Source organism: Gracilinanus agilis, chromosome 2 (assembly GCF_016433145.1).
Source record: "Gracilinanus agilis isolate LMUSP501 chromosome 2, AgileGrace, whole genome shotgun sequence".
Taxonomy (NCBI): domain Eukaryota; kingdom Metazoa; phylum Chordata; class Mammalia; order Didelphimorphia; family Didelphidae; genus Gracilinanus; species Gracilinanus agilis.
Genome location: NC_058131.1, coordinates 601,270,578 through 601,342,666, shown reverse-complemented (window position 1 = coordinate 601,342,666; position 72,089 = coordinate 601,270,578). Strand labels below are relative to the sequence as shown.

The 72,089-nt window shown below is 41.4% G+C and overlaps 1 protein-coding gene across 1 annotated transcript; it reads left to right on the top strand.

Annotated features, from left to right (window-relative positions):
* Positions 1 to 40,908: 40,908 nt before the first annotated feature.
* On the top strand, positions 40,909 to 68,217 carry IDH2 (isocitrate dehydrogenase (NADP(+)) 2). Its single transcript, XM_044665451.1, has 11 exons — positions 40,909 to 41,127; positions 53,730 to 53,821; positions 57,257 to 57,422; positions 60,569 to 60,729; positions 60,826 to 60,969; positions 61,530 to 61,666; positions 61,915 to 62,066; positions 65,553 to 65,665; positions 66,093 to 66,190; positions 66,980 to 67,072; positions 67,806 to 68,217. Exons 1-11 carry the CDS (start codon positions 41,004 to 41,006, stop codon positions 67,891 to 67,893), a joined length of 1,368 nt encoding a protein of 455 aa, XP_044521386.1. The 5' UTR covers positions 40,909 to 41,003; the 3' UTR covers positions 67,894 to 68,217.
* The last annotated feature ends 3,872 nt before the right edge of the window (positions 68,218 to 72,089 follow it).

Here is a 72,089-nt window from a genome sequence, read left to right as displayed (position 1 = left end):
TTAAAACTTCTCCCCTGGGATTTTTGAGGTTCCCCTCAGAGGAGTCCTAAGGCAAAGTGCCAAGTCTATTTCTACTGCTGGTCTCTTGCCTTCTCATAACTTATACAATTATTTGGATGAGGGCATACGCCACAGCAAAGCTCATCATAGGTAGTGATCAGAGTGAGATCATGCCTTCAAATTCCTATTTGGAAAACTAGACTTTGATATATCAAGTTATACATCATTGGTATATACATTTGTCTGATACTTTACAGGCATGATCTCATTTGTGTCCCGAAAAATCTCGTGAGATAGGCACGACAGGTATTACGTCCATTTTAAAGATCAATCAATAAACATTTATTGTATGTCTATGTAAAAATATAATAATATTATATAATAATTATATGTACAAATGCTTATATGCCACAGGAACTGTGTGAAACAATGGGGATACAAGAAGAGTCGAAAGTGTCTCTTACACTCAAGGAGCTTACAATCTAATGATGGATACAACCTGCAAACAAAATATATAAAGCAAGTCAGGCAGGATAAATAGGAAATAATTAATGATTGGGAAGGCACTAGGATGAAGGGAGGCTGGGAAAGACTTCTTGTAAAAGATGGGACTTAAAGGAAGCTAGGGAAGTCAGTAGTTGGAGATGGAGGAGAGCATTCCAGGGAAGGGGGCCAGTCAGAGAAAAATGCCTGAAACTGAGAAATGGAATGTTACTGAATTGAAGAGTATGCATGGGGAATAAGATATCAGAAGACTAGAAAGGAAGGAGGTGGCTAGGTTAAGAAGGGCTTTGAATGACAAATGGAGTATTTTATATTTCATCTTGGAAATGATAGGGAGTCACTGGAATTTACTGATTGGAGAAGTGAGATGGCTAGACTTGCCCTTTTGGAAAATCACTTTGATGGTCAAATGGGAGGATTCGATTGAGTAGGGAGACTTAAGACTGAGTATAATTAAGGTTCAGGGAGATTATATGACTTACCCATAGTCATCCAAGTAGTAATAGAGGCTGGATTTGAACTCATATCTTCCTTATTCCAGGTTTAGCATTCTGTGCACTATATTATGGATTATCCAAGAAGCCCATGGATAGACCAATCACATGTTTGTAAGTACCAACTTGATCTTTTGATTTTATCAAAAACTGAACATTTGTTATTTTTAAATAACTTTTATTTACATTTATAATTTTATGTATAATAAACATATACATTTAAATGTATAAATAACTTTTAATAATTTAAAATAACTTCATTATCTCTTCTAATATAGCAGAATGAAAGATGGACAGAGAACCCTATTTTCAGAAATAATAAAACCTCCTATAAATGTATATATATATATATATATACACACACACATAAATATTTCTGTATACTTTACATATACTATATATACTTTATGTACTATAGATGTACACACACAAATATATACTTTAAACAAATTATCTCTAGAATATTAAAAGCTAGAAGAGCTCATAGTATCTGATTGCTTCTTCTCAACCCTAATCTTCCCTGCTTTTCTGTAGGATATGGCTCTATGGATCACCTTCTCCTAGATATTATCTCCTTTCTAGGTTTTTGCGATACTTTTCTCTCCTGGTTCTCCTCTTCTCTATCAGACCACCTTTTCTCAGCATCCTTTCAATGTTCCCAATGTATGTCATGCCTTCTAGCCATGGGCATCCCTCAGGGCTCTCTTGAGGCAGAGCATCCAGGGAATATTGTCACCTGAGGCAGCTAGGGTAGCTCAGTGGATAAAGTGGATAACCTGGAGTTAGGAAGACCTAAATTCAAATCTGACCTCACATACTAACTGGTTGTATGACTCTGGGCAAACTACTTCACCTCTGTTTGCCTAAGTTTCCTCAGCTATAAAATGAGGATAATAATAGCACCTACCTCCCAGGGTTGTTATGAGATCAAATGAGATAATGTTTGTAAGTGCTTAGCACAATTTCTGACATATAGTAGGCACTTAATAAATGTTTATTTCTTTCTTTCATGGGTTCTCTTTGTTTTTCATTCATATCTTGTTTGCTGATCTCATCCCCTCCCAGGAATTAAATTACTGGCTCTCGATAGTGAATTCCCAGATCTATATCCATCCTGGATCTCTCTGCTGAGCCATAGTCACACATCTTCAACCGCCTCTTGAACATCTCAAACTGGATGTCCAGTGTGAAGTTCAAACATGAGGAAAACAGAATTCAGTATTTTTTTCCTCCAAACTCTCCCACCTTCTGAATTCTCCTATTACTGTTGAGGAAACCAACACCCTCTCAATGTCATGCAGACATTGGTGTCATCCATGACTTCACATTCTCATTCCACATATCCAATCTGTCACCGGATCTTGTCTTTTCTACCTTCATTACATCTTTTGTATATGCCCCCTTCTCTCCCCTCATACAGTCTGGTGCCTTTCTTCAGGCCTTAATCACCTCTTGACTAAACCACTGTGGTATTCTTCAAACTAATCTCCTAGTCTTGGGTCTCTCCCTACAGAGATCCATTCTCCACTCAAGAGCTGCCACATAATTTCTCTAACGTGGGAGCCTGATCATTTTACATTTCTGCCCAAGACATTCCCTGTTGCCTCAAGGATCAATTAAAAAAAACACCTTACCATTTGTCTTAGAATTAATACCAAGTGTCAGTTCCAGGGCAGAAGAGTGGTAAGCAATGGAGATTAAGTGCCTTGTCCAGGGTCTCACAGCTAGGAAATGATTTGGACCCAGGACCTTCCATCTCCAGGCCTGACTCTCTATTCCCTGAGCCACCTAGGTGCCCCTCAGGATCAGATTTAAAGACCCCTATTTGGTTTACTTTCATAATTTTTCCAATCTTCTTTCACCTTATTCTTTTCCCATACACTATGGTCTAGCAACACTAGCCTACTTGTATTTCCTCAAAGAGGACATTCCATCTCTCATCTTCAACCCTTATAGTGTCTGTCCCCCATGTCTAGTATCTCCTCCCTTTTCTCCATCTCTTGCTTTCCCTGGATTCCTTTGGGACTCAGTTCAAATCCCACCTTCTGATGGAGGCCTTTACTGGCCTCCCAACTGATAATGTTTTCCCATTTCAGATTACTTCCTTATCCTCTCTATGTATCTTATATGTGTCTAGAGACATATAGACCTCTTCCCCATTAGAATGTACACTTCTGAAGAGGAGGAATTGTGATCTTGTTGGTAGTGGATGTTTTTTGTTCCTTTTTTAAAAATTCCCTAACACTCAGCACAGTCCTTGGCCTGTAGTAAATATGCAATAAAAACCTGTTGATTGACTGCCTGAGATAAGGAAATGAAGGCCAATAGCTTGTCCAAGGTAACAGAATTAGTGATATGGTCAATGATGCTGATAGTTTTCCTAATATTAAGCCAGCTTTGCATTCCTGGTATAAATCCTACCTGATCATAGTGAATAATAAGGTAACTGAATTAGGAAAGGCAAAGCTAAGACTAGATCTGAGATAGAGTTTTCTGGTCTTTTCTCTACATCAAGTTCATTCCTTTTTGATCATCACAAAAGCCCTGTGATGTAAATAGTACAAGTATCTTCCCCTTTAACAAATGAAGAAATTGAAACTCAAAGAAATTAAATGACTTGTTGAAGGTCTCATAGCTGATGAGAGAGCCAGGATTTCTGGTTAGTGAGTAGAGTTGTGGAGGTGGAAAGATAGAACAAGGTTTAGGGTTAGGGCCTTCTGTGGCTAAGGTACATTACAATAAGCCATAGGGGACTCAGCAGAAAGAGAGATGCTAGGGGCATCTAGGTGGCACAGTAAATAGAGCACCAGAATTGGAGTTTGGAGGCCCTGGGTCCAAATCTGGCCTTAGACATTTCCTAGCTGTGTGACCCTGGGCAAATCACTTACTTCTGTTTGCTTAGCCTTTGTCTTTTTGTCTTAGAGTTATTACTAAGACAGAAAGCACTAGTTTTTTTTAAAAAGAAAGAAAAAGAAAAGGAAGGAGGGAAGGAGAGAAAAAGAAGACAGAAAGAGAGAAGGAGAAAGGGAGGGAGAAAAGAAAGAAAGAGAGGGAAGGAGAGTGGAAGAAAGAAGGGGAGGGAGGGAGAAAGGAAGGGTGGGAAGGAGGAAAGAAAGAGAAAGAAAGAATAAAAGGAAGGAAGGAAGGAAGGAAGGAAGGAAGGAAGGAAGGAAGGAAGGAAGGAAGGAAGGAAAGAAGGAAGGAAGGAAGGAAAAAAGGAAGGAAAAAAAAAGATCTTAGAGAAGAGTCAACTTCCCTAGCTTCTGGATGTTCACACTCATGAAGAGGCTGAAGTGACACAGATTATCCAAAGCAGCAGTTCATCTCTCATCTGACTCTGGAAATTACTCCAAGATTTCTTTCCTTTTCTCCCTCACCCATCTGCACCCCAGCCCCCAAATGCTATATTTAACTTCTTGTTATGGCTTGCTCAGACCCATATTTACAGTTCAGGTTGAATAGTTTGGTTTGATCAGAATCATTGTTCTATCAGAACCACCTGATCTTGTGGAAAACACTCTGGACTCAGAGCCAGGAGATTTGTTCTGGTCACAGCTCTGTTACTCACGCTAACTGGGAAACCTCCACCAAGTGACTTCCCCTCTCTGGGACCCAGGTTCCTCATCTATAAAATGAGGAGTCTGAACTATAGATGACCTTTAAGTCCTTACTAGAGATTCATTTGACCTCTCTAAACCTTGGTGCTTTCCAATTGACCTTTGGGCACTCTTAAAAATACCCTCCATATCCCATCTGCTGCTAAGTCCTGTCAGTTTTGCAACATCTCCCATACGTGGTGACCCTTCTCCCCTCTGTCCCTGCCGCCATCTTGATGTAGCCTTCCATCACTTTACACCTGGGAAATTGAAACAGCCTCTGGTTGATCTCTTTGCCTCAAATGTCTCTCTGCTCCAGTCCATCTTCCATTCAACTATCAAGGTGATTTTTCTATATCTTATTTTCCTGTTAAGGAATTCTAGTGGCTCCCTATTACCTCTAGGATCAAATTTAAAGTCTACTGCTTAGGGGCAAGTAGGTGACTCAGCAGATAGGGAGCCAGACCTCCAGACAGGGGGTCCAGGATTAAAATGTGGCCTCGGACACTTCCTAACCGTGTGACTCTGATTAAGTCACTTAACCCCCATTGCCTAGCCCTTACTGCTCTTCTGCCTTGGATCAACACATAGTATTAATTCTAAGACAGAAGTAAGAGTTTTTTTGTTATTGTTGTTGAAGTCTATTGCTTAACCTTCAAAACTCTTCCCAACCTATTTAAGTTGAGATAGTTCTAGCCATAGCCATCAAGTTCCCAGGGTGTGAGTTAGGGTGCCAGGCAGTGTTTAAAGTCCCATCCTGGTCTCTGAGGGAAGCAGCATACTATATCCAAAAAGATGCAACATTTGGGCATCCAAATATATTCCAGGTGTGCCTCCTAGTAAGACCGTGGCAAATTACTTCTCTAGGTCTCGTTTTTGTCATCTGTAAAATGAGAGAATTGGATTAAACAACATCTAAAGTCCCTTCCATCCAAGTCTCTGCTCCTCTGACTCATAGCTAGGCAGCTCAGTGGGTAGAATGTTGGGGCTGGAGTCAGAAAGACCTGAGTTCAAAATTGGTCTCAGATACTTACCAATTGTGTGGCCCTGATCAAGTCACTTAACCTCTGTTTGTCTCAGTTTCCCCATCTGAAAATGAGGATAATAATAGCACCAATACCCAGGACTGTTGGGAGAATCAAATGAGAGAATAATTATAAAGCCCTTAGCTCAGCACCTGACACATAGGAAACAGCATTTACATTTAGCTATTATTATTTAAGCTCATTGCTTTTTCCATGACACTACACAAACTTTTGAGAGATGCTTTGAGATGGTTGAACGTATATATGCATATGTTCACACACACATACACACGTGTGTGCCTGCACACTTTGTAGGCCTGGAGCTTGTGGTTTGTGGCAAATATTTGAGATCAGGTGTTTTTGTAGAATGAGTCTGGCAGTGTGCCTTCTTTGGGCTATTTCATGAATTTGTTCAGCCTGAAAAAACCTTCAGTTGCAATGGTCTGTTTTGTGAAATGTACCTGAATACTATGAATTCCTGGGAAAGGTAAATACATTTCTGTCTTGCAAATTAGAGGATTTCATGCCAAACAGGGCAACCTCTTTGTGGCTACATTTGGTGGCAGAGCCATGTGTGCAGTTCCCTCAAAAGCAAGGTAGCCCATACTTGAGGGCTCTAGTGTGTAGGGATGTGTGTCTGAGAGCAGCCAGAGCCCACCACTGGCCTGGAATAGTGTTTCTTCTCCCTGTCTACAATTGTAGCAGTGGAGTTCTCAGGGGAGGAAGGATACCTGCCCTCCTTTCTGGCTACCTAAGGGTCCCTATGTCTGGCTGGAGGCATCCCACATTGCCCGGTGGGAGAAGGCAGCTTGAGGTGAAATCTAGGAGTAGAGCCCAAGGATGAGGAGGGGGCTGCTCCAGGAGGACTAAAGAAAAAGAGAGAGAGGCAGAGGTGGGAATGGATGGATGGAAGGTGGTAAAGCTACAATGATAGGGAGAGAGAAAACATCTGGGACCTTTCCTTCCAAAATACCTGAATCCAGACAGGCTGGTAGCTTTGTTATCTCAGGAAAGAAAGGAAAGTCTTTCCAAAAAAGGAGGGCTCCAGGCACAACTCCTTAAACATTAAAAAACATTTTTGGGGGGACTGGTCCTGTGACTTCCCTGATTTAGGGAACTCCAGATGAGAAAAATCCCTTAACCAATGCAGAGTTGAACTATTCTACAACTTGTAGTCTTAGAGAATGGCCTGAAGCCCTTAAAAGTTCAATGATTTGTCTTATTCCTCTCATTTGTATTATTAGAGGGACTTATTTTCATTCCTTGTTGACTTCAGAAGTCAGCTTCCCATTAACAACTCCGCTCTGCCCTCCAGTTTGCAAATAATATTTAATTAATAATTGCTTGTTGAATTTGTTGAAGTTTGATCCTGGGCTTTGAGCTGGTCCCTTTTTGTGCTGTGGAGCATCTTGGTCCCCATGGGAACCAGAGGGTCCTATTCTAAATTTCACACAGCCTCATTGGGAGAGAAGGTGTGTGTTCTGATTGGTGGAAGTCCCTAGGTCAAGCTCCCACTGGTCAGTGGATTTCCTAAGTGACATTGTCTTGTGTGAAATGGGGAGAAATCACCCCTGGGCCCCAATGCTTGCAGGGGATGGGTCAACTAAGTTGTTGGGGCCAAGAGCAACCTGAGCCACCCGGAAATGGGGCCCTGAAGTCCTAGGAAGACAATGCCCGTGAGCCATGGCACCTGGAGCCTTTGTTCATGCTTAGATTTTCCCAGGAGGCTGCAGCTGCACCCACATTGAACACCTGTGAAGAGTAGGGGCTCCCACGGGATCCTGTTCTCTGGAAAGAGGGTGTGATTCAAACTCCTGTCCCTATGCCAGGCAAGGAAACAGGATTGTGTTTCCCCAACAAGATTGTTTATAAGGCAGGATCTCCCTGTGCCAAGCATTGGGTACTAGGGGCTCAATAAATAGGAAGATATAACTATATGACTATAGAGAGTACTGCTTTGGGAGTCAGGAAGACCTGAGTTCAACTGGCCATAGACACTTAATAAGCTATATGATCCTAGGCAAGTCTTTTAATTCTCGTTTGCCTCAGTTTCTTCATATGTAAAATGGGGATAATAATAGCATCTATCTCCCAGGGTTGCTGAAAGGATCAAATGAGATAATAATTGGAAAGTACCTGGAATCTAGGAAATGATATATAAAGTTAATAATTATTAACAAATGTTTGTTTCCTTCCTCTAAGTAGTCACCTTGCTGAAAACATGATTTATCACTTGTTTATTTGCGGTTTTAGTTCTATAAGATTATTTGCCTACAAAAATGAATAATATGGAAACATGTTTTGTGTGATAATACAGGTATAACCCAGATTGAATTGCATGCCAGCTCCAGGAGGGGGGAGGGAAGAAGGGAGAGAGACAATATGGATCATATGACTTTGGAAAACTTATGTGGAAATTTGTTATTAAAATAAAAATTTAAAAAAAGTAGTCACATTGCATTTGCTCCAATGCTATTGCCATTACCCAAAACATGTTGGGAAATCCTATTTGGGGAATTGCCTTCGGAGATAGTTTATTAGCCACATAAGAAAATCATTATTGTAGTCACACTTTATTTTGATCCAAAATGTGCTCAGTTTTATCCCTTCTCTTAAAAACCAGTTGGGCTTTGAGTGCCTTCTGGCTTTCCCAAAAATCAAATCCATATTAAAAGGAATATTTAACATTAACAAGGGTATCTAAAATTCATCCTGCGGGCTCTAATGGCAATTCCAAAAAAAGAACTACAAAATTATTTGGGGAAGTTGCCCTGGTATGAGATGGGCCACTAAGACTCTTTGGCCTCTCTCTAGTTCCATATCCCGAAAAAAAGCCATCACAACATTATTGTCAATGAGAAGAAGACTTATTGGAGACTACTTTTGTAAAAAAATAAAAATTATACATATATAATATCTGCCTTATAGGTAAGGAGTTGTGTCTAAGCCAAGCCCAAGGACAAGATCAGACACTCAAGTAAGAGGGTCTGTCCTATTCAGATCAGATGGATTAGGAATTGCTGATTTAAGGAACTTTTTGGTAAGGAAAGTCCTTCTACCAATATAGTCCAGCAGCATCTCAGAAATGTATAGCCTTAAAGAGTAGCCTACATCATTGAGAAATCATGTGACTTGCCCAGGGTCACTTGGGATGCTCTGTGTCAGAGGCAGGATTTGAACCGAGGTCTTCTCGGTACCAAGATTAGGTTTATGCCCACTGCCTCATATTCAGGTCATATCTGGATTTCTGTGTTCAGTACTGAGTATCACATTTTAGGAAGCAAGGTGACAATGCATCATTGGACTTAGAACCAAGAAAACCCAAGATCATACCCTGCCTCAGACACTTACTAGCTATGGAATCCTGGAGAAGTCATTTAACCCACCTGCCTCAGTTTCCTCAACTGTAAAATGTAGAAAATAACAGCACCTATTCCATAGTATTTCTGTGAGGATCAAATGAAATAGCATATGTAAAGTGTCTTGCAAAGCTGAAAGCCCTAAATAAATGATGACTATTATTATTATTTCTACTATTATATTAGGGAGAACATTGACAATTTGTACCTCCTTAAGGGATGATAGCCAAGATAGCTAAGATCAGTTATAAGAATTAGAGCTGTTGAGCCTGGTACTTAGATCAGGTTTAATTTGGGGAGAAGATCAGGGAGTGGTTTGCTATTTCCTTCTCCAGCTCATTTTTATAGTTGAGGAAACTGAGGCAAACAGGGTAAAGTGACTTGCCCATAGTCCCACAGCTAGTAAGTGTCTGAGGCCAGATTTGAACTCCTGAAGATGAGTCTTCCTGATTCCAATGCCAGTGCTCTGTCCACTGCCCCACATAGCTGCCCAGATGGAGGATACTGTAAAGATGAAATCCACCTCTGATGTTTTTTGGGACATGGCTGAAGGAAGCCTTACCTATCAGGATCAGCTGAAACTTATCTCAAGGAATTGGCTATATATTTGGGAGATTATGAAAAATTAGATAATCTACAATACAGTCAGAGAATGCTCACTGGTAGAATTCAAACTCCTACTAGGCAGAGGGAGTTTTATATTTGTCTTTACAGCCCACCGTGGTGCCTACCTAGCACAGTGCCTCCACGAAGTAAAATACTTAATAAATGTCTGTTGTATTATTGAACAAGATAGTCCATAATTCCTGGCAAGGGGACTGATCCAGACATCAGTTTGCTCTATAAAACGTGGATTATAATATGGGGAGGAGAAGTGCTCCCAGTTCAGAGAAGGGGAGTCTTTAGGAAGCCCCAGACTGGGTTGATTCTAGAAGGTTTGGTAAGATTTGGGTAGAGAGAGAAGAAGCAGAGAAGACATTCCGAATGCGAAAAACCCTAGAGAATCTGTGACTCGGGAATCCAGAGCAGACCGTTAGCTTAGAGGAGCAATGGGAGCTAAACCGGGATCAGAATGCGGATGACCTTGAATGACGACTGAAAGGCTTGAATCTGAAGTCTTGAGACTTGAAGGCAGCTGGTCCAGAGTCCACGCGGCACTGCCTCCATCCTGGCAATGACCGGAGATGCTCCGAGGGGGCACGGTGACCCTGGGTCCGATCCCAAGAGGCGCTGCCTGGGCTCCTTCCCAGCTCCAGCGCTGTGTTGTGGTTGACACGTTCTGTGGTTTTCTTTCTTTGGTTCCACCCAGGGCTCCAGCCCAAACCACAGCATCCCCCAAGGTCATGTCCTAGACATAACCCAACACGAGCCACTCCCAGACGTTTTCCATAAGTGAGCCAACGCCGCGGCTCTGGGCTGTCGGACAAGCGAGGGCTTTGATGGACCTCTAAGAGAACCCAGAAATTGCAGATCACAGGCAGAGGTTATCTCCACTGGGGAAGGAGGACGAGGAAGTCTGCTGGAGGAAAGGGGGCCGAGAGCTATTTTTCTGACATTGTTTCAGCCTAGAAGTAAGGAGGGATCTCCCTCTAGTGACTAGTTGTCAGACAGCACCGCGGGCTTCCTCTCGGCTTAACCTCCTCCCAGAGGTTTGGGGGATGCACACGTACAGAGTGAGAGCAGTGAATCTCTTGGTCAAAATGGATAGACATCGTCCTCCCTTTCTTGGCAGAATTCCAAATTTCTTTCCAGAACGTTTGGACCAATTGACAACTATGGTACCAGATTAATGAGCCTGTCTTTCCACAATCCCTCCAACACTGATTTTCCAGATGGGGAAAATTTCACCTCATTTTTATAAAATAGAGAATATATACAAAATAGAGAATATGTACAGAAAAGTTCTGTGTAAGTTAAATTGCTTTAAAACACCTAAATTTGTCTTTTTTGGGGCGGAAGATACTATAATTTATTATAGAATTCCATATTATGGGATAACAAATATGAAAAATTCAGAAAAAAACTTGGGAGATTTGTAAGACTTGATGAAGCAGAGCCAAAAGAACAATAAAGACTAGGACCATAGGTTACAACAATAATAAATTTTAAAAAACAGTGAAGGCAGCAAAACTCAGGTCAAATACAATGGACAAAGTTCCAAACTATTAAAAGAGAGACAAAATATAATTAAATAGACTTCTTACCCATGTTTTATTCTTATTCTTTCTGACAAGTTCTCTCCTCCTCTTTCACTACCCCTTGTGCTGGTTTCCAAAACAGAGGAACAAATATGTTAGAGTATTGTGGTTAAACTTTTTTAGAATTATTATTTATTTTATTTTATTTATTTGCTATCTTTTGTCTTTCTAACAGTCATTTAAAATAGCCCCTCTTGGTGTGACCCTGGGCAAGTCACTTAACCTCCACTGCCTAGTCTTTACCACTCTTCTGCCTTGGAACCAATACATAGTATTGATTCTAAGACAGAAGGTAAGGGTATAAAAAACCCTTTTTGTATATGATGTGGGGTTTTGGTTTTAAAAGATAATTCTCTTACAAAAATGAATAATATGGAAATAGGATTTGAGTGATAATATATGTACAAGCCAGTGGAATTGCTTTTCAACTCTGGGAGAGGGGAGGGAGACAAGAAGAATCATGTAACCATGGAAAATTTTTAAAAATAAAATTAAATTTAAAAGAGAAAAATAAAATAAAATAGTCCCTTTTGAACTTTCCATGACAAAGGGACATGAGTAATGGTGAATGTGGGGTGGGGAAGATACAAGCAAATGAGCTTTTATATGCCAGGCACTATACTATGTCCTTTTCAAATTACAACAACAATAACAATTATAATAATGGCTAACATTTATGTAGTGCTTCTATGTGTCAGGCACTGTACTATTTTATTTGGTTCTCAAAGTCACCCAGTCAGATAAATGTTACAGTTGGGAAAACAGAAGCAAACAGGTTAATGTGACTTGTCCAGAGTCACACAACTATTAAGTGTCTGAGGCTCAATTTAAATTCAGGTCTTCTTGACTCGTGCTCAGTGCTTTATTTATCGCAACATCTAGTTGCCAAATTAGGAAAACTGGTCAGTAAAGTGACTACTTTGACACTGTATACAATATTCTGTCTATGTAAGTCTTCTCTGCCATGATAAAGGGGAATAATGTTTCACCATCTGTTCTCAGAACTCTTCCCTGATTTTTCATTTACTCAGATTTCCTGACCTTTTAGTGATCTTTTCTTTGACACTTATCACTGGATACATTGTTCTCTTGGTTCCATTCCTCCCACTTCTGCATCAGTTAATACAAATCTTCTCACATTTATCTGAATTCTTCATATTTGTTATTTCTCACTGTACAATATTTTATTCTATTAATATGATGCAAAAGAATGATTGATTTAGAGACAGGTAACTGGGTTCAAATTCTGAGTCTACCATTTACTATTTGTGTGACCTTGGGCAGGTTATTATGTTTCTCATGAGGAAGTTGAATGAGATGATCTCAAAGAATCCTTTCTATTTTCTTCCTTCCTTCCTTCCTTCCTTCCTTCCTTCCTCCCAACCTCCCTTCCTTCCTTTCTTTCCTTCTTTCTTCAAGAATAAATTAATATTGTGGTGGGTGAAAGATGATATGACAGAAAAGTTTGGTCTTCTATGCATATTAATTCATTAAACAATGCATGACAATTATTTGACAATCCAGAACACTTCCTTAGTCTGACCAGTTCCCAAATACGGGGGAGCCAGTCCTTTACACATTAAAATAAGGCCAATTAATTAAAAGGAAATCAAATGGCTGAACAAATTGTGGTATCTGTTGGTGATGGAACACTATTGTGCTCAAAGGAATAATGAACTGGAGGAATTCCATGTGAACTGGAACGACCTCCAGGAACTGATGCAGAGTGAAAAATGCAGAACCAGGAGAACATTATACACAGAGACTGATACACTGTGGTAAAATCAAATGTAATGGACTTCGCTACTAGCAGCCATGCAATGATCATGATCCAGAACAATTCTGAGGGACTTATGAGAAAGAATGCTATCCACATCCAGAGAAAGAACTGTAGGAGTAGAAACACAGAAGAAAAACAATTGCTTGAACACATGGGATGATGGGGAGATGATTGGGATGTAGACTCTAAATGACCACACCAGTGCAACTATCAATAATATGGAAATAGGTCTTGATCAATGACACATGTAAAACCCAGTGGAAATGCACGTCAGCTATGGGAGGTGTGGTTTGGGGGGAGAAAAAGAACATGAATCATGTAACCATGGAAACATTTTCTAAAAAAAATAAAAAAATGAATAAAACAACTAAAAGGAAATCATTATCAGGATACAACATGTGATAATCTGATTTCTAATTTGAGGAAATATTAGAGATTTTAAAAGTTTGGAGGGGAAGGTAAACAGTTACTATCAATTCCCTAAAATCGGAAAAAGAAGTATCCCACTCCCCAACCCCCAAGTATCTGTGAACAATCAAAGGAACTTGGAAATAGTACCTGATTGATTAGGGCCAGATTTCATATAAGATATATGGGTTGCTTAAGATGCACAATTGTGAGAAAACTTGTCTCAATCTTTGGGTCTTACTGGGTTTCTGGTCAGTGTAACCTAGATCTTTAGTTAAGGGTCTCTAAGCAGTAAGTAGAGGTGGTCCAGTTTCCCAGACATACAAGGCAAGGCTCAAACAATACAATACGATTTCCTCACAATTCCCACAATTGAATAACATTTTCCCACAAGGCAGAAATTGGAACAGACCCATAATTGAATAGAAAGAGAATTGAGCTAGCTCCAAAATTGAGTCACAAGATGGATCAGTGTGGTTCACTCAGTTCCCACAATTAACCACTTGCTGTCCTTATCCCCTCAACTTCCTCAATATCCAGAAAGACCAGACAATATCATATCTCCACCAACAGTGAATTGGGTGTCCGTTTTGCCACAGACTACATCGACTCTTCCTGTCTTTTGTCATCTTTGCTAATTTACATGGTGTGAGATGATCTCTCAGAATTGTTTTAGTCAGTATTTCTCTTATTCTTTTTTTTTTTAACCCTTACCTTCTGACTTCATATCAGTTCTAAGATAGAAGAGAGAAAGGTAAGAGCTTGGCCATTGGGATTAAGTAACTTGTCCAGGGTCACACAGCTAGGAAGTGTCTGAGGCCAGATTTGAACCCAGTTCTCCCATTTTAGACCTGGCTCTCTATCCACCGTTTTACCTAGCTGCCCATCATCTATCTTATTCTTTAAAGCATGTTTTTAGGCAGGAATTTGTACTTTGTAATAATTCTTTAAAAATTATTCAACCTTTGATTACTTACTTATTTAGAAATGGTCCTTCCTATTATATTTCTGTGTCAATTCTCACTGTTTCTCTGTCTCTCTGTCTTTCTGTCTTTCTCTCTCTGTTTCTCTTTGTCTTTGTCTCTGTTTCTCTTTTTCTGTCTTTTTCTCTCTGTGTTTTTCTGTCTCTGTTTCTCTGTTTCTGTCTTTTTCTCTGTCTTTGTTTCTCTCTCTGCCTTTCTCTTTCTTTGTTTCTGTCTTTGTTTCTTTCTGTCTCTGTCCGTTTCTCTCTCTGTCTGTTTTTCTCTGTTTCTGTCTTTCTGTTTCTTTGTCTTTCTCTCTATTTTTCTTTGTCTCTCTGTCTTTGTCCCTATCTCTGTTTCTTTCTGTCTTTCTATTTTTTAAAACTCTTACCTTACATCTTAGAATCAATACTATTGATTCCAAGGCAGAAGAGCATTAAGAGCTAGGCAAGTGATTTTCCCAGAGTTACACAGCTAGGAAATGTTTGAATCTAGATTTGAACCAGGACTTCCCATCTCTGTGCCTAGCTTTCAATCCACTGAGCCACCCAACTTCCCCTCACTATATATTTTGGATATCTTACTTTTATCAGTAATATTCAGGTCAAACATTTCCCCCACTTTAACATGTGTTTCCTAATTCTAGCTTCATTGGTTTTATTCAAGCAAAAGTTTTAAAATTTTTCTGTAGTTAAAACTATCTATCTTATCTTTTATTACCTTCATCCCTTATTTAGCGAAGAATTCTTCATGTAGCCCCAACTATGGTTTGCCAGTTCTGGAGGGCAAATTAAGGCAACAGCCAGTATAAACTGTAAACATAGAAGGAAGCTCTCCATGGGGTAAGACCCCAGCTGTTGAGAGGGGGCCTGCTGACTGTCAAAAAACTGCCACAAAACCACAAAACCATGGTTCTTTGCAGCAGAACTACTGCCAAGAGGAGGTATTGAATCCAGCAGAGATCAGGCCTGGAGAAAATAGCTGAAGATGAGGAAGACTGCCAGCTTTAGATTCAAGAGAGAATAAGCTTGGGTGTTGAGAGTGAGCTGAGGTGGACCAGAGGTTCAGCCGATCAACCTGATGCTGTGCCCAGCAGGGAGAGAGGTTAGGATACTGTGAGAAGATCCCAAACACCAGGATCCTGCACTGCCAAAAAGTATGAATTGCCTTGGTCTTCCTAATGGCAACTCCGGGGAAGCCATGGAAGAGAGAGCATCATGGTTGGATAGAGGGATGCTTTGTAGTTACCATTCTCACTAAGCCCTCTCAGAAGATGTCTTTGTTCTTGCTTAAAGTCTGTTTACGGGATGGGTGACTATTAAAGGAAAATGTACCAAGTGATGCTTATTAACTAGAGGAGAGGGCAGCTAGCTGGTACAGCAGATAGAATGCCTGGACCGGAGTCAGAAAGACCTGAGTTCAAATTTGACCTCAGACCATTTGTTAGCTGTGTGACCCTAAGCAAGTCACTTCACTGTAGGTGCTTCAGTTTTCTCATCTGTAAAATAAATCGGAGAGGGAAATAGCAAACCAACTAATATCTTTGCCAAGAAAACTCCAAATGAAGATCAAGAAGTCTCAGATACAAAATAAATCCATAAACAACAAATAAATAAATAAATAAAACAAAATAAAAACAAAAATGAATTTTAAGAAAGTTTTTTTAATTAAAAATAAAGATGTCTCAGATATGACTGAACAGCTGTAGGAAGCATATTCACTGTTTTAGGGGTGAGGACCTACAAAGTGCCCTGGACTTTGAGTTAGTGGTTGCCCACTTAGGATCCAGCCTGAAACCCGTGAGTGCAGATTGGTGAGTACTCTGGATTAGGGGCTACACGTCTAAATGAGTTTTATTTTTTAATGAGAAACCTATCAGGCAGCTAAGTGGCTCAGCGAATAGACAGATAGGCTTGGAGTCAGGAAGACCTGAATTTGAATCTAGTCTCCTATGATCTGTGTGACCCTGGACAAGTCACTTACTTAACATTTGTTTGCTTCAGTTTCTTCATCTATAAAATGGGGATAACAACAGCATCTACCTTTCAGAGCTGTCATGAGGATCAAATGAGATAATAATTATAAATTGCTTAGCATAATGCCTGGCACATAGTGCTATAAAAATGCTGCCTATTCATATTAATAAGCATTTAGTTAAAATTTCCTGAGCTCCAATAATATATCTTTTCAACTGTTTTGGGTGTGTGTGACTAATCCAGGGTTTTCTTGGCCATGATATTAGAGCAGCTGGCATTTCCTTCTCCAGCTCATTTTGCAGATCAGGAAACTGAGGCAAACAGGGTTAAGTGACTTGCCTGGAGTCACACAGCTACTAAGTGGCTGAACACAAGAAGATGTGTCTTCCTGACTCCAGGCCCAGGACTTTATCCACTGCACCACCTAGTTGTGTTATATGTTATATATTATGTTATGTTGTGTTATATTGTTATGCTATGCTGTGTTGTATTATGCTTCTATGTTGTATTATATTATGTTTTCTTATGCTATGCTGTGTTGTTATATTTTTTGTTGTTTTATTATGCTATACTATGTTGTTGCTTTATATTGTGCTATATTATGCTATGTTATATTGCATTATATTATGCTATATTACATTGTGTTATATTATGCTATGTTATATTGTATTATATATGCTATGTTGTGTTATATTATATTATGTTTTATTTTTCTATCTTATGTTGTGTTATAGTTTGCTATTATGTTGTATTTTATTATGTTTTCTTATTCTATGCTATATTGTTATTTTATGCCATGTTGTATTATATTTTATTATGCTATGCTATATTGTGCCATATTGTTATATTATATTGTATTATGTTGTGTAATATTATGCTGTTATGCTGTGTTGCATTGTTGTTATATTTTATTATATCACATCCTGCCCTATCCTGTCCTATCCTACCAGTAGTTCAATGGATCAGTATTCAGCCACAACACCTTGATGTGTGAGAGACCCTGATGGACAGATTCTTAGAGCCCTCATTGCTGTGATTCAAAGTTGAATTGAACATTCTGTTTCCCTTGCCATGTGTACCCATACTCTCATTTTCTGCACACTTCTGTTCCAAAAACCTCTACAGTTTTGCCTCTCCTTCTACTTTCCTTTGTCATGGTGCCCTCTGAAACTCCTGATTGTTAAATTTCTCTTCATCTTAGCTCTGCTTCACAGTCTCTCTTCTGGCAATATCAGGAATTTCTCTAGGATACAAAACTTTGGTGGCCTTTTCCGTAGTCCTCAGAGGTTCTTTTCTCCTGCCTTTAACATGCTAGACCACGAATAGAAAGAGGCATTCTCCCTTGTTTCTCGTTGCCTCTCTACCCTTGCTACCATTATTCAGCCATCTGTCTTCTTTTAAAAGCAGGGAGGCAGAGGCTTATCTGTTGGCCAAGAAGTTCTCCAAAGTAACCATGATTTACTGTTGACACTCTATATGTAATAAAGGCAGGAATATGGGCTAGGTGGGTTGAGATCAATAACCTTGCCTCTTTGGATGATCTCCCTGTCATAAGTCTCTTCCCATTCAAATATATCCTTTGCTGAGCTGCCAGTGATCTTTCTACAGCACAGATCTGATCATACAAGAGCCCCAACCCCTCATGCCACCTCCCCTACTCATAAAACTCCAATGGCTCCCTGTTCTCTTCAGGATCAAATCTAAAATCTTCAGTGTGGCATTGAAAGCCCTTGGGACTTCCTAGCTTTCTAATCTTCTCATACTTTATTCCCCTCTGTGTATTTCAAGATTCAGTAACACCTGCCTTCTCTCTGTTCCTTGCCCAGGACACTCCATCTATGGACACTTCGTCTTTGTGCCATGTCCCCCAAGGAATGCTCTCCTTCATCCCTCTGTCTATTCCTAGTTTTCCTGGCTTCATTGAAAACCCAGCTCAAATTCCCCCTTTGGCATGAGGCTTTCCCTGCTCCCCTGACTGTTGGTGCCCTACCTCTGTTTCTACCTCACATCTACTCTGTATATATCTTGTATGTACCTAGTTTTTTACATGTCTCCCCCATTAGAATGTATGCTCCTTGAGGACAAGGACTGTCTGTATTTTTTGTTTTATTTTACTTAATTAAATTATTCAACTACTTAAAATTAATACTCACTTGAATTACTTAAATACCTAGCATTTAGCATAATGCCTGGTACATAGCAAATACTTATTGACTGACTAACTGATTGACTAAGCCCACCTTCCAACCCCTTACACACTCATTTTTGCTTTCTAACTCCATAGATTACAATATTCACTTTATCTATGTAGCTCCTTCTCTGGGCTATCCTCTACTAGACTCCACTCACTCTGGCTGGCCAGGCTCTACTATTTACAGCTATTAGAGAATTATTACTCCTTCTTTTGGGGAGTAATATAAGTAATTGCTCTACAAATCATTAATTTTAATCAGGGATTTCTCTGATTATCTCTAGCTTTAGTTCTAGAATTGAGGCTTTGGTCTTGCTGTACTTTTGGGTGGGATGGCTACAGGGATATGCTGGAGCCAAAGAAAGTCAATTGTTAAATTTTAATTGTGAGCATTTGCACGTAAGAAATTGATTTATTATTTTGTAACTTGCCTAGATTTAAGACGGTGATGGAGAATATATTAATGATGTGGACAGCTGGATGTTAAACATTGACCAGCATACCCCTGAGTGGTTGGCTCTGCTTGATCTTATTTTGGATCCCTTGGATTCTTGCATCAACCACTTCTTGGGGTTCACACCCCCATGGATATTTGAGATTAAGAGCATTGAATCTTCTGTAGCACAGAATGCTAGGGATGTTAGTGCCCCTGGGTGTTTACTATGGGGTTCTCTGGCCAACCTGGATCTTTTCAACCTCTCTGGGTCATTCTTCCAGTCCTACACACAAGATGCCTTCAGACAGAACCATGAAGCTTTCACATGTCTCTGGCTGGGGACACTAAAATGCTGGACTTGTTTATTTATGCTGGTGCTAGCTTGTTTGACCCTCCCTTTTTCTATTGCCCATGGACTTCTGGATGGCTTTTTGAGTAGTTCTGGGGTGGAATAAATAATTTACTGAAATTTTCATTGGATTTCTTTATCATAAGAATCATCATTCCATCTTGTATGAATTTTAGGTTTTTGCTAGAGAAGGTATGTAGAAGCTAGGTAGCCTGCTTGTATGGACTGTAGCCAGCTTGGTCATAAGGCTTGACTACTCCTCAAGGAACAGATAAATAGATGGTTTTCTATTCCTTTTGTTCATGAGCTCTCATCAAGTGTGCTCCTTCAGTACTGATTAACCAATCAATATGTCCTCAATATCAATCAATCAGCTGATAGCTTTTATAAAACAATATTTACTAAGAAGATACAACAAAGATGGAAATATAAAAATACTTCCTCATTTGAGGAGGCACAGCTTCCCTTTTGTACCCACTTAGTTTATGGGAAAACTAATGTTAAAAATTATTTTTATATGTAATTGGGAAAAAAAGAAAATGCTAAAACATTTTTAAAAAGAAAAAAGATACAGAGAGGACAAGTAATTGTTCAGGGTCACACAGTAAATGTTGGAGCTGGACTTTGACTTCTGCTGATTCCAAGTCAAGTGCTATTTATACTATTACACGATGCCTCTAAAAGACATACATATACACACATTCGTATGTACATAGGCACATACATGTGTGACTATATACTTTATTTAAATATTCACTTTAAAAAATTTGGGGTAGCTAGGTGGCTCAGTGGATTAACAGCCAGGCCTAGAGAATGAAGGTAAAGATTGAAAAAAAAGAATTTAAAAACTTTTTTTGAGTTCCAAATTTACTTCCTACTTCTGGTTCCTCCCCCAACCATTGAGAAGGTAAGGAATATGATATCAATTATACATGTGAAGTCATGCAAAATATATTTCCACATTAGCCATATTGCCCCCAAAAAGAAACAAAAATAGGTGAAAAAAATCTGTCTCAATTTGCACTCAGAGTTCATCAGTTCTCTCTCTGGAAGTATATAGTATTTTTTACTCCTTTGGAACTGGCTTGAATCATTGTATTGATTAGAGCAGCCAAAGCTAAAAGCGTTTCTTTTGTTGAAACATAGGATCCAGACTTGGACTCTTGATATTTAGCCTAATACTTTTCTACCTGAAGACCTGAATGATATTAGAGTCCAGTCAACAAGAATTTATTAAGCACCTACTATATACCATGAACTGAACTCTGAGGATTCAAAGTTAAAACCAGTGCCTGTGCTCTGGGAGTTCACTCTCCAATGGGAGAGACATATGGCAACAATTATATACAAACAAGCCATACACAGGATAAATTGGAGATGATTTTGGATGGAAGGCATTATTAACATTAAGAGGGATTCCAAAAGACTTCTTTTAGAAGGTGGCTCTTTACCTGGGACCTAAAAGAAGCCAATAAGTGGAATCCAGAAGGAAAGTGTTCCAATGTAGGAAACAACTGTCTAGTGAAAATGCCAGTTAGATGGAGTGTTTGGTGTGAGGTCAATGTTACTGGACCGCAGAGTATGTTGAAGGGATTAAGGTGTAAGAAGGAAAGAAAGGTAAGAAGGGGCCAGGATATCAAAGACTTTGAAAGCCAAATGAGATTTTTTATTTGATTCTTGAGGGAAAAGGGAACCACTGGAGTTTTTTGAATAGAGGGAATGCCATTTAGACCTGTGCTTTAGAAAGATCACTTTGAGAGCTGAGGTAAAGATGAATTGGAGCAGAGAGCAGTAGGTTTTTTAAAAATTTGTTTGTTTTAGAAAATAAACATTTTATTTATTAATACCCTATAATGTAATTGTATTAATGCAATGTAATTAAATGTACTAAAATTCACTTTCAGAAATTTTAAGGATGGGATTTGTGCAAGGGGGATGGGACAAAAGGAGCCAGAGACAGTTGGTGACAGTTGCTGATAGTTGAAACCAGAGAGAATTCTGGGAGATTCTCCAGAGAGGAGGGGAGAGAGAAGAAGAGCTTTGAGTGGAGAACTGAGAGAGGGAGGAGGTGGATATCCCAGCTCGGATCCAGTCCTGAGGGATTCCTGAGGATCTTTCTTTGGAAATTGAAACCCTGATTTCCTGATCAAAGCCATTCCATTGCATCTCACCCATCCAGACTTCATTCATAGAGTTAGCTAAGTTTTTGGACTCCATTTTGGGAGCAATCTCTTAGTCTCCTCCCATTACCCAACCTTGCTAAGAGACCTTCTTTCAGTCAAAACTTACAATTATAGAAAAGGATAGAAACAGAAGGAGAAGGGGTGGGGGAAAGAAGCTTAGGGGTGGGAACCCCAAAGGTTCCCACCCAGGTGATGGACCCCATAGAAATAGAGAAGAAGGCACCCCAAAATCCCTCTGCCCTTCACCCCTTTCCCCAAACCCTGAATTGTGAATAATAAAAGCCATTCATCAGTCAGATAGCGTTCCAGAGTGCCTGAGAGACAACAAGGGAGAAGGGAACCACAGCTTGGTCTGGCTGCCTCCATCTTGAAGCCAGACCACCCGCTGTGAATTTAACTGATGGGGGGGAGGTTTGTGTGAACCCCGTCCTTATTCAGAATCAGATTGGGGTACCACATACCATATCTTATAGGGAAGCCTCGCCCCCAATTCCTGTGGGGTGGCACGACCATCCAGGTCACCCAGTTTTGGGGTGACACCCCCTTAAAGTCTCCCAGTGTATATTCGGCCCCAAGGGAGAGCTAGAAGAGAGACTCCCCATACAGACTTCTTCTATATCCCTTTGATCAAACATTGGTTATTGGCTCTCTTTATTATTACAAAATGGAAGATTTCATTTTCTTTTTTTCCTCCATTTTTATTGTCATGCAAAACACACTTCCATATTGGTCACTGTTGTAAGAGCAAAGTCAGACATAACAAAAACTCCCAAATAAAACCAAAAATATACTGATGTGAAAGACGACTCCCTTTACCTGGAGGTGGATGGCATTCTTTGTCATAAGTCTTTCCAGATTGTCCCAGCTCATTGCATTGCTGAGAGCAACTAAGTTTTCACAGATAGTTATTGTTCAATATTGCTGTTAGTATGTACAATTTCCAGGGAGCAGTGACTTTAAGGGACACAGGTCCAACCAAGAAATGAATCTTCCCTATACCCATATTCCCTCACTATACCGCCCTTTGCCAAAGTTGACTCCTTTTGTTTTTCACATTCTTGTAACAATCATTTTAGCTGCTAAACATAAACTGTGGGTGAGGATATGATCATAGTCCCTCCTTGTCCCTGTACCTTCTACCTGATAAAACCATCCTTTACTAAACACAATTATTTTGTTGTTGTTGTTGAGTTGTTTCCAATTATGGCTAACTCTTCATGACCCCATTTGGGGTTTTCTTGGCAAAGGCAATGGAGTAGTTTGCTTTTTCCTTCTCTAGCTCATTTTACAGTTGAGGAAACTGAGGCCAATAAGGTTGCCATGGGCCTCATGGCTAGTAAGTGTCTGATATTGCATTAGAACTCAGATCTCTCTGACTCTATCAGTGTTGCATGTGATTTTTAAATGTCTTCATTTCAGAATTAAAAGAGCACTGGACTTGGAGTCAAGACCTAGAGTTATGATTGTTATGATAAAAATTCTCTGGAGACCATATCTTAATTTATAATTATTTATTAAATAATAAAAAGCAGGCCAGAGAAAGAGAAGGAATCAGTCATTTATTGCCAGAAGCTCCCTTAGCCTGCTCCCCAAAGTCCATGCCAACAGTACACCCATTTGGTCTGGAATTACAAGGAAAGAGACCCTATTTCCTTTCCCTACTCTAATTTATGCTCCTGATATCCCTTTCCCCAGCCCCTCTGATTTGGAGGACTCTGACCTCAGTCTGGACAAGAGGTGACCAGGAGTCACTACGCAGTCTTTGGAATGGCCATACAGCACCAAAATAGCATCTCTTAGCATGGTAGACAAGAAGAGGGAGGACTCTACTCATGGCCTCAGAGAGATATGCTTTAGAAGTTTAGAACTCTTTTTTTGCTTTAAAATCAAAAGGGTTGTTTTGGGGGACCACAAAGGGGGGACAGATTGACATTAGATTTCCACATGAAAGGCATATACATTCTCTGGGTCATTTATCCAATAAATGAATTTTTATGCAATGGATAAAAATACCATTGGAGTATGAGGATCCATCTATTCTTTTGCTAGACTGTACTACCTGGAAAGGAACATATAAGCTTGTGATCTCAGTGGTTTTAGATACCAAGAAATTAGGTCTGTAGATTATGAGAGTGACAGACAGTGCTATGGAGGAGGTTTACAGGAATGACCTGTTCTTGGTCTTGATGGGCATTCCCAAAGCAGCAGAAATCTCTGATTACCTGTGACATGAATGGTCACTTCATAGGAATAATGGGTATACACATTTGGAAGTGGGGAAGGGTGAACTAACTCTCCTTTCCAAGTGCATGGAAGAGAGGCTATAGTATTTAGCATGATGACCAATGGAGCTCCCCTTGGCTGTGGGGGTTACAGAGTTGTAGAAGCATGAGTTATAAAAGAAGAAGAAATATATAGCTGGAAGAAAAGACCTGATTATGGCTAACTACATTTCAGGCCAACAGGATCATAAGAAAAGAATGTCAAGAGTGGGAGGGAGATACCACCTGCCAGACCTTATGCAAGATGACATGGAGATAAATGAGTCATTGACTATAAAATTACCTAGTTTTAGAGATAAACACAGCTGGCAACTTGGCTAGTCTAAAAGCCATTCAATTCTTGAAGAGGGTGAGCTAGATTAGACAAAAGGGATAGTCTCTCCTAAGGAGAGATTCCACATTGGAAGAAATTTAGTGAGGCTGGGCATTAGGGGTTGGTCTGATCTTGGCACTCAAATTTCCTGTTGGGATGTAATGAGGAACTTGCAGATCACTGATCAATTAACAAAAGGGGGTATACTTAGCCCTAATATAGCAAGAATATATAAGCATGACAGGTGAAATATGAAATAACTGAGGAAATAAAGGTTGGAGTTTTTGAGCATATCAAATGATTAAGCAATACATGCCAATAACATAATAAATCAGGAGAGGTCTTGGTACCAAACTCTGAATATAGGGCAAGACGGATTTTTATGCATTAAAAGAAAACAACAAACAGCATATAATCCCCGAGAGGTCCAATAAAAGGGAAAAGGACCTACCTGTTAAAAAATATTTATAGCAGCTTTTTTTGTTGTAGTAAAAAAAAAAAAAAGGAAATTGAAGGGATGTCCATCAATTGGGGAATAGATGGACAAGTTATGGTTTATGATTGTAATGGAATACTATTGAATTATAAGGAGTGATTAGCAGGATGATTGCAGAAAAAAACTGGAAAGATTTAAATGAACCGATGCACAGCGAAGTGAGCAAAACCAGAACATTGTACATAGTAACAACAATATTGTTTGATGAACAACTGTGAAAGACCTAGCTATTCTTAGCAGTACAGTGATCCAAGACAATCCCAAACACTCATGCTGAGAAATACCATCTGCCTCCAGAGACAGAACTGATGGAGTCTGAATGCAGACCAAAACATACTATATTTCACTTTCTTTTTTTTTTGTTGTTGTTGGAGATCTCTTCCACAAAATGACTAATATAGGAAAATGTTTCACATGATTGTACATGTAAAATCTATATCAGATTGCTTACTGTTTTAGAGAGGGGGAGAGAGGAGGGAGAGTGAGAGGAAGGAAATTTGGAACTCAAAAAAAAAGTTAAAAAACAAACCAAAATAAGATATAAACCAGGATACCAGATTAGATAATCTGATTTCTAACTGGAGGAAAGATTAGGGGTTTTCTGAGTTGGGAATGGGAGAGCAAACAAACATAACTCCCAGAAATCAGAAAAAAGAGATGTTCGGTCACCTCACTTCCCCCTACTCAAGTGCCTGTATGCAATCAAAGGAACATGGAAACAATAACTGACTGACCTGCCTGGGGCCAGTTTTCAGATAAGACATAGAGATTGCTTGAGATGTAGAAGTGTGAGAAAACTCTTTGCATCCTTCTTTGGGTCTGCCTGGGTTTCTGATGAGCATAACCCAGGTCTTTAGGAATAGGCAGAAGTGGTCCAGCTTCCCAGCCACACAAGGATGGGTTTAAACAATGTAATAGTTTTCTTCCACAAGCACAAGGATTCAGTAGCACTTGGTCTCTATAGATATTATCCCTCATCATCTCCATCTAGAAAATAGTCAACAGATTAGGTAGGATATGGTGACTCAGTTAGTTTTCAGATATGCACCAAGGTCTGATCTGAAACGAGTGGGACCTTTTATATCTTGTTGTTCAGTTGTTTTTCATTCTTGTCTGACTCTTCATGCATGAACCCATTGGGGTTTTCTTGACCCAGATACTGGAATGGTTTGCCATTTCCTCTTCTAGCTCATCTTACAGATGAGGAAACTGAGCCAAACAAAGGTTAAGTGACTTGCCCAGGGTTACATAGCTAGTAAATGCCTGAATTACATTTGAACTCCGGTCTTCCTTTGGTGCTCTATCCACTGTGCCATCTAATTGCCCTTTTATACCTTAGGTGACCAGAAAATTAAATCTGTGTAACCAGAGGCTATTGGGAAACTGTCAAAAGAGGTATCTTGTCCCACACCTGGGGCCAATAAAGTCCTGAATTTACCTAGCCCACAGTGGGGTGGGGAATCCTAGTAAATACCGCTTCTATTACACTGGATAATAAGGAAAAAAAAATTTTTTTGGTGGTTTCTTTTTGTTTTAATTTAACTCAGTAAGGGAAGCCCTGGTTGATATAGGACAGATATTCAGAAATGTGATGAAACTGGTGTGTGTATCACTCTATCCATGGGAGTGCTACATAGCTGCCCCAATACCACTTTTTAAGGCCAAGTTATTAAAGAAATAAATGTATGTTATTTATTTATTTACCAATTACATGTAACGATAAATTCCCAAAGTTATATAATGCAAATTGTTTCCCTCTCTCTCTTCACTCCCCCCTTCCAGAGCTGGCAAGCAGTTCAAACCTGGGTTATACATGTATTATCATGCAGAACATATTTCCATATTGTTCACTTTTGAAAGTAAATAATCTTGTAAAACCAAAACCCCAAACATAAACCCAAATATACAATTGAAAAATCATATACTTTCATCCGCATTCCAACTCCAACAATTCTTTCTCTGGACATGATAGCATTTTTTGTCATAAGTCCTCAGAATTGCCTGGATCATTGTATTGCTGAGAGTAGCAAAGTCTATCACACTTGATTGTTCCATAATATTGCAGTTACTATGTATAATGATCTCCTGGTTCTGCTTATTTCACTCTGCATCAGTTCATGAAGGTTTCCCCAGCTCTTTCTGAAATCATCCTGTTCATCATTCCTTACAGCACAATAGTATTCCATTACCAACACGTACCACAATCCGTTCAACCATTCCCCAATTGAGGGACTTTCCCTTTAGTTTCCAATTCTTTGCCACCACAAAAAAGACTGACTATAATTATTTTTGCACAAATAGGTTCTTTCCCTTTTTGTATGTATTTTTTAGATATTTCTGTGTTATAAGAAGTTACCAATATCCAAGCAGGTTGTGCTTTTGTAAGCCCATTTGTAAACTAGTTTTTTGGAACTTAGAACATGTTTTCCCATAGAAGGAACACAGATTAAACCCATAATTTCATTAGTATAGGTAATTCCCACCTATGGAAACTCCCTCTACAAGTATAGGTTGGCTGGCACTTTTTCTGCTGCTCATAGTCATACAGAGTTTAAAGTACTGAAAAGTTAATTGACTTGTCCAGGGGTTATGACTTGAATCTAGTTCTTCCTGATTTTGAGGCCAAATTTCCATCCTTTCTCTGCCATTAAGGCTCTCTTAGAAATAAATGGTCATTAGATACCTAGGTTAGCCCACCAATCTGGGCACCTAGGTGTAGAAGTAAATAGAATTCTAGGATTAGGCTCATGAAGACCTGAGTTCAAAGTTGGCCTCAGATACTAGCTGTGTGACCCTGGGCAAGTCACTTACCTCTGTTTGCCTCAGCTTCCTCATCTGTAAAATGAGCTAAGGAAGGAAATGGCAAGCCACTCAAGTATTTTTGCCAAGAAAACCCCAAATAGGAACACAAGGAGTCAGAAACAACTAAAACAACTAAATGATAACTAGACCATCAAAAATGGTAGAATAGAGTATAAGCAATATTGCTATGATACAGTAATGAAAACAGAAAAAATTGATTAAGAAATTAATAATTTACTTGAATATTGGCATTTGAGAGAAAATAAGATTAATTAGAGGAGAAGGACAGGGTACAAGAAAAGAGTCTGATGGGGTCTTCTAGTGACCCTTTTAAGATTGATAGCACTAATTTTTTATAATATATAATTACAAATCAGAACAGGTAGCTTTTCTTTTCCTGGGTATAAGTGTATCACTAGCATTGTTTTTGGATTAGCATTGTTTTTGGATTATTCATGAAGGACAGGGAGATATTTTCCTGAGTAAACTTGCTGAACAAGAGTCAGTAGATGAAAAGGAGAAAGGTGTTTATGTGTGAAAAAGTGATTGCCTAAGGTGAAATGGAACTGAACTGTGAGTAGTTAAAAAGAGAAAAAAGAGGGAAACACATGAAATGACTTAGAAACATTAGAAAGCAATACACCAGTAAAATGCATATTGAAGATACAGAGAGTAGAGAAGCTCTTACAATAATATATTTTAATATTTATTTATAATATACTATAATAATTTATAATAATAAAATATAATAATTTAATAATAAATTTAGATCCAAATTTATAAACAGGTAAGAAAGACTGATTGGTGGAAAGGAAATGGAATTGGTGGGGTGGGCAGCAGCTAGCTGACTCAGTGGATTGAGAGCCAAATCCAGAGATAGGAGATCCTGGGTTCAAATTTGGCTCAAGACACTTCCTAAGTATGTAACCTTGGGCAAGACACTTAACCCCCATTGCCTAGCCCTTACCACTCTTCTTCTGCCTTGGAACCAAAATATAGTATTGATTTTAAGACAGAAGGTAAGAGTAAAAAAAGGAAGGAAGGAAGAAAGAAATGGAATGGAAATCTTCTTGGGCAAAGGTGGAAAAAAAACAAAGAAAATATGTATTAAAGAATTTGCATAATCACCATAATAAAGTAAAGGAAAAACAACAGGGAAAATCTTCAGAAACCTGATCAATGCCATGAAACGAATCCTTCAGAGGACATGCCTCCCTTCTCTTAGCAGATAGAGGGAATAACCTCAAGGTGTGAAACTAGACACGTTATGGGATATGGCCAACATATATTTTGCTTACTTATATTTTGTTACAAGAGATGTTTCTAGAGGGCAGAAAGGGGAAGTACATTGAGAAATGATGGTGTTAAAAATGTCAATTTTTTTTTAAAAAAAGAAAATTACTCCCAAGAATTAGCCCCAAAATACAGAAGGTGTTTCTGAGGCTTGGAGCAAAAGGGTAAGGTTTCCATAATAGTATTCCCTTGGCATGCTGGTGGCCTCCTCCCAAAGCCACTGTTCTCCTTTCCTAGCTCTGGATGACCTTGCAAGCACCTGACAGGGTTTAGGCTATTAACAGCTAACCACAATGTACTGTATGTGCATTCCAGAGATATTCCAACCTAAAATTGGTAGAGAGGAGAATGTTAAATAGCTAAAAGTGAAGACGTTGAGATCACCTGATCTGGCTCCAGATTCAGGATCATCACTGAGATTTGTCTTGGGCTGAACAAGGAGGAGGGAAGGGGATGGGGTCAGGAAGGCTAGTAAGAGAATAAGAATAAGGAAAAGAGTAAGTATTATCATGGATAAAACTTTTCTAACCCATAGGATCAGGTACTGGTAGTAGAATATGAACTGAATATTAGGTTTTTAAAATCTTTTATCAAATCCTAAAAAAGCTGGAAATACATTTAAAGGTCCTATCTATGGCTGGGGCAGCTAAGTGGATCAGTGGATAGGAGAGCTCTGCTTAGAGATGGGAGGTCCTGGGTTCAAATCCAACCTCAGACACTTCAGAGTAGTGTGACCCTGGACTAGTCATTTCATCCCCCTTGCCTAGCCCTTATCTCTCTTCTGTCTTGAAACACAGTATTGTTTCTAAGACAGAAAGTAAGGGTTTAAATAAACAAACAAAGTAAAGATCTGGCTCAATTCCTCCCCAATTTCAGATGAGGCAACAGAAACCCAATGACCCAGAGATAAAGACTTGTGTTGAAATGCTAAGACCCCCCTAGGCAAAATTGTGAGTTTTTCTCTCTTTTCTGTACTTGGCTCCCTTTCCTTTATAACCTCCCTCTGGCCCAAGGCTCCTGGAAATGTACCCAGTTACCTGGGCAGCAAAAACATGTTCCTAATGTTTTCTCTTTTGTGCTGTCCCCTATCAAAAGTTACCTGTCCCAGGCTGGTGTGTTCAGTTGATAAACCAATATGAACTAAGGTGTTTACAACTAGGATAGTTCATCTGCATGAACATGTTACCACTCAGAGATAACATTTGCATTTTAACAGATGCCAGCAAAGCTAAGTGACTAATGTTGGAAATTTTAAGCATTGAGGCAATCCCCCGGAGGGGAAATGTATTTAATCCAAAGGACCTTTTATCGCTCCTCAAATCATACCATCTGCATTCCAAACCATTCCATCTAGAGATAGAACTTGCAGAGCTAGCAGACAGTAGTGTAGGTGCTGAATCAATGTTTATTCTTAGTCTATGAGTTCCTCTGATTCCTTCTGGAAAGGAGGGATTGAAGGGGAGGAAGGACCAGAGAAAGTAAAAATGGAAGGAAGACCACAGAAGATAAAATGTTTGCTGACTAAGATTCCTTCTGGCTCAGGGTGGAGGTTTAATAAATGTTTGCTTTTTACCACAACCCCCAATCCCCTTTTTGGTGTCCCCATGTAGCAATGGATTTGCAACAGTTAAATTTTTGTAATTTGGGACAATATAATTTCTGTTGCTTGTTTTTCATTCTTTGTTGTTCACTGGGCAGCTAGATGGTGTAATGGATAGAATACCAGGCCTGGAGTCAGGAAGACTTGAATTCAAATTTGACCTGACACTAGTTATGGGACTTTGGGCAAATCGCTTAATCTTGTTTGCCTCAGTTTCCTCATGTGTAAAATGGGCAAGAGAAGGAGGTAGCAAACCAGTCCAGTATCTTTGCCAAGAAAAACTCAAATGGAGTCACAAAGAATAGGACAACATGGAGAGGACTGAAAAACACTGTTGATTACTTATTTAATAGTTCAAATTTAAATTGCTTCATTTGTGCCTATATCTTTTTTCTCATTATTCTTTTGTAACATGTAGAGTGGTTTGGTTAGCAGTAGAGCCTCATTTTATATGACCTTAACACACTCAAATTCAGGTATATGCAATTGGCAATGAAAAAAAATGTTTTGGACCAAACATTAGCTCCTGCATCAATCAGTCAGGAGTTCTTATAATGTCATTTCCAAGTCAGAACAGTGTTTCTCTTTGCTTCATTAATGCTATTTAGTTATTAATAATGGCCCCAAAGTACAAGAATAGTGATTTTGGAGCTCTGATAAATCTATGAAAAGTCTCATAAAGTGCCTATGTATGTTCATAATAAATACTTATTAAATAATGGGGCTGACTATTATGCATAGTTTTCTACTTATGAGAAAGGTCTTACAACATATTAGTAGAATAAAACAACATCCTACTACACTCATATTTGCTCCCCTTCTCCTACTATTGACTCATTTTTTCATTGCTAGGGGAAGTTGTAATAAAAGGATCTATAATTCTCTTTATTTTTATTTTTTAGCTTTCAGCCCCCCAGTCAGAGAGAACTCTCTAGCAAAATACCACAAGGTATTGTGTCCCGTTTAATAGCCCCTTCCCAACTGTATTCTCAAATAATTATACTCAGACTAGCAAATGCCTGTAGTTAACACCATTTTTTAAGAGAAAATTTTAAAACAAAGAAAGGTAAATAGACTTTTCTCAAGCACAGGGGAAAAGGTTTCAGGCTCCTATGAGGGAACCCAAGAAGGAAAAAAAAGATAGAGAACTCTCAGGGAGGCACCTTATGGCCAGTTGACCCACACAGCCTCACTCCTGAAGTCAAAATCCTATTCCCAGGGGGCAGCTGGGTAGCTCAGTGGATTGAGAGCCAGGCCTAGAGACGGGAGGTCCTAGGTTCAAATCCGGCCTCAGACACTTCCCAGCTGTGTGACCCTGGGCAAGTCACTTGACCCCCATTGCCTACTCTTACCACTCTTCCACCTATCAGTCAATACACAGAAGTTAAGGGTTTAAAATACAAAAAAAAAAAAAAAAAATTAAAAAAAAATCCTATTCCCTTTTGTAGCTATCTCAGGTCTAACTCTGCTCATTTAACCTTCCAATCTTAGCTTTTTCAGCTAGAAAATGGAAATTATAATAGCATTGACCTTATAGGGTTGCTGTGAGAATCAAAAGCAATAATAACACATGTAAAGTACTTTGCAAACCTTAAAGCATTATATAAATTCTGACTATTATTATTGTTCTTCTCTGAACTATCTCCAAAAACACTGCATAAATTGGGCTACTTTAGTACTAAATTGGAATATGGGGAAGTATTGCAAGTATAACCAATGTTGAATATAAGTGCACTAGCTCATTATTTCCATATACCATAATCCTATTTCCATATCCCAATATCATCCTTATATTTCAAGATAAGAGATATTCTATAATACTAATCTGCAAAATAAGGGGTTTTGATGGGGAGGGGAGTTGAACAAGATGATCTCTAAGGTGTCTGCCAGATCTAAATCTATAAAGCTTTTCAAGAAGGAGAAAGGGGATATATAGAATTACCATGGAGGTCGAGGGTGGGAGATTGAAGGGTTTAGGAGGTGGTAGTTCAGCAACACTATATCCTTTCTCATTCTAGATCTACCTACTATTATGGTTAATTAAGAGCTAATTAATTACTTGGATTAATTAGAGATTCTGAGTAAATAGGAATAGAGAAAGAAGACTGAAGGGTTACCTTAAGAATCCAGCTAGAATCTTCATGGAGGTTCCTTAAAGGAATTCCCAGGAGCCCTAAGGGGTCTGTTGAAAATAATGGACACACACTTGGATATTGGATACTCTGAGGGTGGAGGGTTGGATCATTCCTCTGGAAAACCCTGGAAGAGCTGGTGATAGTTGGTTTTGGAAGACACTTGGATATTCGGGAAAAGTTTGTGGAGGAGACCAACTGTGAGGAGAGACTGGCTGGGTTTTTTCTGTGTCACTACAGAGGGAAGTGGGCCCAAAGCAGGGTCTGGAGAGAGCTAGCTGCAGGGAGCCTGACAGTGGCTGGGTTGATCTCTAGCTGGAGAAAGTAAAAGGAGACAGTGGATTTCTAATATTTATAAGAAGATAATTAATTAGGATAGTTTAGTAAGATTAGATGTTAAATATTTAGTCAGTTAAGGAGTTAAGTTAGGCTTGAGAAATCAAGCAACGAAGAAGTCTCTTGAGACAATGGGTACTGGGATATAGTTTAGTATTCTTAGATTAGGGAATTTATCTCAGTCCTATGTTTATCCTTTCCTTCCTTTCCCTGCTCCTTTCAATAACCTATTAAAATAGGCTTCTTGTTATAAGCCGTCTCCAGCCAGTTTCCATTTACCAAATCTTCACCCAAGCCCTAACTGCTGTAACTAAATCTCAACCAATATCAGCTGATAGGCAACTGTCAAGATCAATAATAATTGGCCCAACAGATACAATATCAATTTACATCATTACACCACACAGCTACCTTCTTGGAGTCCAGGCTACACTCCTGTAGGATCCCACATTTAGAGCTAGAGTCTGTCCTTTCACCTTACACCTTCAGGAAACTGAAACCTAGAGATATTTTTTTGAGTCTTGAAGTAGTAAGCAGTAAGGCTAGAAACTGACTCCAAGCTTATGAAAAAGAATGCTATCCATCTCTAGAGAAAGAACTGTTGCAGATGAAAACATATGATTTATCACTTGTTTATTTGGGTATATGATGTGGAGTTTTGGTTTTATAAGTTTATTCTTTTACAAAAATGAATAATATGGAAATGTGTTTTGAGTGATAATATAAATGTAGCCTGGTAGAATTACTTGTCAACTCAGGGGAGGGGAAGAGGGAAGGGAGACAACATAAATCATGTAACTTTGGAAAACTTATGTGTAAATTGTTATTGGAAAAAAATAAAGATAAAATTTTTTTAAAAAAGAAATTGACCCCAAGTCAATTTCCAGTACTAACCCTATACTCACACCATTATATCACACTCTATGATCTTATCCTTTTTCTCCTCTTCCTCATTTTCCACGGGTGTGTTGTCCTCTTACCTCAAGTATGACCTGAAAGGCAGCATAATTCAGTGAGAAAAAACAAAATAGGGGGCAGCTGGGTAGCTCAGTGGATTGAGAGCCAGGCCTAGAGACGGGAGGTCCTAGATTCAAATCTGGCCTCAGACACTTCCCAGCTGTGTGATCCTGGGCAATTCACTTGACCCCAATTGCCTACCCTTACCACTCTTCTGCCTTAGAACCAATACCCAGTATTGGCTCCAGGATGGAAGGTAAGGGTTTAAAAAAACAAAACAAAACAAAACAAAACAAAATGCTGGATTTGGAGTTGGAGAACTTGGGTTTATAGTTCCAGTACCCCCACTTACTAATTTAATATGTGTGTAATTTTGTGCAAATCATTTTCTCTCTCTGGAATTCAGTTTCCCATGTTCCTTCTTTCTAACTTCCATTCCTTTTCCCCCGTCTCAAATTCCTTAACCTTTTCCTTATTTCCTTTCTTCCTTCCTTATTTTCTTGTGTTTTTCTTTTTTTGTTGTTAAGATGTAAAAGTTGCAAGGTTTATGAGTAAGTTGCAAGGTTTATGAAAGTCAATAAATGAAGTACTTTTCCTTCATCCTAGTTAATTAATTAATTTTTGGAGTTACCATTTTATATACATATAAAATGTATAATATAAAAATAATTTAATACATAAGATTTGTTATAAACATAATAAATATGCTTACCCAAGAGAAACAAATTCGTACATTAGCTATGTCCAAATATCTGTCTCATTCTTTTTGTTCACCTACCTTGTACCCCTACCCAAGAAGGCAGGTAATACATACTGGTTGTACCTATATTTCCCTGTTCATCATGTGAAACAAGATACATATTGCTTATACTAGAGAAAAATTCATGGAGGAAATAAAGCAAAGAATGGTTTGTTTCAATCTGCATTTGGACTCCACCCATACCTTCTATGGCAGTGGATATCCCTTTTCATCATGAATCCCTTGAAGTTGTCTTGAATCCTTGCCTTGTTGATAGTAGTTAAATCATTCTCAGTTGATCATTGTACATTATTGCTGTTACTGTGCACAACATTCTCCTGGTTCTGCTTGCTTCACTTCACAGAAATCTTTCCAGGTTGTTGTTTTTTGTGTGATCATCTTGTTTGTCATTTGTTATGGCGCAATAATATTCCATTACAATCATATACCACAACTTATTCAGCCATTCCCCAACAGATGAATATCCCTTTGGTTTCTAGTTCCTTGCCACCACAAAAAGAGCTGCTATAAATATTTACGTAATATTTATTGTGTCTCTTTTAAGAGAATGAGTAGGGGGCAAGGGGAGGTGGAAATGAGAACAGTTAGGGGGATGGAGGGACATCTCTAAGGGTAGTTAAATGATGTATTTGCAAATGTAGAAATAGTAAAGAATAATGGTTTGTTGTGAAAAGGATGACATCTTAGGTTACTGGGACTGTGTTGATTAGATTTATTACTGGAACATCTCTGTTTGGTACAGCCTCTAATTCTTTGTAGTCTCAAGCTCTAGGCATCTTGTATCTGCCATGTAACATAGGGAAACAGAGAATCAGCTTGAAAATGCTTTCTTTCCTCTCATAAAGTCTAGCATGGTGTTTTGTGCTTAGGAAAGTCCTATTAAATATCTGATGAATGGTTGAAAATGTCGAGTCCCAGGTTGGTTTCCAGATTCATGGTCCCCAAATTGGGTGATATAAAACAAGACATTCGGTCTCCCAACTTAATATTTGTCATTGTAGCATCATTTAGAACAACGGTTGGCAACCTTTTTGGCCGTGAGAGCCATAAACGCCTGCAGAAGGAGGAGAATGGAGGCGGAAGGTGCTGGAATATGGGGCCGGGGCTGAAGGGGACCCTGGGGCACATCCTGGGGCTCTGAGGTGGAGCCAGATATGGCTCTAGACCCCTGATTTAGAAGATGGAGTGATAAGACAAAAGGTAAGAATTAAAAAAAAAAAGATAGAATGAACACTATCATGTATACTATACAATAATGGCAAAGAAAGACATTGCTTTCTCCTCTTTCTCCTTCCCTCTTAGGGAGAATTTGTGTGCCAGCCAAAAAAACATGCTGCACTGGGGGACCGAGCTGTCAACATTCCATAGTCTGTAGGTATTGTGGAGGTAGTATTCTGAGAACTGGATGCTGCAATCTTGCACCAACTCCCTCTGCCTCTGGGAAAGGGGGTGGAAAATCTAAAATACCCAACCCGGATGGAAAATCATCTCTACACTGGAATATGATGGAGAAAGTCATCCCATCCCTCAACAAAAAACTCCAGAAGCCCCAGATGGCAATTTCTTTATTCCTGTTTCAGTTAGTGGAAACTCTCAAATGATTTTATGATAGAATCTTAGCCCAAGAAGGGAGCTTTCAATTCAATAAGCACTTTCTGAGGAGCTACCATTTGCAAAGTCCTACTGTAAGCATTGAAGGGGATTACAAGTCCCAAGTAGATAGTCCTTGCCTTCAAGGGCTTACACTCAAATAGGAAGGGTAAGACACATGTATAATTAGCAACTGAGGCAGTAGAGAGTTTTATAAATGGTAGGAACAGTACACCATAGACATTCAAAGGAGAAAGAGAGAGATCACTGCTGGCTGGGGACATCAGAAGAGGGGGCTGATCTATAAGATGGTCCTTATGAAGAGGAAGTTTCTATTATAGGTCCTGAGAATATACAAACTCGAGATGAGACAAGGTAAAACTTTCAGTCAAGTTGAAAACTTAACATAGTAGAGAAAGTTTGTTATACCTAGGTTCAAATTCCACTTCTGAGGTCAATGTCCTTATCTGTACAGTAGTAGCAGTACCTAGGGGTGTATGGGTGTTCAGAGAGGAATGACACCTCTGACGGCTTGTGGAACCTTCTCAGGGCTACTCATCCACCTTTGGGGTTCACCTTTCATTCAACTCTCCCCTGTGGCTCCAAGAAAACTACAGTATGTGCAGAGGTCACCCCCTGGTAAAGCTGTCTTGGGCTAAACCAGGTTGAGAATAACCGACAGGTCTCAAACCTGTGGGTGAGTTAAGGAGTTCAGTGTAGCATGCAGAAACTTTTCCTGGCAGAATGGGCAGATGAGAACGATTTGTTCCAATAGTTGTGAAGGCGGCTGAAGTAGGCTCTGTAGAGTTTGCTCAGCATGGAAGATGCCAAAGTCACCTGCTGCATCCCAGGCCACCCCCAGTTGTACTGAGTTTTGTCTTGCCACTGGACTTTGATTACTTTGGAAGAGAGAGGGAGGCTGATCACTTTGTGCAACTCTGCCTCACTTAAAAGCAATTCACTTATAGGTGAAGGCATTGCTCTCTAATGTCATTGGTCCCCTTCAAAAACAAAGGACCCACAACAACATCACTGAGTACTTTACAAGGTTGTTGTGAGGATCAAGTGAGAGAATGTATGTGAAGCATTTTTGTAATGTGAAATTCTGTATTAAGGTTAACAATTGACAGGGAGCTAAGAAATAAAACTCTTATTCTTCCACCAAAGGATTCCTCCCAAACTCTTTGAGGTTAGCATAGTGTTGGGAAAGTACAAACTCAAGCTGTTGTTACCAAATTGGAAAGGCTTTGAGTATAGTCTAGAACAGAATTTGTGTGTGTGTGTGTGTGTGTGTGTGTGTGTGTGTGTATACATATAGATATACACATATACAAATATAGACATACTAAATAAAAACCCTTACCTTCTGTCTTAGAATCAATATTGTATATTGGTTCCAAGGCAGAAGAGTGGTAAGGGCTAGGCAATGGCGGGGTTAGGTGGCTTGCCCAGGGTCACACAGCCAGGAAGAGTCTGAAGCTAGATTTAAACCCAGAGCCTCCTGTCCTTAGGTCTAGCTCTCAATCCACTGAGATACCCAGCTGCCCCTGTAAATATATATTTTGTGGGAAAATATGTTGTCTTTATAGTCTCTGAAGAGAATATTCAAAGAAGGGAGTGGTTAACTGTCAAATCTTATGGAGATGGAGATAGAAAAAAAGAAATTGTATTTGGTAATTAGGAAGCTACTGGTGATGTTATAGAGAGTCACTTCAATAGAATTGTGAGGCAGAAGCCAAATTGCAAAAGATTAAAGGAAGAGTGGTGCTGGCGAAATGGAGACATTAATAGCAGCCAATTTTAAAAAAAGATTTTTGGCCATGAAAGGAATGTGAGAGATAAGAGATAAGATGGTAGTGATGAGAAGGGAAAGATTAAACATGTATAAGCCACATTATAAAACAGTAGCCATCAAAAAGAAATTTTGGTACTGGTTAAAAAAAAAAAACCCAGTAGATTCATGAATAAGAAAAAAAACAAAAAGCAAAGCAACTTATTAGCCCAGTATCTGAATAGACTCAAGAGCACAAACTACAGGGAGGAGACTGTATTTGAAAAGAACTACTAAGAAAACAATAAATAAGCTTGGTAGAATATATTTAGACCAGTATTTTACACCATATAACACAATAAACTCCAAATTGTTTAAGTGATCTAAATATAAAAGGTCATGTCACACACACACACATAGTAGAAGATGGTACTATGGCTAGGTTTCATAACTAAATGAGATAATAAAGTGATCACAAAAGGTGAAATCAACAACTTTAATTCTATTCAATTTAACATTATTTTATATATATATATGTTATAACACAAATTAACAAAATCAATGTTACAAAAAAAGAAAAATAATTAAATGGTAGAGACAAAATCTTTATATTAAATATTTTAGATAAAAGTCTAATAGCCCATATATCCAAGGGAATATATAATATTCCAATAGACAAATGGGTAAAGATTTGAATGATACACATTCTCTAATAGACATGGCAAAAGACATGAGCAGTTTCAAAAAGAAGTACAAGGGTTCAAAATCTCATTTATACCCCATTTATAAATTATAATATAAATTATAGAGAAAGATCGAGAAACATCACCTTCCTGAAGAACTGTGGGTATATAGAATGTTGTGTGCACTGTCAGATACTTCCTCTGTTGTATGGGAATATTCTATGGGTTAGCTGATAGATTAGGAAATGACTAAAGTAGAAAGAATGAAATACATCCATAAAATCCTATTTATTTTTGGACTAGACTTGGTGTGGGAAAATCCTCCCTACCAATGCAGATCAGAACCTGTTCTGTCAATTTATAGTCTGAGAGAGCTGTCTAGGTTCTCATTTCCTAGATGAGGACACTGAAGATTATAGACATTCAGTGAATTATCCTAGTGCCTACCACTAGCATGAGTCAGAGGTAAAACTTGAACTCAAGTCCTTTTAATTCAGACAGCATCCACTAGGACAGGATGTCTCTCTAGTAACAGAATTTAAAGAAAAGAAAATGCACAAGCAAGTGGGGGAAGACAGGTGATACAAAGCACCTGGAGGAGGCAAGAGGAAAAGGAGTATAGAGGGATGAATCTTAGGTCCATAAAGAGATTCCTTTTCTAGAAGGAAAAGGATTGTGATAGAGAGGTGGGATGGGGGCTTGGAGAAGAGGGAGGAAAAGTAGCACAAAAGTGGGTAGGGCTCATGTTAGAGATAGTCTCCATCTCCTTAGTGAAATAAGAAATTAATCATGTGCTGCTAAAGGATAAATAGAATTTCAATGAGCAGAGATGGAAAAGTAAATGTAGGAAGTGCAGTATAAACAGTATGATCAAAGACATGGACACGGAAAAGTACAGAGTATAGCCTAGGAATAGCATGTGAACTTTACTTTGGATTTACTATAGAGTACATGTAAGGGACCATAGGGAAATTCAGCAAGGCAATTCAACTAAAATTTATTATGATTCATGAAGATTGGATTGAAAAAACAAGTTGGAGCCTCTACTCCAGAGTTTGAAATTAATTCAATGGGCGGTGAGTTCATAGTGAGAATTATTAATCCAAATGACATGATCATCCAGGTCAAGCTCTTCAATTCACAGAGGAGGAAATCGAGGATTAGAGAAGGTAAGCGACTTGCCAATGGCCAAATTCAGTGCGACAGCATGAAACTGCAGTCTTTTTTTGCCTTTTGCACAAGAGTGCTGGAATTGGAGCTGGAAATCAGTTCCAAGAGGTAGGACCTGTCTGGGTAAGGATTTTTCCCCAAAATGATTATAAGTGTTTTTCTGTGTTTCTGACTCAATTTTGGTCTTCTGATCCAGGAGCCTCGGAAACACACGGCCGTACTGAGGGATGTGCCCCAAACCAGCGGCCCCTGTGCTCCCTTTGGACCCCAAAGCGAGCTCAGTAGCTCGTATTGAGAGCTGTTCCATTTGCTCTGCTTTGATGTAGCTTATCCAAGGTCAAACATCGTGGCTCCAGCTAGCAGCATCTGCAGATGAGGTGGTGGAGAGCGCCGTGTCCACAATTTGGGGTTTGAGAAGAAAGGCAGAATAACAGAGAGATAAAAAACCATTTTTATGGGGGCAAGCAGAGGGCAAGCGCACCTCTGCTGAGGAAAAGTGAAGGGCTAAGCCACCAAATAAAAGTACCCCCTCTTCCAGGTGGCCCCACCCCCTGCCGGTCTCATTTCCAGAAACTACTAGAAGAGAAAGAAGTTTCTTCTTTGGCAGTAGATGGAGGAACAATTCGAGTCCCAGGAGCCAGTGCAGTCTGGTGGTCAAAAATTATCTCAGTACAATAATTTGGGGACGATTATTTTTGTTAAAATAGAATTTGTGATCGCCTTGATACTTGATTCTACGCTGTAAATACTGACTCTGTGGACACGCAAGCACACTTCTCCGCCATCCCCACCCCCACCCCACCCCCCGTCTCGTTTTAAAATAAGAGGCTTTGTTTTCCAGCTAATGCCTTAGGAATGAAATAATATCCAAGAATAGCGTGAGTGCTGGGGGGCTGCGAGTCTTGGGAGGAGGGCGTCAGGGCGGGATGGGTGGGGGTCTTGGGGTGAGCCACAAGGAGTGCTACGGTGGTAGGAGAGGGGGTCGGCTCTAGGCAGCCAGATCCGCGCTGGCTGCGGGTGACTTTAACAGGGGACCTGCGTACTCTGCACCCGTCCCGCTTCCTCCCAATTCCGAGGCCCGACCAAAACTGAGTGCAAACGTTTACGGCGGGTCCCTTGCCATCTCCCCGGTCCCGACGTCGCTTCCCGAATTCACGGAAGCGCGGGCTCCCCGCGCGGCCCAAGCCGGGCTCCGCCCCTGGCCCCCGAGCCCGCTGCCCAATAGGTAGCCGAGGCCGTGTGCGTCTCTCTTCCCTCCCACCTCTGCTCCCAGCCCGGGGCGCCCCCAGCCCCGTTCCAGCTTGCGCGAATCCCCCTCCCCCTCCTCAGTCCTCTCTTCTTTTCTGTGCTCTTCGGGATGGCTGGTTACCTGCGGGCTGTGAGCTCCCTAGGCAGAACCTCCGCTTCGGTCCTGGGCAGAGCCCCAGGGGCCTTGGCCCCGGCAGCCCTATGCCTGCAAGGAGGGCAGCCACGGCGCAACTGTGAGTGGCTGAGCCGGCGTTCCCTGAACCCGGGGCCACGTAGGGCCCTGGGTTGGGTTGCAGCGGGGGCTTGCTTAGCTCGGGGACGTGGCGGGTTCCAGAGGGAGGGTCTGCGGGTCTTAAAGCGCACCACGTGGGAGGGTTGGGGAGAGTACAGTTGGAAGACCGCGGGCACACATCGCGCCCGCTGGGTGGGCGCGAGGGCTGAAGGGGCCGCTGGGGCTTGTCCCTGAGCCTTCTTTCTGGCCGCGGACGTGGCGGATGGATGGGTGGAATGGGAGAGAACCTTAGACGCAGAGACTGTAAAGCTTTATGGAGTTTTGCTCTCTACTCCTCACCCCCCATTTCTCCTCCCTTCTGTTCTCTATAACCTTGCTGGAAAACACAGCGGGTGGGAACTTGAAGGGCAGCAGCAACTGGTGGCCCCTAGTTCAGGCTGTTAGTGCCAGGGTCACTCTTGCTTCCTTCTTACCCCTTCCACCCACCTTCTTCCATGGGGTCACTCTTGTTCTCTCTCTTAAACACCCCCTTCCCCTTTCTCCACGACGTCTAGTTCCGCGTGTTCCTGGGGAGACACACAGGCTGAATGGTGCAGTGGAAGGGATCCCATATTTTAGAGTTAGGAATTGGGTTCGAATTCTGCTCTTGTCTTCTCTGACCTGTTTCAGTTAGCTCTGGGGCTGTTTTCTCATCTGTAAAATGAAAGGGTTCAGCTAGATGACTCCCAGGGTTAAAATTAGGATCCAGGGATCTCCCCCCGGGGCACACGAAGGCTAATGTTTGCTGTGCCCTCCCGAGATGCTTGAGCACCGCAGGGAACGTGGCCCCCTCATTCTGGAAAGGGGGACTCGGATCAGAAGGGAAGTAGCTGCAGGCAGAAGCCCAGGGTCCTTCTCAGCAGCTGGAAGGATGGAGGGAACAGCTCAGCTGCCACACAGACAAAGGCTGCCAGGGAGCCCTCTCTGCCTGTTTCCTCTACAGTTTGCAGGCTTCTCCCTCTTCCCCTAGGAGAGCAGAATTTAGGCCCACGTCAGCTGTTTCAGGCCCAGGCTACAGGAAGGTGGGGTGTTTTTTTTCTTTTGTTTAAAAATTATACTATATAAAACTGGGAAAAGATTTCTTTTCTGGCCTTCTCAGCTCTCATTTTCTCCCTTTCTAGCGGCCAACCATCCCTTTTCTTTTCCTGAAATTTTTTACTCTTGCTGTTTGCCCCAACACTTTCCTCCTTAACCCTTCCTTTCTTTCTCCTCTGTGATTCTCCCTCCTCTGTCCCTTACCACACACACCCAAAGCCCAGGCCACTGGCTCCCTCTAAGAATGTCAGCTGTTATTAGAAATGTATTTGAATGGGCCATGGGACACTGGCAGCCTGTCCTAGTGCCTACTTTCTTGGAAATCGTTCTCCTAGTCCCAGCAGAACTCTTCAGTCAGAAGTAAGGACAGGGAAGAGGGAAGAGTAGGCCTGAGCTCTAAAAGACAGTTGTGAACTTCTTTTACCTTCCCCTCTCTCCCAGCCTCACCCTCTCCATCACCAGAAAATGAGGCTCAAAGAAGCATCCGACTGAATCTAAATTTCCCTTGCACTTTCCTGGGCCCCAGTAGGGGAAGTGGTAAAAGGAACAGGTTAGGGGCTCTTTGGCTCCTGTGTTCAGGAAATTCCTGACCCCAATTTAGCCATTGACCACTGGACTGTGAGTCAGAAGGGGCAAGGCATATGAATTAGGCCCTACCTGGAGAGAAGAGGTAATGTTTAACTGTGTGGCCCAACTGCTGACCAGAATTCCTAGTGCTTTGGGTGAGATTTCTAATCTCTCAACTAGAAAGGAGAAAAGGACATTCCCGCATCAGGACTCCATCCTGACCATCCCACAAGGTCTTCAACTTGCCCTCCTCAAACAAAAAGTGTCCTGACACTACCCTTGATCAAATCTAGTGGAATGGGGAGAATTCTACTTTCTTAAGGGCTGGGTAAAATGAGCCTCACGTTCTAAAGTCAGACGACAAGCTGCCAAAGTCTATGATGGCTAACATGCCCCTACCACTCAATAAACCCTCGTGGCTTTTTTTATTGGCTATAGGAAGAAATAGAAAATTCTCTGGATTTTGAAGACCTTCACAACCTGGCCTTTTCTACCTTTCCATTCTTCTAATTTTTTTCTTTAAATTCTTACCTTCTGTCTTATCAGTTCAAGAGCTGTAAGGCAATCCTATCTCCAGGGGTTTCTGAGATGCAAATTATAGTCTCTATCTTCAAGGAGCATCCTTTCTACCAGGCTGTCTTGGGGTTTATCCCCTAGTTTATCCCCTGAGTTAGATGAGAGAAAAGATAAGGAAGATCTAGAAATAGTTTTCTTATTGGCAATATCCAGTTTTGGTGACCCAGTATCTTACATTCTTCCAGGTATTTGACAAAAGCAGTTAAATTAGACTTGGGGCAAAGGTGGCCTGTTAGCAGAATATCCTCTTCTGCTGGGTATCTGTTTCATTGTGGCTAAAAGAGTTCTACATAAGATTCAAGCATTCATCTTTCTTCTTGATGTGACTTTATTATTTATTTGCTGAGTGATCATAGTGTTGCTTCTTTCTAGTACTACAACAAAATAGGCCTTATATATCCCAGAACTGCTGTTTGAGACTTTTCTGCTAAATTTAGATAATTCCCTCTGGAAGAAAGGGGAATAGTTCAGCTTAAACTTAGATACATAGAACTGTCTCTAGCAGTTGTTTTCCCTAGGATTCCTTATTTTCTTATCCTGCCCCTACTTTTCAGGGCCCCTTCTGGCTTCCAGGCTTCTCCTATCACAATGATCAGAGATATGGCTTAAGAAGAGGAGTTCTTCATATGGGTTCAGAGAGATTGGCTAAACATTTAGGGCCCACCCCTCACCTGAGTTCCGAGCTGATTTCTCCCTTTTGGATTGTATCCAACAGATAAAGACAGTTGTTGCTTCATCACTTGTTTAAAGCGGTCTCTTTGTGAACAAGAAATTTCTGGGAGGAAAGTGATCTCAGAATAGGGACAATTCATTCATTTTATTCATGAAACATTTTTTTAAAACTACATTTTTACTGATATATTTTGTTTGTACAGCATCTAAATTTCTCCCTCTTTCCTCCCAAAAAAGCCATCTTGTTTAACTGTTTTTAAAAGGGGGGAAAAAAGGAGTAAAAGCAATTAGCCAAATCAGTTAATACATTTTTTAAAAATCTAAACTTAAGTGCAGTGTTACATAGTTGTGGATCTCTTGCCTTTGAAAAGGTATGGGAAGAATGTGTCTTACATTTCTTTTTGGGGCCATGCTCCCAATCATTTATTAGGAGCCTGTATATGTCCTGCAAGGTGGTAGGTGGGGAAGGTTACAAAGACAAAACCAAATTGTCCTTGGCCTTTTAAAGTACATATTACATTCTGGTGGGGTGGGGATATACATAGAAAAGTAAATATAGATACTTTACAAAGTAGAAAATAAACCAGCCACCGGAGAATTTTTAAAGCCTCTTGTAGGAGGTGGTACATGATTTGAGACTTGAAGAGAGCTAAGGATATTAAGTGGTAAATGTGAGGATGGAGCAAATTGCAGACACTAGGGACAGCCTGGATGGGAGATGGAATTCCATATATAGAGAACAGCTGGGAAAACAATTTGGCTGAAGCCTAATGTGTTTGAAGGGAAGTAATGTAAAAAAATTAAACTAAGCTAGAGTTCAATTGGGAAGGGGTTAAATGCTTTAAAAGGTTTACTTGGTGGCACAGTGATTATAGATCACTAGGCTTAAAGGCTGGAAGACTCAAGTTCACATGTACTCTCAAACATTTCCTAACTGTGTCACCTTGGGCAAGTCACTTAGTTTTCTCACTTTTAAATGGGGATGCTAATGATTGCACCTATTTCCTTGGGTTATTGTGAGAATAAAATGATTTCATTTTTGTAAAGCACTTTGCAAACCTTAAAATTATATATAGCAATAGATAGATAGATAGATAGTGCTATTTTCTCCTTGAGTTTGTGTTTTATCCTGAAAGCAAGAGGGATACCCTTACCTAAGTGCTGTTTGCTTTCTTTTTGAAAATAATGATTCAAAACCATAATTCACTACACACTTCATTTTATTCAAGCCTCATTTTTCCTAATACTGCTCATTGTTTTAAAAAGTGATTAGTATAAAATGAATGGTAGAAAATCTGACCTGATCAGGGTTTTGCTTTAAGAATATCAACATATTGCAGCTATATAGAGGATAGATGGGAGAGGGGAGAGGTTGGAGGCAGAGGGAATGACAGTCTCTCCCCATCTTCAGTGAAGACGCCTCTGCATAGATTTCCTCTTGGGTAAGGAGTGGGAGGATAGCTACCTTTCCGTGGTCTGGAGTTTGAGTTCATTGATTCAGTACTCATTTTCTTCTTTGAAATTTTGTCATTAGGAATTGGAAATTGGAAAAAAATATTTTTATTGATATCTTTGTTTTTAAATCACCTATTTTCTTTTTAAAACCCTTACCTTCTGACTTAAAATCAATATTAAGTATCAGTTCCAAGGAAGAAGAGCAGTAAGGGCTAGGCAGTTGGGGTTAAATGACTTGCCCCGGGTCTCACAGCTAGAAAGTATCTGAGGTCAGATTGGAACCCATCTCCAGGCCTGACTCTATCCCAGTGAGCAGCCTAGCTTGCTTGGATATACCAGAACTTTCAAAAGTAATTTATGAATATTCTAAATTAATTAATTAAATAGATTTTTAAAAATTGTATCAATAAAAAGAAAGGGGAAAAAGCCACCTGAACGTGTGTTCGCTTAGAAACTGAGTCCTTTGAGTCCTTTGAAGCCCTGTCTGTCCTTTCCCCAGAATTCCCAGAACCCAAAGTTTCTATATGTTTCCCCAACTTTATCTCTCTTCCTGACCCTTTATTCAAATCTCTGCATGCTGGGATGCTTCCTCAGCATCCACATAAGGGTAAAAGAGGATTGTATTGATTTCCCTCTCCCCCAGCCCAATGGTTCTTTTCTCAAGGTCCAGCTTTGTTCTTGTAGATGAGCTGGCAAAGTCTATTTAGACGGGATAGGAAGCACCTACCTCCAATCCACCTTGCTTTGACCCTGAACCTTTGGCTTGGGAAGAAGAATGGATTTTGGAAACTTTAGGTTTCCCTGGGTGCTGAGAGGCTTGGACTGGATTAGGAGGGAAAAATGTCTTAGCTGGCTGAAGCCTGTCTTGGCTCTCATTTTCCAAGTTCTTTCCCACTTAGGTAATTTTATCCTAGACACTTTCCAAGAAGATGGCAGTGCTTACGCAATGCCCTGTCTAGAGATCAGGATGCCTCTCTCCCCTTGAATTTAGAATCCCCTGCACGGCCCGAATCGTCCTCCTCCTGTCCTCAGTTTCCTCTCATTTGTTCCTAATAAATCTCCATGAGGTGAGAGGGCAACGATTTCTGCCCATTTCACGGATTGGGCAACATAAGCACAGAAGGCAAAACCCTTCTAGGTCCTCTGGATAACCTTTTGCTTTGAGCTTTGGTGTGTGGGCTGTTTTGAGCCTAAGAACTCTGACATAGGGGCAGGGACGGGTCATTATCCCTTTGTGGCGGGTACTCGTCTCCCTCTGCAGGGCCCTTAGCCATAACAGTTATTGTGACTAGCGCCCACGTTTGCTGAATGACTGGCGCTCAGCCAGAGTCTGAAACCTCTGTGTCATGTCTGATGGTGACTCTCTGCAACAGAGGAGTTTTCAAGTGGGAGCTGATGCTTTTTTTGAGGGAGGAGGATAGAAGTTTTGTTTTTGATTTGCCACTGTCAAATTAACTCAGAAGTGAACTTATAAAAAATGAAAGAACAGGTAAGGCTGGGACCTGGATTCTCATCTTGGCTGGGATAGTATGGGCAAGTGGATGGGCCATTTGGGACCTCTCTCTTCTCTTCTGTGTAATCAGAGGGTTGAACTAGGGGATCTCAAAGAATCTGTCCAGCTTTAATATTCTGTGATTACCAAAGAAAGAAGAAAAGGTCTGATTTCTATAAAAAATAGAGCATCTCTTTCTGTACTCACAAAGGATTTGATTCTAAGGGAGTGCCCATCCGTCGGGGAATGGCTGAACAAATTATAGTTTAGAAATGTAACGGAAGGCTATTAAGAAAAAAAGGAAGAAACGTTTCAGAGAAACCTGGGAAGACTGGTATGAATTGATGCAGAGTGAAGCCAGCAGAACAACATTTATCATACTTTATTATTTACAACAACGTATTTTTATATTATTGTTGTTACAGTTACTTTATTATTACAATATTCTTTTTTACATTTATTATTTTTATAATTACTTTGTTACAATATTGCATTTTTATATTATTATTGTTAATTATTTTATTTTTATAATAGCATAAAAATGATTTTGAAAGAAGCAAGAGAGAAAATATTACAAAATGTAAAATGAATAATTTTGATTACATTAAATTAAAAAGGTTTTGTACAAACAAAACCAATGGAACCAAAATTAGAAGGAAAACAACAAATTGGGGGAAAATCTTTATAACAAAAACCTCTGACAAAGGTCCAATTTCTCAAATCTACAAGAAGCTAAATTAATTGTACAAAAAATCAAGTCCCCCAATTGATAAGTGGGCGAGGGACATGAATAGGCAGTTTTCAGATAAAGAAATCAAAACTGTCAATAAACACATGAAAAAGTGTTCTAAATCTCTCATAATTAGAGAAATGCAAATCAAAATGATTTTGAAAGAATAAAGAATTCTAAACAGTGCCATGATCAACCATGATACCAAAGAACAGATGACATAGAATGCTGCCCACCTTCTCTCAGAGATGTGATAACCGAAAGCACAGAATGATAAACATTTTTGGACCTGGCAGATATGGGAATTTATTTAGCTATTTTTGTTATTTTTTAAATTATTGATCACAAGGAAAAAGAAACTTTATGATTACATGACCTCTAGTATCTTTAAAAGTCTTGCTATGGTTCCTCAATGGTTTCTATGTAGATGTGGCATCAAGAAGGGTTAGGAGAAATAATAGGGGACATTTGGGTGGCTCAGTGGATACAGAGCCAGACCTAGAGACAGGAGGTCCTGGGTTCAAATCTGGCCTCAGATACTTCCTAGCTATGTGACCCTGGGCAAGTCACTTAACCCCCATTGCCTAGCCCTTACTGCTCTTCTGCCTTGGAACCAATACATATACATATACATATTTTTATTTTGAATATTTTCCCATGGTTACATGTTTCATGTTCTTTCCCTCTCCCTAAACCCCCCTAACCTCCCTTAGCTGATGCACAATTCCACTGAGTTTTACATGTATCATTGATTAAGACCTAATTCCATATTATTGATAGTTGGACTAGGGTTATTGTTTAGTGTCTACATCCCCAATAATAACCCCATCAGCCCATGTGTTCAAGTAGTTGTTTTTCCTCTGTTTCTCCTCCCACAGTTCTTCCTCTGAATGTGGCTAGTTTTCTTTCTCATAAGTCCCTCACCCTTGCTCTGGATCCTTGCATTGCTGCTAGTAGAGAAGTCCATTATGTTCAATTGTACCACAGTGTGTCAGTCTCTGTGTACAATGTTCTCCTGGTTCTCCTTTCACTCTGCATCAGTTCCTGGAGGTCGTTCCAGTTCACATGGAATTCCTCCAGTTCTTTATTCCTCTGAGTGCAATAGTATACCAAGAGATACCACAATTTGTTCAGCCATTCCCCAATCGAAGGATGTTCTCTCATTTTCCAATTTTTTGCCACCACAAAGAGCGCGGCTATAAATATTTTTGTACAAGTCTTCTTCCTTATTATCTCTTTGAGGTATAAACCAAGCAGTGCTATGGCTGGATCAAAAGGCAGACATTCTTTTAAAGCCCTTTGAGCATAGTTCCAAATTGCCATCCAGAATGGTTGGATCAATTCACAATTCCGCCAGCAATGCATTGATGTCCCAAAGTCTGCTAGGTGTGAGGTGATACCTCAGAGTTGTTTTGATTTGCATTTCTCTAATTATTAGAGATTTAGAATATTTTCTCATGTGCTTATTGATAGTTTTGATTTCTTTATCTGGAAATTTCCTATTCATGTCCCTTGCCCGTTTATTGATTGGGGATGGCTTGATTTTTTTGTACAATTGATTTAGTTCCTTGTATATTTGAGTAATTAGACCTTTGTTTGAGTCTTTTGTTATAAAGATTTTTTCCCAATTTGTTGCTTCCCTTCTAATGTTGTTAGCATTGGTTTTGTTTGTACAAAACCTTTTTAGTTTAATGTAGTTAAAATTTTTATTTTACATTTTGTAATTTTTTCTAGCTCTTGCTTGGTTTTAAAATTTTTTCTTTCCCAGAGATCTGACAGGTATACTAGTCTGTGCTCACCTAGTTTACTTATAGTTTCCTTCTTTATATTCAAGTCATTCACCCATTCTGAGTTTATCTTGATATAGGATGTGAGATGTTTATCTAGACTCGATCTCTCCCATATTGTTTTCCAATTTTCCCAGCAGTTTTTGTCAAATAGTTGGGTTTTTGTCCCAAAGGCTGGGTTCTTTGGGGGTAAGGGTTTTAAAAAGAAAAGAAAAGAAAATGATAGCTCTAGGTCAGGGATTATGTTACAGATCCCTTTGGCAAACTGGTGAGGCATATGGACCCCTTCTCAGAATAACGATTTTAAATGCATAAAATAGGGGCACAGTGGATAGAGCACTGGGTCTAGAGCTGGGAGGACCTGGGTTCAAATCTTGCCCCAGATACTTCCTAGCTGTATGACCCTAAGCAAGTCACTTTGATCTCATTTGTCTAGCCTTTGTCCTTATGCTTTGAAATAAAATAAAACAAAATACATGAGATTACACAGAAAACCACTTATTTTGTGTCATTTAGTTATGTTCAACTCTTCATGTCCCCATGCTGTCTATGGGATTTTCTTGGCAAAGATACTGGAATGGTTTGCCATTTCCTTCTTCAGAGGTAAGGCAAACAGAGGTTAAATGTCTTGCCCAGGAGTGTCTGAGTTCATATTTGAACTCTGGGCGCAGGATTCTATCCACTGAACCATCTAGCTGCCTCAGTAATTTGCGTTTCAAATTATTTTGAAATAAGTTATTTAAAAAAATTTTTTTTAAATTCAAAGACCCAAATTAAGAACCTCCAATCTGTGTAGAGACATTTTAAGCATCATTCTTAGGTCGTGGGTAGAACCACAGGGCTGGAGAGTCTGAAGAAATAGTCTCCAAGTCAGTCTTCTGCTTTTTTTAAACAAAGGAGTAAAATATTTATAGCATGTTTTGCCTTTTGTTTGCGACAATAATAGTTCCCATTTCTGTAGTGATTTAAGGTTTATTCTTTCCTCCTAAGAGCGTCAAAAGGTGGCATATGTTATTGTTTTAAACAGATGAGATGGGTTGGTGACTCGTCCCCCCAGCTAGGAAATGCCTAGATAGGACCCCGAGCCTCCCCCTCGTCCCACCACAGCGCCATCTTCACTTTCTCTTCAGGTTGTTAGTCAGGGATGCTCGCATGTTCTCAGTTAAGTGGTACCAACCAAAGCCAACCTGTTTGTTTGCTCAAGCTTGTTTGGGATAATCTTCCTAAACTGTACTCCTGTCTTTCACCAGGTGGACACTGGCTTTACCAAATTTCTCTTTAATCAACTTTAGTCATTTTTTTCAATAAGTGGTCTACTTTTAAAAAATGTTTTTATAAATTGCCTTTTTTTATCACAAACTTAAATAAACATCAGCATATATGAACATTTCAAAAAGGATAGGATGGGATTACATCTGAAATAGCTGCTAGGGATGATTTTTTAAAAGCACATCTGATAGAAGGGATGACTAGGTGGCTTGGTGGATCAGAGAGCCAGACCTGGAGAATGGGAGATCCTGGGTTCAAATGTGCCCCCAGACCCTTTCTAGCTGTATGTAGTCTTTTAGCCCCAGATGTTATTATCATGCAAAATATTGCCGTGTTCATATTTGTAAGAGAATACTCATATCATTGCATATAGGTGTGCTTGGTTTTTAAAAGAGTATATTAACAGGGCAGCTAGGTAGCACAGTGAAAAGTGCCAAGGCTGGAACTGGGAAGACCTGGGTTTGGATTTGACCTTAGACACTTTTTTTAAAAAACACCCTTACTGTGTATTGGTTCCAAGGCAGAAGAACTAATCAATGGGGGTTAAGTGACTTGCCCAGGGTTGCACAGCTAGGAAGTGTCTGAGGCCATATTTGAACCCAGAACCTCCCATCTCTGGGCCTGGCTCTTCATCCACTGAGTCACCCAGCTACCTCCTGATTTTAGATTTTCTAAGTTGTGTGACCTTGGACAAGTCACTTAACCCCCATTGCTTAGTCCTTAGCAATCTTCTGCCTTGGAATCAATACTTAGTATCAATTCTAAGACAGAAGGTAAGGGTTTAAAAAAAATAATGTGTATTATTAAATTTAACACAGTAGTAAGAAAATGGTGCCGCTTGTCTATCTCCCCTTCTGAACTTCTTTCTGCTCTGCTATGTGTGAAGGGTTTTTCGTGGACCACTTTTCGTAATGCTAGGCAGATGGCTCCATGGGACAAGCCTGCTTCCTTTGGGCACTTCAGGGCTCAGATTCCCCCTGCCCTGGCCAGAGCACCGACTCGGTTCTCTGGGAATTCACTTCCCTTTCTCTTCTGCAATGGTATCCTGGGCCATGCTGCCCCATCTCCAGACAGCCTCTGTAGGATTTTGTTCCTATGTTGACTGACAAGTCTACTTCCCCATCACAGCAGGGAGCATTCCCCCCCCCCCCAGGACTCTTCCTTCTGGCAGGCCTACAGCTTTTTTCTCTTCAGGTGCCTGTCTTGGGGGTAGTGGCCAGCCTGAGCCTAATTACTAGGGTGGAGGCATGTCCTATCCCAATAGGTAGTGATCCCTCAGGGTCATCAGAAATACTCACCAAGGCCACAGAGGTCTATGACATTGTGAGCTACTTGTCAGAATTTTGGGGAAACTCTTAATCTTCAAGGAAATTCATTTTAAGTAAAAAAAACTTCTATTCAGAGAGCTTCCTTTGTAAAGTTGGGGTTTGAAAAGTGTCTATGCAGGTGTGTGTGTGTGAGAGAAGAATAGAGAGGAAGAGAGAGGGAGGGAAAGAAGAATAGAGAGAAAGAGGGTGAGAGAGAAGAAGAGAAAGGAGAAAAAGAACAGAGGGGGAGACAGAGAGAGGAGGGGAAAGAGACAGAAAGAAAGAGAAAGAATGGGGTGGGGGGCACGGAAGAGAGGAAGAGGCACATACTTGAAAGGGAAGGGAATAAGCATTTATATTAAACTCATTATGTGCCAGGCACTGTGCTAAGTACTTATACAAAATATTTTCTCATGTGTTCCTCACAACAGCCATGCAAGGGAGATGCATTATTATCTTGATTTTATAGTAGAATAAACTGAGACAAACAGTTAAGTATGTTGCCTAGGGTTACACAGATGGTGTGAGACTACATTTGAACTTAGGTCTTCCTGAGCACCTGAGCTCTATCAACTACATCACCAACTGCTTCTTTTTTTTTCTCCCTTAAACCCTTACCTTCCACCTTAGAATTGATACTGTGTATTGGTTCCAGGGCAGAAGAGTGGTAAAGGCTAAGCAATGGAGGTTAAATGACTTGTCCAGGGTCACATAGCTAGGAAGGGTCTGAGGCCAGATTTGAATCCAGGTTCTTCTGACTCTGGGCCTGGTGCTCTATTAACTGAACCACCTTGCTGGCCCTCCACCATCTGTCTCTTAAAAGGCAACGTGGTGTCGTGGAGAGAGCACTAGGTTTGGAGGCAGGAGATATGCAATAGAAATTTAAGTTTGAAGACCATGTAAGCACAGACAGATCACTCTTTGAGTCATTTTCCTCAGCCCTAAAATGAAGACAAAGAGGGAACATGGGATGGTGGTTATAGTGAGCCAAAGCTTAAAATCAGGAAGACTTGTGTTCCAGTTTTGCTTCTGACATATACTGGAGTCACTTCATCTCCCTGTTCCCAGCTATGCTCTAAGACCAGAAATTGTAGAACAGTTGCTGCTCTCCATTGGGAAAAATTCCCTAGGAATTTCCTACATAGATCATGAAATCACAAATTTGGACCCAAACTGAGATCACTTACATTTGCAATGACTTCTCAGGGTGACTTCAAGGAAGGTTCTTTGCCAACCTCCAGGTTGCTGTTACTCTCAGAAACCCTGGACAAGTCTGATAGCAAGGGGAGAGTTTGGGGGAGAGAGAGAGGGAGAGAGAGGGAGGGAGAGGGAGAGGGAGGAGAAAAGAGAAAGAGAAGGAGAGAGGAGTCAGGGTCGGGGTGAGGGTGGGGGTGGGCAGCTAGGAGACTCAGTGGATAGAGAGCCAGGCCTGGAGACAGGTGGTCCTGGGTTCAAATTTGGCCTCAGATACTTCTAGCTGTTTTACTCTGGGCAAGTCATTTAACCTACAAATGTTGACCCCTTATCACTCTTCTGCTTTGGAACCAATACACAGTATTGGTTCCAAGCCAGAAGGTAAGAGGGTTTTTTTGGTTATTTATTTTTTAAAGAAGGAGGTCTCAGTTCTATCTCCCAGGGACAGTGCACTTGACTGTGTGTGTGATTTGATTCTAGATGCACACAAACGGATCAAGGTCGACAAGCCTGTGGTGGAGATGGATGGAGATGAGATGACACGCATCATCTGGCAGTTCATCAAAGAAAAGGTAGCTCTTCTTTATAGTTCTTTGCCTTCCGAGAATTTAGACCCACAAATGTGGGACTAGATCAAGCACTGAGTTACCCTATTCAGCCCCATGCCTTCTCCCTTCCCAGTTTAAAAAAAAAATAAAATTCACTTCCATAGTCTTGGAAGACAAATCCTCTGTCCCTCCTGTCTCTAGATAGTTGTACTTTAGCACTGTATCTTAGTACTTCTAGTTAGTTGGAATTAAAAAAACAACCCAACAATATTAATAATAATAGCTAACATGTATATAGATTTTACTATGTCCTAGGCACTATGTTAAATGCTTAAAAAATGTATCTTAACTTGCCAGGCCTAGAGTCAGGAGGTCCTGGGTTCAAAGCTGGCTTTAGACGCTTCCTAGCCGTGTGACCCTGGGCAAGTCACTTAACCCTCATTGCCTATCCATTACCTCTCTTTAATTTGGAACTAGTACTTAGCATCGATTCTAAGATAGAAGATAAGTTTTTTTTTTTTAAATTATGTTATTTGGGCCTCACAACAACCCTAGCAGGTGGATGCTCTTATTATTCCCATTCTAGATGAAGAAACTAAGTGAGACAGAGAATAGTAAGGATGGAGGAAAAAGAATGAAGAGAGTATAAAATCATGAGGCCAAGTAAAATTATTTTCTATCGTAGGAATATATATTTAAGATGAATGGGAACTTTGAATTTTTAATTTTCCCCCCTAGTTTTACAGATGAAGAAATGGAAGCCCAAAGAGGCTAAGCTACTTGCCCAAGGTCACACAGCTAGTAAGCATCTGAGGCTAGACTGGAACTTAAAAGTTCTAGTCCTCTCTCCACCATGCCACTGAATGGCATAACAATAATAATAACAACAACAACAACCACCAATGATAACAATGATAATATTCATAACAAAAACTATTAAAATGACAACAATGATAACTATAACAATAACAATGATACAACAGCAATAACAATAACAGTAACAACAGCAGCATCAGTAATAACAATATAAATGACCTGACAATGATAGTAATGATAACAATTATAGCAATAATAATGATAACAATGACAAAAATATCAATGACAATAACGATAAAAACAATAACCATAAAAATGATAACAATGATAACAACAATGATAATAATAAAATATCAATGACAATAATAACAGCTAAAACATCAATGATGGCCTCAGGCACTTCCCAGCTGTGTGACCCTGGGCAAGTCACTTGACCCCCATTGCCCAGCCCTTGCCACTCTTCTTGCCTTGGAGCCAATACACAGTGTTGACTTCAAGGTAAAGGTTTAAAAAAAAATCAGTGATAACTATAATAACAATGATAACGATAAGAGCAACAATAATAATGATTATAACAATAACAACAATAGCAGCAACAACAACAATAACACCAGCTAATAATAATAAGTTCCTCAGCCATGTTGGGGTGAGTGCTCCTGCCAGTGCCAATCCCATCTCTTCTCCCCTGCTGTGCCCACAAGGGCCTCCCCCAGGAGCTGCCTCCTAATGAAGCGCCTCTCTGGCCTTTAGTATCCTGGTTCTTAAAGGACAGGCACATTGTCCATTCCTGGGCCTGTACGTAAAGCTGTTCGGAGGGGCCAGCCTTTGTATATCCCCACCCCAGCCCCCAGCTTTGGTACTTTTTTTTTTTTTTAAACCCTTAACTTCTGTGTATTGGCTCCAAGGCAGAAGAGTGGTAAGGGTGGGCAATGGGGGTCAAGTGACTTGCCCAGGGTCACACAGCTGGGAAGTGTCTGAGGCTGGATTTGAACCCAGGACCTTCCATCTCTAGGCCTGACTCTCAATCCACTGAGCTACCCAGCTGCCTCCTCCTCCCCCAGCTTTGGGGAAATCCTGGCCATCCACACCCACAATGCCTTTTTGGAGGCTTTTCTGGAGTTTGCAGGGGCTACATTTAAGAAGAGGCAAGATGTGGTGTGGAGCACAGAGTCATCTAGGCCAACCCCCACATTTTATAGACAAAGAAAGAAACTGAGGCCACGGGAAGTAAAGTGACCTGTTTGAGGTTACACAAGTAGTTAGCATCCCAGGGAGGTTCTGAATCCAGGTCCTATGACCCCAGAACCAGTGATATTTCCATTTTACCATGTTAATGCCCAGTTTGGTGAATAGGCCATGACTGCAGTGAAGTCCCCATCATCAGTGAGCAGTCACAGTGCTGACCATCCAAATACTCGGCCCTTTCTGCTCCGGACTGACTTCCATGATGGCACTGTCCTATTTCCTTTGAATGGATAGTTGTTCTTTTATTCCCTGCCCCAAGGGCTAATGCCAACAAAAAATAATTAATGATAAATTTTGATTTTGTCACTTTCATTTTCAAATGTATCCCTCCCTTTTCTGAAAGGTTTTATTCAGAAAAGGTTAACCCAGTCAAAAGAGAGGGTCATCTATAGGTTGCCTAATGAGTTTGGCTTTGTTAGCCCAGGGCGGGATTCCACGCCTTATTTTCTAACATTCAAGTACCCTTCTGAATACGGCAGATTATCAGACTATTATTTAGAATTTTTTTCTTTTTACATTTTCTTTTTTTTTTTTTTAAACCCTTGTACTTCGGTGTATTGTCTCATAGGTGGAAGAGTGGTAAGGGTGGGCAATGGGGGTCAAGTGACTTGCCCAGGGTCACACAGCTGGGAAGTGGCTGAGGCCAGGTTTGAACCTAGGACCTCCCATCTCTAGGCCTGGTTCTCAATCCACTGAGCTACCCAGCTGCCCCTTCTTTTTACATTTTATTTTTGAGTCATTTTCTTGTTTGGTTACACATCTGGCTATACAACTCACTCTGGGAGTAACCTCTTATAAAATAATTTTTAAAAAAAAGAAGGGGGAAAACCAGTTCAGTGAAGCTAATCAATACATTAACAGAGTCTGACAGTATATATGCAGTGTTCCATATCCTGGATGATTACTATTTTTTTTCCCCCAGTAAACCCATACCTTCTGTCTTAGAATCAATACTATGTTCTTTTTTTGAAACTCTTACTTTCCATCTTAGAATCAATACTGTGTGTTAGTTCCAGGGCAGAAGAGCAGTGAGGGCTGGGCAACAGGAATTAAGTGACTTGCCCAGGAGCACATAGCTAGGAAGTATTGTGGCCAGATTTGAACCTAGGACCTCTCGTCTCTAAGCCTGGCTGTCAATCCCCTGAGCACCCTAGTTACCCTTTCTCCTTACTTCTGACACAATCTAAATTCAATTAAAAAAAAATAATCCTTAGAATCAATACTGTGTATTGGTTCTAAGGCAGAAAAGTGGTAAGGGCTAGGCAATGGGGGTTAAGTGACCTGCTCAGGGTCACACTAAATGCAATTTCTTTTGCAAATTGAATGCATATTCTCCTTGACTCCCTGTGCACGGGCCCTTTCTTTGCCTGAGTGGATGACTGTCTCTTTCTTGGCCAGCTCATCCTACCCCACGTGGACGTGCAGCTCAAGTACTTTGACCTGGGGCTCCCACACCGTGACCAGACGGATGACCAGGTCACCATAGACTCGGCCCTGGCTACTCAGAAGTACAGCGTGGCTGTCAAGTGTGCCACCATCACTCCAGACGAAGCCCGGGTGGAAGGTATGTAAGTTTCACGCATGTCTGCGTGTGGGTACCACGGCTCTGGCCTGATGTGGGGCCCGTGGGTGACGCTGCAGGCAAGGCGCACCAGACCTGATTCGGTGACTTATTCCTCTATGTGACTGTACGTAAGGTATTTCATTCCTCTCATGCTCCATTTTCTTGTATGTAAAGTAGTTATAACAATACCGTTATAGTGATTGCAAGTATCAGATTTTTTGTTCATTCAGTATTTTATTTTGCTAATTTTAAATATTTAAAATATTATGTTTTATTAAACATGCTTAGGGAGTGCTCTACATTGTGTTTTTGCTATATATCTGAAGACAAAAAAGAAGCAGCCAAGGGGATTATATATTTTTTAAAACCTTTCCTTTTTGTGCCAAGAACAACTCTGGGACAGAAGGGCAAGGGCTAGGTACACTGGGTTAAGTAACTTGCCCAAGGTCACACAACTAGGAAATATAGGAGGCCAGATCTGAACCCAGGTCTTCCTGAACTCCACTGACCCATCTACCTGCCCCAATTAGATTCTCTTGAAGGGAAATAGTTTATACTCAGAAAAGCAAATATAGGCTAAATGAATAATGGGAGAACTGGCCTGTGTCATCTCAGCCTTTGGGGCATACTCAGATTTCAGATTTGCATGTTTTAAAGCCTGGGGTCTCAATGGTCACTCTACAAAATAATATAAAATATAAAATAAAAACAAATGATTTCCTGGGAGTCCAAGGAGATCAAAATAGTTGTCCTCTGAGAAATGGCTCTTGAGCTGAGATTTGAAAGAAGCTAAGAACTGGACCCATTAGGTGGCTCATTGAATAGAAAGAATGCCAGGGCTGGAGATGGGAGGTCTTGGGTTCAGATCTGGTCTCAGACTTCCTAGCTCTGTGACCCCAGGCAAGTCAATTAATCCCAATTGCCTTGCCCTTACAGGCCTTCTGTTTTGGAACTGAGATTCTAAGACAGATGGTAAGGGTTTAAAAAAAGAAAGAAAGAAAGGAAAACTAAGAATTCTACTTGGAGGAGATGAGAAGGGAGTAAACATCAAATAGGGATAGGATTTCCAATTTAGTCTTTTAACAGGGGATTTTTAATTTGTTCGTTTTCTAGTTTTTTTAGTTGCATGACCATTTCATTGGTCTGCTTTTTCTCTATTTTATTGATTTAAGCATTTGGTAGTCCCATTTGGCTAAAAACATATAGAACATCCAGAGGCTGAATTGTTAAGGGCTTTCAAAGCCAAACAGTAGAGTCTTTTATCCTAGAGGTGACTAGGAACCACTGACGCTTGGGCAAAGGAATGACCTTTGCCAGATCTGCACTTTAGGAAGATGGCGGACATCCAAGTGCTTTTAGAAAGTGACTCTAAGTGAGTTGACTTCACTGGAAGCATCCCCTATCCAGTGGTGGTGATAGGGGGTGTGGAGGAGCAGCCTTTTACCAGACTAACTATTCCATAAAAAGAAGACGTCATTTGATCTTTCTGGAAATGCATTTAAAAAAGAAATTTATGGTTGGTCAGGACCTTTGTGGAATATCAAGTCTGGTGAGGAAACTGACGTGCAGAAAGGGGGACTTGCTTACGGCCAGATAGTGGCCAAGCCAGGACTAGAGGGCTGGCCTTCTGACTTCCCATCCGATCACACTGTTTATATTTAGGATCAGTGATAATAATAGCCATCATCATAAAATGGTCCAGCCTTTTATTATCCAGCTGCTTGCTAGGGCTCCGGTGTTCGCTGGCCTGTTTTGCTTACTCATGGTGACCTTTTAGAGTGCTCCCTCCCTATCTATCATGTATTGATTTGGTATATACTCTGGATCTGCTCATAGATGCTGCTGGCTCCTCTCCTAGAGGTTCCCTGAGAGTAGGAATTGTTTCATTTTTATCTTGGTATCCCCTTTTGTTGTTCAGTTATGTCTGATTCTTCATGACCCCATGGACTTTACTTAAAGTCCATGGGCTTTTCTTGGTAAAGATACTGGAGGGGTTTGCCATGTCCTTCTCCAGCGGATTAAGGCAAACAGAGATTAAATAGCTTGCCCAGAGTCACACAGCTAGTAAGTGTCTAAGGCCAGATTTGAACTTGGGTCTTCTTGACTCCAGGCCCTAGCCACAGAGCCACTTACTTCACTGGCTCCTTTGTATCTCCTAGTGTCTAGTAAAGGACAGGTGCTTGATAAATGTTCCTTGATGAATTAAATCTCTGTCTAGATTAATAGTGTGTGTGTGTGTGTGTGTGTGTGTGTGTGTGTGTGTGTGTGTATGAGAGAGGTGGGGGGAGGGTATCTAAATGTAAAAGCCATATTTTATTGTTCTTGGTAAATATCTTATTCATTTCTGGTTGAATTAACAGAACCAATAAGGCAACAGTTGACTATTCTGACTGCTTGATCTTTTTTCTTATTGAAGCCATATCCTCATGACTGCACCCCTCAGGCCTTAAGGATATTTTCCAGGGTTCCATAAAATGCTACACTTTTATGAACATGAGAATTTCAGAATGTTTGCAGAATCCCCCATCAGAGTTGTTATATGTACATTCCACTCTTGACTTGACTCGATTTGTTTCCTTTCCATCTAATCCATTGCCTTATATATCTCTACCCACTTATTTTTCCCATATGCTTCTTCTGCCCAAGATAGACTTCTTCCTTCCTTGCCCGTGATTCCAGGAAGTTGCCTAGTGGCTAATAAGAGCCTCATATGTCATATGGGGTATGAGAAAGAGTATAGGTGGATCTGATGATTCTTCAGGTCCTTTCCAGCTCTACATTTATAGTCTCATTCTTTTTTTTTTTTTCACTTTTTTTTTTAAACCCTTGTACTTCGGAGTATTGTCTCATAGGTGGAAGATTGGTAAGGGTGGGCAATGGGAGTCAAGTGACTTGCCCAGGGTCACACGGCTGGGAAGTAGCTGAGGCCGGGTTTGAACCTAGGACCTCCTGTCTCTAGGCCTGACTCTCACTCCACTGAGCTACCCAGCTGCCCCTATAGTCTCATTCTTTATGACACAAACTACTTAGGGCCTTCCTGCTAGCTAGGTTTGTCTAAATCGGTTTTGGCTAGAAAGCATTAGGCAGGATTGGTTGGTCTCCCATGGACACAATCTTCCAGCTGTTTACTTTGGCTTTTTCTACAGAATTCAAGCTAAAGAAGATGTGGAAAAGCCCCAATGGGACAATCAGAAACATTTTAGGGGGAACAGTATTCAGGGAACCTATCATCTGCAAGAATATCCCTCGCCTTGTTCCGGGTTGGACAAAACCCATCACGATTGGCAGGCACGCACATGGTGACCAGGTGAGCGTACAGGGGAGAGTGGACGTTGGATGAGCCCAATAGGAGGCTTTCTCTTCTTGGTGCTCAGGTAACTCAGTTCTGCCTTTCCTTCTCTAGTACAAGGCCACCGACTTTGTGGTAGACAAGGCAGGCACTTTCAAGATGGTGTTCACTCCCAAAGATGGCAGTGGTGCAAAGGAATGGGAAGTCTACAACTTCCCTGCTGGAGGTGTGGGCATGGGCATGTACAACACCGATGAGGTAAGAGTCATTTCTTGCGGTGAACACCCTCCCAAGCTTTTCTCCTTGCTTTCCTGTCTTTGGGGCCCTGCTTGCCTCTTTCCTTCCATTTTACAGATGAGGAAATTGAGGCCTAGAGACGTTAAGTTACTAGACTAAGGTCATTTAGGGAGTAAACATCAGATACAGGAGGTGAATCCTGATTCTCTGACCATATTGCTTCCCAGGCAGATCTGTAGGTTTGGTCTTTCTTGACCATAGACTGAGAGAGACTCTGAGTATATGGAACCCAAGATTGTATTCTTCCTACAGTAAACCTGACCTAGAAAGTCAAGATCTCTGTATCATAATCTGCTTTTAGGTGATAGCGATGGATGGGACATGAAGGGGAGTTGCTATTGCTTGTCCTCTGATCACCTGGAAATGAGATAAATCATGGTTCTCAGATGTCCAGAATCTTGGCTTCTAATCATGACTGTCCAGTTGGCTTGGGCCCTCGGGGAAAAGGGAATTCGTGGGCTGGTAGGGTTCTGCTGTCTGCCCAGAAGCCCTAGCTGAGGGTCTTATCTTTGTCCTTGCAGTCCATCTCGGGGTTTGCACACAGCTGCTTCCAGTACGCCATCCAGAAGAAGTGGCCGCTCTACCTGAGCACCAAGAACACCATCCTCAAGGTCTACGACGGTCGCTTCAAAGACATCTTCCAGGAGATCTTCGACAAGTAATTGCTCCTCTGAGGCATCTTCAGGGTTCTTTGTCTCCATCCTTCTCATTAGCTCCCTTTCAAACAAGGGCCGCAGCTCCCCTCTAAGTCTCCTGGCTCGGGGGCTCTCCGATGACCCCAGGATCAGGCCAGGATGCCGTTTTACTTGCTGCGTTTCCCCTCTTTGGACGCTGAGCCCCGGGCGCACTGGTTTCTTCCCAGATTGCCACCTTCCCTTCCCAGTGACAGACATTCTGCCTCCACAGGCACTACAAGACAGATTTTGACAAGAACAAGATTTGGTACGAACACCGGCTCATCGACGACATGGTAGCCCAAGTCCTCAAGTCTAACGGGGGTTTCGTCTGGGCCTGCAAGAATTACGACGGTGACGTGCAGTCCGATATTCTAGCCCAGGGTACGTCGGAGGTTACATCACAAAACCGGGCTTCTCCCAGGGCCGTGCCGCTGTGGGGCATCAGCGAGGGAGAGGAGGGGAGGGCGCCAAGTCCAGTTACCCTGTACCTGGCACTGAAACCCCTCTTGGCTGGCTCCGCCTTCCCTTTCTAGGTCACCTTTGTGCTGCTGCCCTTTATCTCTCTGACCTTCCAGGCAAGGGGGCTCTTAGCTGGGTCCTTCTCTTGGCATTCCATCTGCCATAGCCTGCTCTGCCCCCATCCTCGCCTTTCTGCTCACTTCCCCCTCCCCTCTGCCTCTTAGATCCTCGGCTTCCTTCTACACTCCGCTCAAAGGGCGCTTTCTAAGACACGGCTTCTTAAGCTTTTTGGTGTTCTGGCCCCTTTTGCCAGTCTGGTGAAGCCCCTGGACCCCTTCTCTAAGTGAGGTTCTCAAATGCATAAAGTCAAATGCGTATTAAATTTAAATAGAGGGGCAGCTGGGTAGCTCAGTGGAGTGAGAGTCAGGCCTAGAGACGGGAGGTCCTAGGTTCAAGTCCGGCCTCGGACACTTCCAGCTGTGTGACCTTGGGCAAGTCACTTGACCCCCATTGCCCACCCTTACCAATCTTCCACCTATGAGACAATACACCGAAGTACAAGGGTTTAAAAAAAATTTTTTTAATAGATTAAATATTATATATAAAAAATAGTCAGAGGGCAGCTGGGTAGCTCAGTGGATTGAGAGTCTGGCCTAGAGACAAGAGGTCCTAGGTTCAAATGTGTGACCAGCTATGTGACCCTGGGCAAGTCACTTGACCCCCATTGCCCACCTTTACAACTCTTCTCCCTAGTAGCCAATACACAGAAGTTAAGGGTTTAAAAAAAGTTTTTTTTTTTAATTAAAAAAATTTTTTTAAATAGTCAAAGAAGTTAAATTTATTAAAGTAGTAATAATTTATTTAAATAAATTATAATGAAACAAAACATTAAAATAAAAATTTAACTCTAATTTTACATTAAAAAGTAAATATATAAAATAATCAATATAAATTTACATTTATGTTAAAATGCAATGGTCTATATATAGATATATATTTTTAAAGTTCATGAATCCAGAAGAAAACGTGATTTATCACTTGTTTATATAGGTATGTGATTTAGGGTTTTGGTTTTAAAGGATTTCTCTTTTACAAATAATATGGATATTAATATGGAAATGGCTTCGAGTAGTTGTATGTGTATAACCCAGGAGAATTGCTCATCAACTCTGGAATGGGGAAGGGATGAGGGGAGGGAGACAACATGAATCATGTAACTTTAGAAAAAATTTAAAAAGAAAGTTTGGGGAGGGTAGCTGCTAGCTCTGTGGAGAGAGCCCCAGGCCAGGAGTTCAAGTGTGACCTGGGACACTTCCTAGCTGTGTGACCCTGGGCAAGTCAACTTCACCTTGCTTTCACTTAGTCCTCAGCCTTCCATCTTTGGGTTGTTCCTGGGACAGAAAGGAAGGGTTAATCAATAAAACCAAAATTCACCAGCACCAGATTAAGAACTTCTGTTCTAAGGGAACCCTTTCCTAATCTTTCCCTTCTCCTCTCCTAAGACCTTTTATTTACTTTTCTGTGTTTGGGTAGAATATAAACTCCTTAAGGGCAGGAGTTTGTTTTGTTTTTTTCCCCTCAATATCCCCAGGGCCCACCTATGCTCTCTTTAATAGTTGCTTCAGAGTCCTTTAGTTAAATGGACCGCCTAGGAAGGAGAGGCGTTCCTTATTGGCCACCCAGTACCATAGAGGATCTGGATCGGAGCCAGTCATTTTCTGGCCATTTGTGATAGTGTTCAGCCTGATTATTTTGTTTTCTTTTTTGAAATAACCCTTCCCTTTTGTCTTGGCATTGATTCTAAGTATCTGTTCCAAGACAGAAGAGCAGTAAAGGCTGGGCTATTGGTGCTAGGTGACTTGCCCAGGGTCACAAGGACAGCTAGGTAGTGTCCACTGGCTGCCCCTTTTTTCTTTCGAAGTTGCCTTTAGTGATCCTCCTCCTCCTGAGGCTGTATTCAGTCCTCCAGCTCTGCCTCTGGTGATTCATGAACAACTTTTTTTTTTTTTTTTTTAACCCTTAACTTTCGGTGTATTGTCTCATAGGTGGAAGAGTGGTAAGGGTGGGCAATGGGGGTCAAGTGACTTGCCCAGGGTCACACAGCTGGGATTCATGAACAACTTTGGATTTGAAGAGCTGGAGGCAGGATTGATGGAATCTTAGTGGGTAGGAAGGAAGGAGGAAGCATGGGGCCTGAAGGAAGGATTAAGAAGTTGTGGGGGGTGCAGCTGGGTAGGTCAGTGGATTGAGAGTCAGGCCTAGAGACAAGAGGTCCTAGGTTCAAATGTGTGACCAGCTATGTGACCCTGGGCAAGTCACTTGATCCCCATTGCCCACCCTTACCACTCTTCCACCTATGAACCAATACACAGAAGTTAAAGGTTTAAAAAAGAAGAAGAAGAAGAAGAAGTTGTGGGGTGGTGGTAGTGAGGTAACTCACTAGATGGAGAGCCAGGCCTAGAAACAGGAGGTTCTGGGTTCAAATGTGGCCTCAGATACTTCCTCACTATGTGACCCTGGGCAAGTCACTTCACCCCCATTGCCCAGCCTTTACCGCTCTTCTGTCTTGGAACTAATACATAGTATTGACTCTAAGATGGAAGGGAAAGGTTTTTAAAAGAATAAGTTGTGGAGTAATAAAACAAAAAGGGAATGTTAGAAAGTAATAGAGAACAAAAATATGACTCCAAAGTAGACATATGAAGATATTACAGCCCTGCTCCTTTGTGGAAGTGGGAGGTCTACAGGCATGGTACATGGCTAATATTTATAGACTTTTTAGATGTACTGATCAGTTTTACTGATTTTTTTTTTTCCTCTTAGAAATGTTATTTCTTTTAAGGGATGGCTTAAGGGAGATGGAAATTTTGGTGATATAAAAAAGCAAAAGATAGCAATACATTTTTAAAATAAATTTTTAATTTTAATTAATTTGATAATTTAGATAAATTGATAATTTGAATAATTGATTTAAATTTCAAATTAAAAAAATTTTTTTTTAATAAAAAAAGTGGTGTAAGCATACAGACTGGAGTAAGCATATGGAATACAAGTAAGCATTTTGAGATAATCTTATTATAGGATAATGCCAGAACAAGGAGTGCCATGCCGATGGTCTGTTGGCACCCTAAATGGACACACCCTTATTGTTCGGTCAACATTGATTAGGCACCTAGTCTGGTCCCGGGACTGGAAGGCCCCAGGAGAGCCATAGAACAAAATTTAGGTGGGATCCCGGCCCTGCCCTTGTGGACTCCAACCTGTAGTCAGGTATCAGGGCTGGTTTCTGACCTGGACCTGGGGATGGTTACCCGAGGGAAAAGGAGCTCTGCCAGGGTGGTCAGTGGGACCAGAAGGGAAGAAGGGGTAGCTGGTTGCTGAAAGAAGGCCATTTCCTTCTCTCTGTAGGCTTCGGTTCCCTTGGCCTGATGACCTCAGTGCTGGTCTGCCCCGATGGAAAGACCATTGAGGCAGAGGCAGCCCACGGAACTGTCACCCGCCATTACCGAGAGCACCAGAAGGTGAGTGTGGTTTGAGATGGGCTCAAGGACTCCTCCGGGAGCCGTGCTGGAATGGCCCTGCCCCCGCGGCCTCTGAGCACCAGCAGGGACCCAGGCCGGACGTACCCTATCCTTGTCCACACAGCAGGGTGCTGGGACCTTTGCCTTTTGTCCAGGGCTATTGTCCAATCCATTGTCCAGGGCTCTTATCCAATCCTATTGTCCAGTCCTTTGTCCAGGGTTATCATCTAGTCCTTTGTCCAGGGCTGTCATCTAGTCCTTTGTCCAGGCCTATCGTCCAGCCCTTTGTTCAGTCCTTGGTCCAGGCCTTTTGTCCAGAGCTATCATCAAGCCCTTGGTCCAAGGCTACTGTCCAGTCCTTGGTTCAGAGATTTTTTGGAGGGAAGGGTTCCTCCACCGTTCAATTCTCACATGTTCCCTTTTCCAGGGCCGACCCACTAGCACCAATCCCATTGCCAGCATCTTTGCCTGGACCAGAGGCTTAGAGCACCGAGGAAAGCTGGACGGTAACCAGGACTTAATCAAGTGAGCCTGGGTTGGTGGGAGCAGGGGCAGCGGGAGGGAGGGCGCACGTGCTGAGCCGGGCTTCTCCTTTGTCTTCTCGTCTCCCCGGTGGGAGCCCTGCTTTGGGCATCACTGAGCTAATGTCACTTAAAAAAAAACCCTCTCACCTTCTATTGTAGAATCAATACTGTATATTGGTTCCAAGGCAGGGGAGCCGTAAGGGCTAGGCAGTGGGAGTTTAAGTGACTTGCCCAGGGTCACCCAGCTAGGAAGTGTCTGAGGCCACATTTGAACCCAGGACCTCCCGTCTAGGTGTGGCTTTCTATCTGCTGAGCCACTCAGCTGCCCTCTAGTATCGCTTTTAACTACCCAATGTACTGGCCGCTTATAGAGAGCTTCCCTCAATTCCTCGATTTTCTTGTTTCCGTCACCTGAGAGTCCCACAGGCCTGAGATAGGCGAGAGCCCCCCCGACTCTGTTCTTGGGCCTCTGGGCCACAGCAGCCACCAATTCTGAGGAAACAGCCATTGAGGGACAAGGCAAGAGCAGGGCCTCGGGATGGCGAGGTGGCCACGTCACTCAGCCCCAAGCCTAGCCCTTGCCGTTCTGTCTCAGAATCGGTATTAAAGAAGGAAGGTAAAGGTTGGAGAGGGGCAGAGGGAGGCCAGGCCTTCCCCTTCTGCGTTTGCCCTCGAGGGCTTCGGTAGCCTGGGCTCCTGGGCTCCTGGGCTCCTGGCTCCTGGGCTCCGGGCTGGGAAGAAGTGCTTTGGAGCCTTGGGCCCAGGGCCAACCCCCCGTGACCTTCCCCAGGTTTGCGCAGACCCTGGAGAAGGTGTGTGTCCAGACGGTAGAGAGCGGTGCTATGACCAAGGATCTCGCGGGCTGCATCCACGGCCTGAGCCAGTAAGTGGCCTCTGGCGGCCGGGATTCCGGACGGGGGCAGAGGGAGACAGACACACAGACAGGCCTCTCCTGTACAAGAGGGGGGCCCCCTTCCTGCACGAAGCAGGGTGCCAGACCCGTGTCAGGATGGGCAAAATGGCCTTTGTGGTGGAGAGGTCTTTTTTTTTTTTTTTTTTTTATCCCAAAGTCCTTGCGACGACTCGGGCCTCTAAGTGACCGCCCAGTGCCGCCTCCTGAAAAATGACCGCGGCCGCCGGAAGCCTTCTCTCCTTGAACCTGGGTGGTCAGACCTCTTCCTCTGGGCCTGGGCAGGCCTGTCTGGGGAACAAGAAGGCCGCCGTCCAGGATCCAAAGAGCTGACCGCGTGCCCAGGCAGTGCTGGGGGGAGAGGGGGCCGGAGGGGGTGTCAGGAGACTCCCCAGAACCAAGAGGAAGTGCCCGAATGCAGGGAGGCGCCGTGAAGGTCACGCTTTGAATGCTGATACTTTAGCCGCAGGCGGGCAAGGCCAGAGAGATCCATCCGTTCTCTCTGGCCTTCGTGTTTGTTCAGAGATAAAGCCCAGGTTCTGAGGGCCGCCGGCGGCCCGGGACAACCAGGCAGGCTGCTTTTTCCATCCTTCCCCGTGGGGGAGCGAGTTCCCCTCTGGGATGGCGTCTCTTCTGCCTGGGCTTTTGGGGGTCCGGAGGTGGCTGGGCTGCTCCCAGGCGCTCACGGCCTCTCTTCTCCTTGCAGCGTGAAGCTGAACGAGCACTATCTGAACACCGGAGACTTCCTGGACACGATCAAGAATAACCTAGACAAAGCTCTGGGCCAGAACTAGGGGCTGGGGGGGAGCAGCTCCGGGGGGCCTGGGGAAGGCCAGGTTCGACACCTTTCCTTCAGCCCTCGCCCTTGCCCTCAGCATGGAGGGAACCATCCATCACCCTTTTCTCTTGGCAATGTGGAGCAGGAAGTCCGTGCTGGGGATACTTTTTATGAGCTGGCGGGGTGGTGTTTTTTGTTTTGTTTTTTCCCCGAAGGGTCTCTGAGGTATGAGTTTTGAGGTGTGTTTTGCCTCAGCCAAAGCTGTTTCACCTAACTGTAATTTATATACCGTCCTCGGAACACACTGTGCCATATTTAGCTACTAAATTCTCTTTTCAAAGCTGCCTGTCTGTCGTATTCGTATTTTAGGGGGACAGAACATACGAGCGGTGCTTCTGTCCTTTCCAGGGTCTCGTTTCTCATCAGCCTCTTGGAGTAAAGTTAGGAGTAGAGGAAGGGGCCAGATGGATGAACAACAGCATTGTTGTGGCCCTCTGAGCAGGCCAGGTCAGCCCCCTAGACGGGTGGTCACTTAGGAGCAAACGGAAGGGCAGCCAGGTGGCCCAGTACAGAGAGTGCCTGAGCCTGGAGGCAGGCAGACTCATCTTTCTGAATCTTAAAAGTTGGGAGGGGGCAGCTAGGCGGAGAGAGTGCGCCTCACTTTGGGTCAGGAAGACTCATCTAAGTTTAAATCTGACCTCAGGTACTTCCTAGTGACTCTGGGTAAGTCACTTCACCCTGTTTGCCTCAGTTTCCTCATCTGTCAAATGAGCCCAAGAAGAAAATGGCAACCCACTCCGGCATCTTTGCCAAGAAAATCCCAAATGGGGTCCCAGAGACACAACTGAAAATGACTGGAGAGTAAAATGGTTGGAATAAATCATTACTGTTTTGTGTTTTTTACAATTACAATTCAAATTATAATCATAAAGAGTTGGAATAGACCTCAGAGATTATTAGTTACTTGATATGGGAATCCTTTTACCGTGTGTGCAAAACACCTTCATTTCCTTCAACCGTTCCCCATGATGTTGTTTGCAGACGTCCATCTTTATGATCCTTTTCCACGTGTGTTGCAGTTTGTCAAAAACTCCAAAGCTATAAAACTGAGCACTGCAGAGCGGTACCTCTTCTGGGTGTGATACCCATTTAGACCATGAAGGCGGCTGCTTCTCCTCCTTCCATTACCGAAGCCCAAGCCTGGCCCTCTCCTTCCTTCCCTATTGCCACACTTCCTGCCTCACCAAGCAAGAGTGTCTCTCATTGAAATCCTTGAAAAGCAGTATCTCCTAATTTTTAAATAATTCATTAACTGACCGGCCAAGCCATCCTTTGGATTCTTAAGAACAAGGAAAAAGCAAAAATCTGTGGCCTAGCTAGTGTCTGAGGTCCAAGACCCTGGCACAGGAATCCTCTCTAATCTATAGGAATTGCTCGGGCCTTTCTAATCTAGGGCGCTGACGAAGGAATGAATACAGTATAGGAAAAATAAATTCTCTCACTGATGTTTCCCTGAATGGTCCACAGCCTCAGACTTCATTTTTCTCCTCTGCTCCCATCATTACAGAACTCTGGGAGGTTCAAAACTTGGGGCAGGACACCTGTCTCTTAGCCCATTGAACTTCTCTCCCCAACATGTTCTAAATCAGGGGTTCTTATCTATTTTTGTGTCATGGACTTCTTTGGTGGTTGAAGCCAATGAACCTCTTCTCAAAATATTTTAAATAAAATACAATGGCAAGGAATATTAATATAACATTTTTATTGCCATATATGTAATATAATATACATTATATATTTGGTAATTTTAGTATTTTAATTACTTAATCAATTATAATATTTGGTAGTTTTAGTATTTAAGATTATTAATAAATGTATAATATAATGTGCATAATATTGTATAATTATTGATTAATAAAATATTAAAATTACCAAAAGTGTATTTGTTCATGGACTAGTAGTCCCTATAAATCTAAGTGCCCCAATATGTGTTGGTCAAATGAATAAATTTTGAAACTTGGTCTAGATTATCTTCCTTTATTTCCATCTGCATCTATCCTGGCCACACTGACGGTACTACTTCATGTTTTGTTTTTTTTTTAAAGCAGTGATTATAATTGTTTTAATTTTTTTGGAGCACATTAGAAAACTAAATGATGATTGCATCACTATTCATGAAGGTTAAATGTCTCCATTATTTGTGAAAAAAACAAAAGGATGATCCATTTCTAACTCAAAAGGTAATCCCTTTTGGAATATTTCTTGCATTACACGTACAGAAAACAATTATTATTAACTTAAACAACAAAATTAGCCATGCTGGATTTTTTAAATTAAATGACAAATCTACTGCAAGTATAACCTTTGAACTTCATGTTTTATTGTTGAGCCATTTTTTTTAACATTTATTAATATTCATTTTTAACATGGTTACATGATTCATGCTCCCCCTTTCCCCTTCAACCCCCGCCCCCGCACCCCCCCCCACCCTTGGCCGATGCGCGTTTCCACTAGTTTTGTCATGTGTCCTTGAACAAGACCAATTTCCAAGTTGTTGGTAGTTGCATTGGTGTGGTAGTTTCGAGTCTACGCCCTCAGTCATGTCCACCCCGACCCATGCGTTCAAGCAGTTGTTTTTCTTATATGTTTCCTCTCCTGCAGTCCTTCCTCTCAATGTGGGTGTTGAGCCATTTTTGAGTCACGTGGTGCACCTGACTCTTTGGGACCTCATTTGGAGGTTTTCTTGGCAAAGTTATGGAAATGGTTTGTCATTTCCTTTTCCAGCTCATTTCACAGATGATGAAACAGGCAAACAGGGTTGGGGGACTTGATCAGGGTCCCGCAGCAAGTGCCCAAAGCCAGCTTTGGCCTCTGGAAAGACAAGCCCACTGCCATGGAGGTGCTTCATGTGTAATCTCTGGCAGATTTCCTACCCTCTTTCAGGAACCTGCTCCAGACCCTAAAAATGCCCGTGTATTTTACTCCCCAAATCCCCAGAGGAATCAGACTTCCCTTGGGAAAGAAACCTGATCTGGTTTTAATCATGATTAAGAGAAAGGGGAAGAGAAGGGAATGAGCCTTTATTAAGCCTAACTATAAAGCCAGGCACTATACTAAACCTTAAAAGTATTCTCTCATTTGACCCTCCCAACACCCCTGTGAAGTGGGTGTCGTTATTTATCTCCATTTGGCAGTTGAGGAAACCGAGGCAGGGATGAAGTGTCCGGGGTCACCAAGGCTAGATTTAAACTCTGGTCTTCCTGAGCACCCAGCACCGAGGGAGCCCGATGGGGAGGAAAGATACTGGCTTCCAGGCCAATTCCTGATGACTGCCTTTGTCTCTAAAGGGACTGGACCAGATAACCTCAGAAGCCCCTTCTGTAGTCTTGGCCCTGCTTCCCTTTTCAATCAAGCAGCTGTGATGGCCAAAGGCCCTGGCAAGGCAGCAGAAGCTGGAGCCCAGCCAGCGACTCCCAAGGCCTAGGGCTGGAGAACCGCCTTCACCTTCCCTCAGGGATGGTGGAGCACGAGTGGCTCAAAGGTTCTGACCCAGCTGGCGGAGGCCATGGCGTTGCTGCTGGTCGGCATCCCCTGTTCTCGCTGTCCCATCCTATCTAGAGCTGGAAGGGGCCTGAAGGACCCACCAAAATGCAGGGCTGGGGCAGACCTCGCAGGGGGCTTCGTCCAGGCTCCTCTTCTTTCACCAACAGGAATGAGGGCGAGTGACACGCTCAGAGCCGCCCAGGGAAAAGGGCGGAAGCCAGCCTCCAGCTCAGGTCCTCCGGCTCAGCGTTGGCACCAATAGCCAATCATTCAAGCATGTGGGTCTCCGAGAGAGGAGGAACCCTTTATGATAAAGCACACTTTAATCCTAAAAAATGGAAGTAGTTTCACTAGTTTATGTTTTAGTGAAAGGGGCTTCCCTCTGAACTTGGTGTCTTTTTTTTTTAAATATAATTTTATTTTTTAAATACTTTTTATTTTCATGGTTACATAATTCGTGTGATCTCCCTTCCTTTTTCCCTCTCCTCTCCCAGAGTGGATAAGTAATTCCATTGGGTTATACATGTAGTAGGTGGCCTTTAAAAAAAAAAAAAAAAAAAAAGAAACCTTTAGAACTGATCCTGGAGGGTGTTCCAAAGCTAGGCAATTCTCTTGACCCCAGGCTTTGTGTTCTATCCTCTGAGCCACCTGGCTGCCCCCCTCTTGGGA

Bases quoted from the DNA above. Each gene is read 5' to 3' on its own strand.
- IDH2 (XM_044665451.1), top strand. From the start codon at position 41,004: ATGGCTGGTTACCTGCGGGCTGTGAGCTCCCTAGGCAGAACCTCCGCT. The intron at 60,970-61,529 runs GTAAGAGTCATT...TTGTCCTTGCAG, and splicing joins GCATGTACAACACCGATGAG to TCCATCTCGGGGTTTGCACA. The intron at 66,191-66,979 runs GTGAGCCTGGGT...GACCTTCCCCAG, and splicing joins GGTAACCAGGACTTAATCAA to GTTTGCGCAGACCCTGGAGA.